A 57352-nucleotide genomic window follows, 5' to 3' on the forward strand; every position below is an offset into this window, starting at 1 on the left:
TCTGGCATAACTGGTGAGCTCTAGGCTCACTCAAAGAATAAGGTGGACAGTAACTGAGGAAGACACCTGATGTCCACCTCTGGCCTCTATAAGCACACACACACACACACACACACACACACACACACACACATGCGTATACACATATTGCACACCACACACATATATGTAAAAACAAAATTTCTACTTGACCATAATAATGTTAAATTTTCAACGTGTTTGAGAGGACACCAACCATTTTCAAACAACAGAACCCAGATCCTGCCACCCAGCTACCTTTTTGTCTTTCTTTGTCATGTCTGTTTAGTTTCTTGAGACAGGGTTTCATACTGCTCAGGCTGGCCTTGAACTTACAATGCAGCCAAGGGTGACCTTGAACTCCTGATCCTCCTGCCTCTACCTCCCAAGTGCTGGGCTGACAGGTGTGTGCCACCACACCAGGTTTATGCAGAGCTGGGGATGAAGCCAGGGCTTGGCCTGCCCACTGAGCTGCAGCCCCAGTCTCCAGGGATATTAAGCCAAAACATTTGGGCTGGAGAGATGGCTCAGCAGTTACGGTGTTTGCCTGCAAAGCCAAAGGATCCCGGTTCGACTCTCCAGGACCCATGTAAACCAGATGCACAGAGGGCACATGTATCTGGAGTTTGTGTCCATAGGCTGGAGGCCCTGGCATGCCCATTCTCTCTCTCCCTCTCTCTTTCAAATAAATAAATTAATTAATTAAAATATAAAAATTTTTTTAAAAGCCAGGCAGGGGTAGGAGGATCGCTATGAGTCTGAGGCCATCCTGAGACTACATAGTTAATTACAGGTCAGCCTGAACCAGAGTGAGACCCTACCTTGAAAAACCAAAAACCAAAACAAAACAAAAAAGCCACTCACTGTCCACCCTGGTGACTGTTTGCAGTTACTCCCCACAGCCTGTGGACCACCCACCGCGATGGTGAGGTCCTTCTCAGGCTATCCAAGCACGGGCTGGGCCATGAGACTCCAATGACCATCCCCGAGTTATTCCAGGAATCTGCCAACCGGTTCGGCATGTACCCAGCCCTGGCATCCAAGAACGGGCAGGAGTGGGACATCCTGAGTTTCAGCCAGTACTACGAAGCTTGTCGGAAGGCAGCGAAAGCGTTCATGAAGGTAAGCAGGTCATTTGCTCATATATATATATATATATATATACATATATATATATGTATATATATATGTATATATATATATATATATATATATGTATTTTTTTGCTCTTATATTTTTAATCATTCATTCAGAATAAGTCACACAGAGCTGTGCCTGGTAACTCACGCCGGAGATCCCAGCACTTGACTGTGAGGCAGGAAGATTCTGAGCTTGAGGCTAGCCTGGGCTACATAAAAGACCTTTTCTCAGAAGACAAAAAATGAGGAGAGAGTTCAGATCCCCTGAGCCCACGCAAAGTGGGATGCTGTAGTGTCTGTAATCCTAGTGTGGAAGTGGAGCAGGAGAATTCCCAATGAGAAACCCTGCTCAAACAAGGGGTAAGGTGAGGACCGACACCTGAGACTATCCTCTGACCTCCACACACGAGCCACAGCATGCATACGCCTGCATGGAAACACACAAACACACACAGACAGAGAGGTACAAGTCAAAAAAGGAAAAGAAGAGTAAGTTGGGATATCGCTCAGTTGCCAGAGTGCTCAGCCAGTGTGCACAAAGGCCTGGGTTCTGCACACCTGTCATCCCAGCACTGGGAGTTAGAGGCAGGAGGATGAAGGAGTTCAAGGTCATCCTCAGCTACCTAACAAGTTCAGTAACAACTTATCCTGTGATGACTTAAAATGGCAAACATATTAGGGAAATTGTTGTTTTGAGTCAGGGTTGCACATAGTCTGGGTTGATCTCAAGCTCTCTAGATAGCTGAGGATGACCTTGAACTCCTGATCCTCTTGCCTCCACTTTCCCAGTGCTGGGATGACAGGTGTGCACCACCACCAGTTAATGCGGTGCTGGGGCTGGAACCCAGGACCTCCTGCATGCCAAGTGAGTGCCCCACCCACTGAGCCGCAGCCTCTGCTATGACCTCTTTTGAGTCATGATCAAGTCCCAAATGGACACATGTCTGTGCTTTCTGTCTATCTGTCCCTCTAGCTGGGCTTGGAACGCTTCCATGGAGTTGGCATCATGGGCTTCAACTCAGTGGAGTGGCTCATCGCTGCTGTTGGAGCCATCTTGGCAGGGTAAGGTCACAGGTTGAGTCACTGGGTGTTGAAGAGCTGCTGTCCTGGGCTGGCTCAGACACAAACCACCATTCCTGGCAGGCTATATAAGCCGTGAACTGATGTCACAATAATGATATCCACTCCATCAGTGGTCCTAGGTCAATCTTTTGGGGGAAGATTTTGGTTTGGTTTGGTTTTTTTTTTTTTTTTTTTTTTTTTGTTTTTGTTTTTTTGAGGTAAAGTCTCATTCTAGCCCAGGCTGACCTGGAATTCACTATGGACTCTCAGGGAGTCTCAGGGTGGCCTCAAACTCACAGTGATCCTCCTAAGTGCTCCCAAGTGCTCTGTCTCCCAAGTGCTGGGATTAAAGGCATACACCACCACGCCTGGCGAGATTTTTTTTTTTTTTTTTTTTGAGGCAGGGTCTCCCTCTAGTCCAGGCTGACCTAGAACTTATAGTGATCCTCCTGCTTCAATCTCCCCAGTTCTGTGATTAAAGGTGTGCACACTGAGCCCAGCTCCTGGATGCAATACTTTTTCAGCTGCAGGAACTTTCCTGCAGACAAAACAGCATCCTCAAGGACATCTGGTGGTTTCTGGTTATGTGCCAAGCACTATGCTCTGTGGCTATGACCCTGAAGAACCTTTCAGCAGCAATTCCATTTATTTATTTTCAAGCACAGAGAGAGAAGGGGGAAGGAAGGAGGGAGGGAGAGGGAGAGAGAATGGGCACACCACGTTCTCTAGTCACTGCAAATGAACTCCAGATGCATACGCCACTTTGTGCATCTGGCATTATGTGGGTACTGGGGAACTGAACCCAGGTTGTTAGGGTTTGCAGGCAAATGACTTAACCGCTGAGCCATCTCTCCAGCCCTCAACAATTTCAAATGAGTCCTGTCGTCCCATTCACACATGGGGAGATGGAGACTCAACCAGTGAAGACACACACCTGTCATTCTACCATGGGGTTGGGGAGGGTGGTGGAGACAGGAGGATTCCTGGGACTTGCTGGCTAGCTTGTCTAGCTGAATCAGTGAACTTCAGGTTCAGTGAGAGACCCTGTCTCAAAGAATAAGGTGGAGAACAAAAAAGACAGATACCTAACATTGACCTCGGGCTTCCACATGCATGTGCACACGCACCCACATACACATCCAGAAATAAGTGAATGAATGAGTAATGTATGCACAAACCACGTCTGGTGGCACACACTTATTTTAGCACTTGAGAGGCTGAGGCAAGGTTTGAGTTCCAGGGCCAGTCTGTACTATATACCAAGACCTTGTCTAAATTTTTTTTTTCTGCCTTGAAAGATAAAATAATTTTTTTTAATGAATACATAAATAAAAAAGTGGTTGCAGAACCGGGTGTAGTGGCGCACACCTTTAATCCCAGCACTCAGGAAGCAGAGGTAGGAGGATCACTGTGAGTTCAAGGCCAGCCTGAGACTACAGAGTGAATTCCAGGTAAGCCTGGGCTAGAGGGAGACACTACCTTGAACTTCCCATCCCCCCTCGAAAAAAAAGTGGCTTCAGCAACAGCTCTGTGGGTAAAGCACTTGCTGGGTAAGCTTGAGGACCTGCATTCCTTCCCCAGCCCCCATGTAAAAGCTGGATATATATACTTCTAGAACTGGAGAGGTGGAGACAGGAAGATCCTGGGGCTCACTGGCCACACAGTCTAGCTGAATCAGTGAGCTTCAGGCTCAGTGAGGCCCTGTCTCAGAAAAAGTGAATGACACCTGATGAATAACACCCAAGGTTGTACTCTGGCCTCCACACGCGTGTGCGCACACACATTAATGAAAATACAAATGCACAAGCATGAATATTAATTAAAATACAAGCACACATAGAAACAAAAGCTGTAACTCCTGGGTAGTGGGGGGGGGGGGGCGAGGGAAGGAAGGTGGCCTGATATGAACCTCCCCCGCAGTGAGGTGGGTGGGGGGCAGCCTCTGTGAAGTACTTTCTTCGCTTGTTGCTGTGACCCAAGACATGGCAAGAACAGTTTGTGGAAGGAAAGGATTTACCTGGCTTACATGCCAGGCGACAGCCCTTGACAGAGGGGAAGGCAGGACAGCAGGCACAGGAGGTCAGCGGCTGAGAGGTGTCATTGCATCTGCAAGACAGGACGCAGGGACAAACTGGAAGTGGAGTGGGGCTGTAAATGATCAAGGCCTGTCCCCAGTGACCCACTTCCTGCAGCCATGGCCCACCACCTAAAGGTTCCTCAGTCCACCATCTAGGGACCAAGTGTTCGAAGGCATGAGCCTCAGGGACATTCTACAAGTGGTTTGAATATAAAAACAGAAAAGCAACAGTGAAGTAATTAATGCACACACGTTCTTCTCCAGGGGCCTCTGTGTTGGTATTTATGCCACGAACTCCGCTGAGGCCTGTCAGTATGTCATCACCAACGCCAAGGTGGACATCTTGCTGGTTGACAATGACCAACAATTACAGAAGATTCTCTCGGTAAAGTCCTCACCAGTCAGGTCACCCAGGGGGACCTAAGGGTTCTGGCCAGGGATCATTTGTCTCCCTGGTCAATGCTGGGGATAATGTAGGGTTCTGGGTTTCACCTCATGAGCGTGTTCAGGGAAGGCCCTCCTCTACCAGCTTCCTGGTCAAACTGCTTTGTGGCTGGAGTCTGGTGAGGGGGTGTTAATTTCCAATTCATATAAACTCTGTTTAGTGCTAATGCCTTTGGGGCTGGGGAAATGGTTCTGTGGGGAAAGTACTCACTGGGCCAGCATGAGGCTTGAGTTCAGATCCCTAACATATCACATAAAATGTTGGGCATGGTGGTACTGTAGGAAAAAACCCCCGCAGGGGGCCCCCATGCTCTGCCCGGATAAGGCGACACCCCAAATCACTCACGAGAAGCGGTCTTGATGCAAACTGCAAGAGGATTTTATTCCAAGCGCGCTGGGGCCCACAGTCGTACACCTCACAGGGGTAGAGGACTGCAGAGCCCCGAATGCAGGAACAGGACAGTTTTTATAGGGTTTCTAACAAAGCCTGTGCATTAGACCAATCATTTTCTAATATTAGGAGCCCCGCAGGGTGTTAGCCAGTCAGTTTGTGCCACCCCATAGTTTCTAAGCCAATTAGTTTATGACCTTGGTGGTCAGCATTTGCGCAGGTCCTTGGGTGGGAGTAGCAGAGTATGGTACCAGTCTCCTATGACCTTGGAGGTCAGCCTTTGTGCAATTCCTTAGGTGGGGGTAGCAGAGTATGGTATCAGCCTCCTGTGACCTTGGTGGTCTGAGGCAGGCTGTTACAGCTTATGGTGCGAGCTACTAAGGCTAACAGTGTGGGCTATTAAGGCTTATAGTGTAAGGCTTATAGTGCAGGCTATTTACAGAAACCAAATAAGTGGTTCACATCATTACTCATTTCCCATCCTTGAGGGCTATCTCATGCCCTTTTACCTAGTTTTATATTAGGAGTGGGCTCTGATATAATGAGAAGAGGGATTCTTTACTTGCTTCCAACAGAGAGTAAAGCCTGGAGTTTGAGGTATGCAGGGAGCCCGCTTAAGCTCCCCTTGGAGCGTGATAGTATTTCTGAGCTTCTGAATTCTTGGGCCTTTCAGTACCACCCCTGGAATCCCAGCACTGGAGAGGTGAAGGCAGGAGATTCCCTGGCTTGCTAGTCAAATCAGTGTGCTCCAAGTTCACTGAGAGTTCCTGTCTCAGGACAAAAAAGGTAGAGCACTCCCGAGGAGCAATACTCAGTGATGCCTCTGGGTTTCACACGCGCATGCACACACTTACATAAGGAGACTCTTTGGTAGATAGCGTGCTCACTGGGCCAGCATGAGCACCCGAGTTTGGATCCCCAGGTCCCAAACCTGAGAGGCTATGCCATAATCTCAGGTACCTACAGCCAGGTGGGAGGTAGCAAAAGGGCTTTGGGGAATCTCGTGGACACCTGCCAGATGAACACAGCAGTGAGTAGTTGTCAGAATGAGGTGTAAGGTGAGGAGGAACAGACCCCAGGAAGCTGTCCTCCGACCTCCACGTGTGCACTGCCGCATATTTGTACTCACATACATGAACACACACACACCAAAAAGTAAATTATCCAAATTGAAATTTTTCTTTTTTGAGGTAGGATCTCGCTCTAGCCCAGGCTGACCTGGAAGTCACTGTGTAGTAGAGAAAGAGGCAGAGACAGAGGGAGAGAGAGAGAGAATGTGCGCATCAGGGCCTCCAGCCACTGCAAACGAACACCAGACACATGTGCCACCTTGGACATCTAGCTTATGTGGGTACTGAGGAATCTAGCCTTGAATGGGGATCCTTAGGCTTCATAGGCAATCGCTTAGCCACTAAGCCATCTCCAGCCCTCAAATTGAAATTTTATTTATTTATTTGTTTGTTTGTTTGAGATAGGGTCCCACTATAGCTCAGGCTGACCTGTAATTCACAATGTAGTCTCAGGGTGGCCTCAAACTCTTGGTGATCCTCCTACCTATGCCTTCCGAGTGCTGGGATCAAAGGCGTGCGCCACCACGCCCGGCTGAAATTTTAAAAAGACAGAGAAGTTGGACATGGTGACTCACGCCTTTGATCCCAGCACTTAGGAAACAAAGGCAGGAGGATCACTGAGACCAGCCTGGGCCTCACAAATTGAATTCCATGTCAGCCTGGACTACAGTGAGACCCTATCTCGAAAAAAACAAGGAGAGCCAGGCGTGGTGGTATACTCCTTTAATCCCAGAACTTGGGAGGTAGAGGTAGGAGGATTGCCATGAATAAATTCGAGGCCACCCCGAGACTATATAGTGAATTCCAGGTCAATCTGAGCTAGAGTGAGACCCTACCTCTCGAAAAGCCAAACAACAACAACAACAAAAAAAAACAAAAAAAAAAAACCCCACAAAACTATTTATTTGCAAGCAGAGAGAGAATATGAGATAGGGAATCAATGGGCATACTAAGGCTTCTTGTCACTGCAAATGAGTTCCGGATGCATCTGGCTTTGTGTTGGTACTGCAGACTCAAATCAGGACCATCAAGCTTTGTAAGCAAGCACCTTTAGCTGCTGAGCCATCTCTCCAGCACTTTTTTGATATTTTTGAGGCAGGATCTCACTCTAGAGTAGGCTGACCTTGAACTCATGACGATCCTCTTACCTCAGCCTCCCCGGTGTTGGGCCTGAACCCAGGTCCTCATGCTAACAAGGCAAGGTGCTTTACCCACGGAGCCGTCTCCCCAAGAGACTGGCCTGGACCGGGGAGCGTCGGAGGGCCTTTTTGCTCAGTCTAGACAGGAGCCTCGGAGCTGTCCCGGAGAGCTCCGCCCGCCCCGGGGCCCACAGAGAACTTTCTTCCAGATTCCACCGAGCAGTCTGGAGTCACTGAAAGCCATCATCCAGTACAAGCAGCCCCTGAAGCAGGACGCCAGCAACCTGTACTCCGTAAGCGCGCCGAGGGGCGAGGTCTCCCGAGGAAGAGGGAGGCGGGCAGAGGGAGGGGCGGGCCTGGCAGAGAAAGTGGGCGGGGCCACGCCAGAGGCGCGGGGGGGGGCTTTCAAAGGAGCCGGCAGAGGGCGGGCCCACAGAACGGAAGTGGGCGTGGCTACGCAAATAGTGCGCGGCCACACTGGAGTGGGCGGGGCTGTGCAGGACAATGGGCAGAAGTAGGCAGAAAACGAGGGTGGAGCCCGGCAGAGGCGCTGGGCGGGGCCACGCTAGGAAGACAAAAGAAGGAAGGGGCCCTGAGAGGAAGTGGGCAGCGCGCACCGGGCCCGCCCGCACAGGGCTGTGGGTGGGACCGCACAGAGGAGGGCAGTAGTGGAGGCTGTGCGAGGGAAGTGGGGGGCCCGGGAAGGGAAGGGCTGGGCCTTTGGGACAATTTTCCGCTTTTTTTAAAAACCTTTATCGGTGATTATTTTCACACATGTACACAATGTATTATTTATTCGTTTGAGAGAGAGAGACAGGCAGAGAGAGAATGGGTGCACCAGAGCCTCCTGCCACTGCAAACAAACGTCAGGCACATGGGCCACTTTGTGCATCTGGCGTTACAATGGTGCTGGGGAATTGAACCTGTCTTTGCAAGCAAGCATTCATAACCACTTAATCATCTCCCAGCCCAACATACTGTATGTTGATCGTAGCCTCCTCCTGTTACCTTCTACTGTCCCCTTTCCCATCCATCGCATCCCTCCTTTTCCAACCAACCCCTTTTTATCTACTCTTGCTTTGTAGTATTAAGAGTGATTAATGGGGAGGTGCCTGTCCTGGTAATTGATTTCTATGTAACAGCCCACCCCCACAATTAGTGGATTAAACAAAACAAATAATTTCATTATTAATTTATACCACATCAGGGTAATTGCAAAAAATACCAAAAAAGTGAAACCTATATGCAATAAAACATAATCTTAAATTAAAAAATTTTTTTTGGCTTTTTGAGGCAGGGTCTTAGTCCAGCCCAGGCTGACCTGGAATTTACTCTGTAGTTCCAGATTGGTCTTAAACTCACAGTGACCCTCCTATCTTGTTCTCCTGAGTAAGAAATGTTTAAAATCTACTCTGCGCAATTTCCAATATACACTATTTTTTTTTTTTTTTCAGGTAGGGTCTCACTCTAGCCCAGGCTGACCTGGAATTCACTATGGAGTCTCAGGATGGCCTCGAGCTCACAGCAGTCCTCCTGCCTCTGCATTCCCAGTGCTGGGATTAAAGGCTGTGCCACCACGCCTGACTCATTATTTTAACTTTAAATATTTTACTTAACCAATCATAATTTATTATAATTTTTTCCCAAAATAGTGTCTCACTGTAGCCCAGGCTTACCTGGAACACTCTAGTCCAGTCAGGTGGACTTTGAGTTCAAGGCCAGGCAGGATTATAAAATGGGTTCAAGGTTAGCCTGGGTAACTTAGCAAAACCGTATTACAAAATAAAGAGGAAAAAAAAGAGAATTGGAGACATGGCTTGGGATAAAAGCCTGCCTGGAATGTTCCAGTGAGGGCTGGGGATGTGGTCAGCAGTGTGCATTTGTCCAGCATGTAGGAGGAGATCCTGGATTTCATATTCTGTAAGGGGGAAGAAGAGGAAGAAAAAGGAAATAAAAATGCCAGCCTGCTGGACAGAGGTAGGAGGATCACCTTGAGTTCAAGGCCTCTCTGAGAATACAGGGTGAATTCTAGGTCAGTCTGGGCTAGAGTGAGAGACCCTACCTTGAAAAACCAAAGGGGGAAAAAAAAAGAAAAGAAAAAAAGAAAAAGCCAGCCTCCTTGGTGAGAAGTAGTCTTGAGGACAAACGGTGGTGGTACCTGGCTTCTGGTCAGAGGACTGGGTTATCAAGGACCCTCCTGGCACGGTGAGTGGCTGAGCAACATCTTTGGCCTCCACCTGCTAGGGGGCAGCAGCGTCCTTCCTGCTGGACAACAAAACCCACTCCACAGACTGCCCAGTAACCCCATTGAGGGCGCTCATTTATAGGGATAGCTCTGAAGTAGGGCAATACATGCCTTTTAGCAGCAGGGAATCATTACAGAGTTTTCTTTTCTTTTCTTTTCTTTTCTTTCTTTCTTTCTTTCTTTCTTTCTTTCTTTCTTTCTTTCTTTCTTTCTTTCTTTCTTTCCTTCCTTCCTTCCTTCCTTCCTTCCTTCCTTCCTTCCTCCCTCCCTCCCTCCCTCCCTCCCTCCCTCCCTCCCTCCCTCCCTCCCTCCCTCCCTCCCTCTTTCTTTCTTTCTTTCTTTCTTTCTTTCTTTCTTTCTTTCTTTTTTTTGAGGTAGGGTTTCACTCTAGCTCAGGCTGACCTGGAATTCACTCTGTAGTCTCAGGGTGGTCTTGAACTCACGACAATCCTCCCACCTCTGACTCCCAAGTGCTGGGATTAAAGGCGTGCGCCACCACACCCAGCTCAAGAGTTTTCTTTTGTTTACCTGAGACAGGTCTTGTTATGTAGCCCAGGCTGGCTTTGAACTCTTTCTTTCTTTCCTTCTTTCCTTCTTTCTTTCTTTCTTTCTTTATTTATTTATTTTGAAGTAGGGTCTCACTCTAGCTCAGGTTGACCTGGAATTCACTATGTAGTCTCAGAGTGGCCTTGAATTAACAGCGATCCTCTTACCTCTGCTTCCCAAGTGCTGGGATTAAAGGCGTGCGCCTCCACACCCAGCTCCCCCCACCTTCCCCTTTGCCATTCCACTCTCCATCATACCCCTTGCCTCTCTCAGTCAGTCTCTCTCATTCTATCCACCACCTCTTCCATAATGGACCCTGAACCTTGCAAGGTGTAATAGAGATATTTCAGGGCTGAGAACTCCTGTCACTTCTTCTTGGCACCATGTTGCCTTCTAAGTCATCCCAAGGTCACCACCATCTGAAAAGAGAAGCTTCTGTAATCAAAAGTGAAAGTAGCATCAGTACATGGATATGAACATTAAGAGGAGTGGGCAGTTTGGTGAGCATACTATTTACATTTAGCCAGACAGCAGCAGACATTACACCCCTAAGGTTCTTGCTACCCTGCTGTAAGTTTTCAGTATCAGGCATGTATTCCCTCCCATGGAGCAGGCCTCCAGTCCAATTAGAGAGTGGTTGGCTTCCCCCATAATAGACATGACACTATGGCACCTATTGACTCATTTGCCCGGCTGGCCAAATTTAAGGCTTTCAGTGTCCACAGTTGTTTATCTCCACTGGTGATTTCTCTTTCTCCCATTGAACTGTGTGCAGCATAGCTTTTTCCAGCTTTCTGTCAGCTGGTCTATATGGAGGAGGTTTTCAGCTCAGCTCCAGCAGAGTTTCTCAGTGACCTTGCTGCCCAAGTATGTGGACTCTTCAGCAATAGGGTCTTACCATCTGTGCTGGTGGGAAACCAAGAGCTTTGGCAATGACCTATAATGTTTTGGGGGCATCAGAGACCTCCCTGGCCAACAACTCACTGGAAGGTATCCCATCCCTGGTATTGAAAATTTTCTAGTAACAATCTATGGCTTCTGGGTGTTCCATTGTCCAAAAACGTAGGTTTCCATATGACTTATTCATACCCTCTTAGATTTTGATTAACCCTCCCCTCACCTTTTCTTTACTCAATCTCTTCCCTTGACCTCACTTAGGCCTTTCATCCCATTAATCTGTTCTTCTACTTACATATATACAATACATCCTATTAGGTTTCCCCTCCCTCCCTTTCTATTCCCTTTATATCCCCTTTCTAGCTTTCGGCTGGCCTTGAACTCTTGATCTTCCTGTCTCAGCCTCTTTGGTGCTGGGGTGACAGGCCATAGCCACCACACCTGGCTCAATTCTGCAGTTTAAAGATTCAGTTTAGAAACATAGTTTCTAGAACTCAGGGCCAAGGACAAAACTTAAACATGAAATTTGGGAATAACAAAGGCAGAATAAATCAATTATCTGAGTATGCTGTGATACTTGGTATGTCCTTGACTACATGGGGGCAATCCCAGGATTCCAAGAGGGCTGCTTGGCGTCAATCAGCGTGGGCCAGGAGTCTGTCTCAGCACAGCTATTTGCAGTCATGGGCTGTGGCATCTTCACAAGGTGTTAGCAGCACCCTTTGAGGACGGGCTTTGAATGCCTCTGAGGAAGGACTTAGCCCCCAAAAGACTTCTGTGTGTTGTTCTCGTTCCCCTCACTATCTTTCTGGAAATGCTTTGCTGGGGATTCGCTGGTAGAATTTCTGTGGGTCCCACATGATAGTGAGGGGCTACCTTCAATGACAGGTTTGCATGTCATTGGCTCTGTATCTCCACCCTGGTCCTCAGCTCTCTCAGCTGTCCTATGTCCATCAAATGTCTGCCATCAGTAAGGAGGTAATTGGTTGCAAGTCACAAAAGCCTGACCCCAATCAGCTTAAGCACGTGGATCAGGCATGGCTGGAGCTAGGAGCTTAAAGAACATGCTGTGGGCTTTGCTCTTCTAAATTCTAGGTTCTTGCTTCCCCAGCCTCCCACCGTTCTTCGGCTGCATCTTGGCTCATTCATGTCTAGGGAACGAAGGGATGTCCCAGAATTCTGAGCAAAAGCTCCCTCTTTACTGTGATTGGACCACTTCGTGTCACATGCCCAGGCACCATCCCATCACTGAGAGCTACACTGATGGCTTAGGCCCATTTGAGGGCGTTATGAGTGGCTGCTCTATCCACAGTCCCTCCTCAAGCTGGGTCCCCACCCTCTACCTGTCCTTCCTTCCGCAGTGGGATGGTTTCCTGAAGCTCAGCACCAGCATTACCAATGTCCAGCTGGACCGGGTCATCTTGGGCCAGAAAGCCAACCAGTGTGCTGTCCTCATCTACACCTCTGGGACCATGGACCACCCCAAGGGTGTGATGCTCAGCCATGACAATGTAAGCCCACATCCCTTGGCAGTGGAAGTCACAGTCTGGTTCTAGTCTGGGTCCACAGGGATAGGATGACATGTGGGCTGTAGTGACATGTAATGAGTCCTTAGCACTGAGGGCTGGAGAGGAGGATGGTAATTGCACAGGAGGTGGCAGTGTTCCAGGACTCAGCTCAGGGGCTTTGAACACAAGATGCCCAACATCACCAAGCCTCAGTTTTCTGTCTCTGAAATGGGAGTGGCGTCACATTCCTACCTGGTGAGTGATGGGATTTAAAAAACTTTTTTTTTTTTTTTTTTTGAGACAGGGTTTTCTGTAGGCCAGGGTTGTAGACAGCTCCATGTTACTAGGATTAACTTCCAAACCAGACAGTTTATGGGAGGAAGAGATTTATTTGAAGCTTACAGATACAGGGGGAAGTTCTGTAGTGGTGAAAGAAACTGGCTCCTTTTCACAGATCCAAGCAAAGAGTGATACCACCAAACAGCCAGCACCATAAGCAGGCATAAACAGATGCAAAACAGCAGGGAGCCGGCAGCCAGCAGCAGGGACCCAGGCAGAGCTCATACAACTCTCATATACCATTAGGCTGGGAATCAGACCCACCCCCAGTAACACCTTAGGGCTGGACCCCAGCATCTGGCCCCCCAGTGACACCTCTTCTAGCCAGGCAGCTGGAAATCCACGTTTCAAGCTTTAATAAAACACCTGAATTGCCGGGCGTGGTGGCGCACGCCTTTAATCCCAGCACTCGGGAGGCAGAGGTAGGAGGATCGCCATGAGTTCGAGGCCACCCTGAGACTACATAGTGAATTCCAGGTCAGCCTGAGCCAGAGTGAAACCCTACCCCGAAAAACCAAAAAAAAAAAATAAAAAAATAAAAAAATAAAACACCTGAATCTACTGGGGAACATACATTCAGACTACCACAGCCAGGTTGGTCTCAAATTCACTATATAGCAGAAGATGACCTTGAACTTCTGATCCTCCTGCCTTCACTTCCCAAATGCTGCATGACAGGCATCCTGCATCATGTCCACTTTGGTGGTTGTTTTGAAGCGTAAATGAGTTAATATTTGTAGAGAGCTTGAAACAGTATGGGGCAGTACAAGAAAGACAGCTGGTGTGGCAGTGCATGTTTATGATCCCAGCACTTGGAAGCCTGAGGTAGTGGGATTGCCACTAGTTGAAGGAAAGCCTGGTCTTCAGAGTGAGACCCTGTCTCAAAAAAAAAAAAAAAAAAAAAAAAAAGAAAAGAAAGAAAGAAAGTAAAACAAGAACATTTTAAAATGACTGCCAATGAAAAAAATAAAATAAAATGACTGCGAATGATATACATGCATGTTCTGACAGCAGAGAGCATCTGTCAGGGTGTGTTCCCACCGATGAGAACAGTTCCCACCTCAGCATGGAAGGCAGTTGCTATTTCCACGAAACATTTCTTTCTTTCTTTCTTTTTTCGAGGTAGGATCTCACTCTTGTCCAGGCTGACCTGGAGCTCACTATGTACTCTCAGGATGGCCTTGAACTCATGGCCATCCTCCTACCTCTGCCTCTCAAGTGCCGGGATTAAAGGTGTGCGCCACCACACCTGGCCCAGGAAGCATTTCTATCTTCTAAGAGTTTGATTCCCCAGTACCCTCGTCAAACCAGATGTCCAAAATAGTGCATATATCTGGAGCTCCTTTGCAGGAACAGGAGGTCCTGGCATACCTATCCTCACTCATTCATTCATTCAGTCTCTCTCTCTCTCTCTCTCTTTTTCTCTCTCCTTGCTTATAAATAATAGCTGATTTTTTTAAAGTCAGATGTGGAGGTACACACCTATTGTTATAAAAACCTTCTTGTTGTTGGCAAAAAGTACCCAGCCAGAAGCAGCATATGGGAGGAGAGGGTTACTTCAGGCTGATACCTTTGAGGGGAAGCTTCATCATGGGAGGGCTGGCTCAATTCATCTCACATCTGATCCACAGCAGAGACACCAGCAAGCTTGAGCTGGCTCTGAACGCACAGAGGGCTGGACGCAAGGTGTCCCCCTCCCATCCCGTGAAACACCTCCCCCAGCAGCCTCTGCTTGCTGGAGACTAAGTAGGAGGCTTCGTCAAAAATAGCTGAGGCTTTTTTGCCTTTATCTTTTGGGGCTTGTGGCTCCTCTCTGAACCAGCTTCTTCTGCCATTATGGAACTTCCCCTGGCTCTGTAAGCTTCAATAAATATCCCTTCTTCCATAAAAAGCAAAACAAAACAACAAAAGCAACAGCAACAAAAAAACCCTAAGGCTTACCAGGCATGGTGGCGCACGCCTTTAATCCCAGCACTCGGGAGGCAGAGGTAGGAGGATTGCTGTGAGTTCGAGGCCAGCCTGAGACTACATAGTGAATTCCAGGTCAGCCTGAACTACAATGAGACCCTACCTCAAAAAAAAAAAAAAAAAAGAAAAGAAAATAATAATAATAAAAACCCTTAGGCTATGGGGCCATTTACATTCAAATCACCACACCTATGACCCCAGCTTTGGGGAGGTGGACACGGGGATCCCTGGGTCTTGCTGGCCTGTCAGTCTAGCCTAATGGAGGAGATCCAGGTACCCTGAGAGTTCCTGTCTCAAAGAATAAGGTAGAGAATTATTGAGAAACAAGCGTGGAGCCAGGCGTGGTGGCACATGCTTTTAATCCCAGCACTAGGGCTGCAGAGGTCGAAGGATCACCATGAGTTCAAGGCTACCCTAAGACTACATAGTAAATTCCAGGTCAGCCTGGACTAGAGGGAACCCCTACCTTGAAAAAGAGAGAGAGGGAGAGAGAGAGAGAGAAAGACACTTGATGTCAACTTCTGGTTCCCATGTGCGCACACATATACTCACATGCATGAACATGCTTACACACATACACACCAAACACACACAAAAGGAAAATGTTGATTTAGGGCCCAAAGGCTTTGCACACGAATTGAACTTAGATTTCCTTATACTTCACCATTCATTTGTGAGCAAAAGCTTACTGAGTGAATGTTTTGTGCTGCAAAGCTTCTGCAAACTAGACATCCACCAGCGATACCCAGTCACGGGACTTGGGAGGTAGATGGGAACAAACAGACGGTGGTGAGACACACTATAGACCAGACTAGGCTGCTGCAACTTGTGGGCTCTGAACTGACATGTAACCCCAAGAAGTAGCCGTATCTTGATGTGGTGCCCCACGCCTGTCACCCAGTGCTTGGGAGGCTGAGGTGGGAGGATTTCTGAGAGTTTGAGGCCAGCTTCTGCTACAGAGTGAGTTCCCGTCCAGCCTGGGCCAGAGTGAGGCCCTACTTCAAAAACAAAACAAAACAAATAGGGCAGGGGAGATTGCTTAGTGGTTAAAGGTACTTGCTTGCAAAGCCTGGTAGCCCAGGTTTAATTCCCCAGTTCCCATGGAAAGCCAGATGCACAAAGTGGCACATGCATCTGAAGTTTGTTTGCAGCAGCAAGAGGCCTTGGCACATCCAATCTTTCTCTCTCTCCTTCCAAATAAATAAAATCTTTAAAACAAAACCAAGCTGGGAGTGGTGGTACACACTGTGAATCCCAGCACTTGGGAGGCAGAAGTAAGAGGATCACTGTGAGTTCAAGGCCAGCCTGAGACTACATAGTGAATTCCATGCCAGGCTAGGCTAGAGTGAGACCCTACCTCAAAATACAAATAAACAAAAAACCCTAGAAAAGCAGCTGGGCATGGTGGTGCATTCCTATAATCCTAGTACTCAAGAGGCAGAGGCAGTAGGAACATGAAAGTTTGAGGCTGTTCCGGGCTCTATAGCAAGTTCCAGGACCGCAAGGGTTACATAGCAAGGCCATGTCTCCAGGAAAAAGAAATTGCTTTACATTATAAGAGGAACAGCATTCGGGCAGAGGGACCAGCCATTGCAAAGGCCCTGAAGCTGGACCATGTCCTGTGAATTGTAGGAACATCATTCATTCTTCTTGGCTAGATTAACACATGAACTGTTCCCCAGATTCATGATGCCTTTGAGAAATACAGAGGGCAAAATGATAGAGACCCTGAGCCCTCCAAAGGTAAGCCTGTGAGAATGGGGCTCAGATCTACTAAGTGTTGGATCTGTGGACAGAATCTGTGGTGTCTTTTGTTGGACCATGTTATTTCCATAATTTTGTTTTTAGTTTTCTCTCTGTTTTTTTTTTTTTTAAGTAGGGTCTTACTCTAGTCCAGGCTGACATGGAATTTTCAGGGTGATCTTAAACTCGCAGCGATCCTCCTACCCCTGCCTTCCAAGTGCTGGGATTAAAGGCATGTGCCACCATGCCTGGCTTGGTTCCAAATTATTTTTGTGGCAAGCCCAACAGACTGTCCTCTTTTTTTTTTTTGTGAGAGGGAGAGAGCGCCAGGGCCTCCAGCCATTGTGATCGAACTCCAGACACGTGCGCCCCCTTGTGAGCATGTGCCCCCTTATATGCTTGTGTCACCTTGCGCGTCTGGATGACATGGGACCTGGAGCGTCGAACATGGGTCCTCAAGCTTCACAGACAAGTGCCTTAACTGCTAAGCCATTTCTCTAGCTTTGGTTCCATAATTTTACATCACATGTCAAATGCTTCTGCACCCATTTTCCAGCTGAGAAAACAGAGGCTACAGGGATCTGGGGACAAATACCATGAGGCTCACTGGTGGTCAGGATGGGACTTCAGGGCACTTGCAGAATTTTTCAGTTTCTAAATCTGCAAGAGGATGCTGAGTCTGGCCTATGGGTCTCTACAACTCCTCCAAGCTTCCTGGAGGCTCAGCCCTGAGCCTCAATCCCCATCTGTGACTCAGGGAATGTCATAGTGACTGAACTCAGTGCTATGACAAGGACTCCATGACTCCCACACTGGGTGCTCGCCAGCAGAGCCAGGCACATGGGAGGTGCTTTCCAAGCATTTGCTAAATGGACCCATTGAAAATGGATCCCATGGGGTTGGAGAGATGGCTCAGTGGTTAAGGTGCTTGCCTGCAAAGCCCAAGGACCTGGATTCAATTCTCCAGTACCCACATAAAGCCAAGACGTATGAGGTGACACATGAGTCTGGAGTTAGTTTGCAGTGGCTGGAGGCCCTGGTCTGCCCATTCTCCCCTCCCCCCTCATCTGCCTCTTTCTTTCAAATAAATAAATAAATATTTTTTAAAGTGGCACAAGCTTCTGGCATTTGTTTGCAGTTGCAGGACACCCTGGATCCCCATCCTGTGCAAATAAATAAATAACATTTTAGAAGAAGGAGCATCGCCCTCGTATGAGGCTTTCTGGGTTGTCACTTGTATTCTAGATCACATGGACGGCCGAGGCCATGGTGCGGGAGCTGGGGCTAAATCACACGGCGGGGAAACAGGAGATGGTGGTCAGCTACCTGCCCCTCAGCCACATCGCGACTCAGATGGTGGACATTTGGATACCCATCAAGATTGGGGCGCTTATTTTCTTTGCTCAGCCAGATGCTCTCAGGGTAAGGTGAAGTGTGGGCTGTGAGGCCTCGCCAAGTGTTCACAAAGGGTGGACCCCAGTTTCTAGAGTTGTTTTCTCTATCTTCATCTTCTCTGCTTGGCAGCATGGGAAAGGGGGTGGCCACATCCTTTGAGTTTTTATCTTTAGCTGAAGGACAGCATCCATGTACAGCACATTGAACTGTAATAATAAAAAAAGGAGCTAAAAACTGGACTGATACACTAAGTCACTGTGAGAGTTAACTACTGAGGAGCTGAACTCATCTCTGTCAGCAGCTGAAGGAATCCTAAAGAGAGAACTGTCTCCTAGACTCAGAGGGCCGATAAGAGGGGAGGACAGTTTAAGACTAAAATAGAATAAACCAGAGTTCATGGTTAGGGTGACCCGACTGCATGATTCATATGCATGCTGATTCATATGTAGGTTTCCAAGCATCCAGCCTGCACAAGCTGACTGTCATGTCCTGCTTCTGAAAATCAGCTGCCCGCTTGCTTGGCTTGCCCCTCCCCTCAGCTATAAACACTATAAACACTATAAAATAAAAGCAAAATCTCAGCTTAACACCAAAATTACTTTAACAAGCAATCCCAACTTCGGTCCTTGGGAAATAAACTCCTCCACTTTCACTCATGCTGACATTAAAATGATCTTTTCAAGAACAGAACAGCTCAAGAGAAAGATCGCAGTGGCAGGCCAGGGAGGTGGCTCCGTGGGTAAAGAGCTCACTTCACAGGCCAGAGGACCTGAGGAGAATCCCCAAAACCTGTATAAAAAAGTTGGGTGTGGTGACCTATGCCTGTGACCCCAGCAATGGGGAGGCCAAGACAGGAGGATCCCTGGAACTAGCTGATCAGCCAGTCTATCCTAATTTGTGAGCTCCAGGCCAATGTAAGACCCTCTCTCAAAAAAAAAGTAGATGTGAGCTGGGTGTGGTGGCGCACAACTTTAATTCTCGCACTCAGGAGGCAGAGGTAGGAGGATCACCACGAGTTTGAGACCAGCTGGAGAGTACATACTGAATTCCAGGACAGTTTGAGGTAGAGTGAGACCCTACCTCAAAAAACTGAAAAAAGAAAAAAAAAGGTGGTGAAGTCAGGCACACACACACACACATGCACACACATGGGACCCCACACATACAAACATGCATATACCATGCACATACATCACATGCACATTCTGTACACATGTAAATGGTATTGAAAATAGAATGTGTTCTTATATAATTTGGGGGATTTTGAGGTTGAATCACACTCTAGCCCAGGCTGAACTGGAACTCATTCTGTAGCCCAGGCTGGCCTTGAACTCAGGTCTATCCTCCTGCCTCAGCCCCTGAGTGCTGAGATTAAAGGTGTGAACTACCATGTCTGTTAACTTTTAACAGTTTAACTATGGTAGGTGAAAACTTAGCTCTCTTCCCAATCTTCACCCATCTCCATCTTCTCACAGCAAATAGGTGAACAGAAACACGCACCTGCCCCACCCACCATGCGGGCCTCTCTGCTCTTTCTTGTTCCCCAGAGTTAGTCGTTGCTTTAGTTTTCAATCATGTCAGATTTGCACATTGTCCTGTGGCTCCTGTGAACTGAACTGAGCAGAGACTATACGATCATGTTACCACCCACTGCAACTTCGTGTTGTGCCGAGCGCGCACTGGTCCCGGGGCTTCCCCATAGGCTGCAAGGTGTTTTCTGAACGGGGGAACCGCAGGCCATAAGGGAAGGATCAGGGTAGTGCCTCAGTGGCATCCCATTCAAGCGGCTGTGCGGGGCTGCCCCTGTCCCTGGGCTGGGGTGGTCGTTTGAATGTCTGTCCCCTATATACTCAAGCTTGGGTCTCCAGCTGCCTGGCTGGTGGAGGTGCCACTGGCAACAGATCCTGGAGCCCAGCCCTAAGGTATCACGGGGGAGGGGGGTCTGAATTCCAGCCCAAAGGTCAGTTCTGAGCTCTGGCAGTGGCCCTGCTCTTTGTTGCCCGTTCCTGCCTGCTGCTTTTGGTCTTGATAGGGTGTTTGGTTGTGTCTCTCTGCTTGGATGTATGGAAACAGCTTCTTCAGCCACTGATGGAACTTTCCCTGGACCTGTAAGCTAGAAATAACCCTCTCTTTCTCCCCCAAACTGAGCCTGGTTTGGATGTTCATCCCAGCAACATGGAGCTGACTGTGACAATCAGGCTCCCTACTTTCTGCAGCCTACATCTTCCATTGCTGGGGGTCCTCCTTTGGTGTCTCTGGGAACCCTCCTTTAGATGCTTTCTCAGAATAGCTAGGAGATGGAATCCCTGTTCCATTTGTGTCTGGATTTCACAGACTTAACAATACCAGGTGAGGATTCTGGAATCGTACTTCATTCCCTCCTGTCTGAGCTCACTGATGTTCTGATAAGACACATGGGCCATCTCAGACTTCCAGCAGTCAGAAACCCAAAACAGGCCCAGCATGGTTAGAATCGAGATGCCTAAGGATGGATATTCTGAGGCTCTTGGGGAGAATTCATTTTCCAGTTTCTAGAAGCCTCTGTGATTATTGACTCATGGCCTTTGCCTTTGTCTTCAAAGCAATCTTGTCCGTAGCCCACGAGTGTGCATACACACACACACACACACACACACACACACACACACACTTCTGTTTCCATACTCCATCCCCCTGACTGATTTTTCTCTTTCCCTCTTATGAGGACCTTTGTCACTATGCTGAGCTCTAGAGAAATATCCATTCAAATCATCTGCACTGTATAATTTCATTGTCTATCTCATCTTTTTTGTTTGTTTGTTTTGAGATAGGGTTTCACTCTAGCTCAGGCTGATCTAGAATTCACTATGTAGTCTCAGGGTTACCTTGAACTCACAGCGATCGATCCTCCTATCTCTGCCTACCGAGTGCTGGGATTAAAGGCATGTGCCACCACACTGGGTGTCTACTTTTATTGGTTTCTTTGCATGTTCAGGCCAGGAATCATTATCAAGTTTATAACCTGCAAACACTTGCTCCAGGGGCTAGAGGGATGGCTTAGTGGTTAAGGCATTTGCCTACAAAGCCAAGGGACCCAGGTTCGATTCCCCAGGACCCACATTAGCCAGATGCACAAGGGGGCGCATGTGTTTGGAGTTCATTTGCAGCGGCCGGAGGCCCTGGAGGGCCATTCTCCCTCTCTTTCTATCTGCCTCTTTCTCTTTCTGTTGCTCTCAAATAAATAAATAAAAAGACACTTGCTCCAGCTCTTCGGCTGGTCTCTGTGCTGCTTCTTGGTCTCCACAGGAACTCTGATGAAGTCCAAATGATGGATTGTGTCTCTGATCTGGTGTCTCATTGAGGAGGTGTCTGTCCCCTCCAACAGCACAAGGCCTCATTCTTTTGTCCTAGGAGGTCTGAGGTGTTCCACTGGAATTCATGTTCATGTTCAGTGCCACGTGCAACTCTCCTCCAAGCATCCTTGCTCGTGTGTGTGTGTGTGTGGGGGTATGGTCTTTCCCTTGCCTTGGATTGAAATCAATAGGTCATGATGTAGAGTTCCTTTCTGCATCTTCTCCTCTGTCCCATCATCTGCATGTCCACCTGTATGTCAGAGCCACATGGTGTGGTGACCCACACCTGCCAGGCATCACAAGTCCAAGGCCAGCCACACAGCCCAGGCCACACAGTGAGACTCTGTCAGGTAGTGGGTTCTGCAATTATATTCTTTTCCAAAATTGCTTTGATTATTTTATCCATGTGAGTATCTGTATAAAGCTTAAGACCTGCTTGTCCCATGGCACATTAAAAGCCTGTCTGTGATTTGAGAGGGATTGCATTGAGCCTGTAGATCAATTTCAGGTGAGAAGCTTCGTGTCCTTTCAGTAGTTGCGTAGTGCTTGAACGGCGTTTGAACCAATTCCCAGTCACTGTGCATGTAACTGTCTCTGAGCTATTTTACAAAAATGTGCCACAGAGAACACCTCACTAGCATTTCTCTGTGCACAGGAACCAGTTTCTCAGATAATTCCCTTCCCTTACAGAAGTGAAGTTGCATGGTACTTTCATGTTTTCTTCTGAAAATATCTTACTAGTTTGTGCTTTTTCCTATCAAATCCATAGCTGAGCTGGGGATAGGGGAAAAGGGGGAGAAGAGAGAAGAGGGAGAATGGGGGAAGGAAGAGGAAGGAGGAGGGAAACGATGAGGAAAAAGAAGCGGGGAGGGGGGAAGAAGGAGGGAGGAGAGAAAAAGAAACAGAGGGAAGGAAAGGTGGGGAAGAAAGACTACAGAATTCTGATTGGTTGCTGGCCAGCCAATAGAAGGAGAGAAGGACACCTGCAGGCCACGGAGCATGCTGGCCCCAGAAGCTCTGGTCCTGTCCCCATCCCCACAGGGCACCTTGGTTAGCACGCTGCAGGAGGTGAAGCCCACCACCTTCCTGGGGGTGCCACGGATCTGGGAAAAGATGCAGGACACCATCAAGCAGAGTGTGGCCAAGTCTTCGAGTCTGAGGAAAAAGGCATTCTCTTGGGCCAAGATTGTTGGCTTAAAGGTCAACACGAAACGCATGCTGGGGTAAATGGAGGGGCCCAGGGTCTGGGAGAGCAGCCCGCTCCTACTAGATGGCTGTCCCTGTCCTTGGTACTGTTGTTCCTAGGAAGAGTGACATTCCCATAAACTACCGCATGGCCAAGGCGCTGGTGTTCAGCAAAGTGCGGAGCTCGCTGGGCTTGGACCACTGCCACTCCTTCCTCAGCGCGGTGGCACCCCTCTCCCAGGAGACCTCCGAGTTCTTCCTCAGCCTGGACATCCCCATTGGAGAGATCTACGGGATGACTGAGAGCTCGGGGCCACATGCTGTCTCCAGCACGATGAACTACAGAGTTCTGAGGTGCTGGCATCCCCCAGTGGTTCCCTGGGCCTCCAGGGCTATAGCCTAGAGCTGAGGATGGCCAGGGATGGTGGGGTCCCAGCGCATCCTGAATCAGGATAAACAGAGGGCACCATTCTCAGCTCTAAGCCCAGATATTCCTGGTTTATCAGGACCATCTGTGGACTTTCCCCTTGGGAGGTAACTGGTGTGTTTTGCCTCCAAGTTCACTCCTGTGCCCTTGGGACCTTCTGAGCCTTAGTTTCCCTATTCCATCTCTGGCAGCTGTGGCAAGATCCTGAGCGGGTGTAAAAACATGCTGTATCAGCAGAACAATGATGGCATTGGGGAGGTGTGCATGTGGGGCCGCCACGTCTTCATGGGCTACCTGGACAGGGAGGAGGCCACAGGGGAGGCCATCGACGACGAGGGCTGGCTGCACTCAGGGGACATGGGCCGCATGGACAACCAGGGCTACCTCTTCATCACTGGCCGCATCAAAGGTACAAGGGAGTGCTGGAGAGATGGCTTAATGGTTAAGGTGCTTGCCTGTGAAGCTTAACAACATAGGTTTGTTTCCTCAGTACCCACGTAGGCCAGATGCACAAAGCAGTACATGTATCTGAATTCATTTGCAGTGGCTAGAAGCCCTGGCACACAATTTCTCTCTCTGTTTCTCTCTCCTTGCAAATAAATTTAAAAAAAAATTTTTTTTTAAAGGTACAAGGGGCTGGGCATGGTGGCACACACCTTTAATCCCAGCACTAGGGAGCTAGGGGTAGGAGGATCGCCATGAGTTACAGGCTACCCTGAAACTACATAGTGAGTTCCAGGTCAGCCTAGGCTAGAGTGAGACCCTACCTCAAAAAAAAAAAAAAAAAAAAAAAAAAAAAAGGTACAAGAGTACAAGGGTGCTGGGGAGATATCTTAGTGGTTAAGGCACATGCCAGCAAAGCCTAAGGACCCAGATTCGATTCTCCAGGGCCCATATATGCCAGATAGATGCACATGGTGGTGCATGCATATGGAGTTCATTTGCAGTGGCTGGAGGCCCTGGTGCACCCATACTCTCTCTCTCTCTCTCTCTCTGCCTCTTTCTATCCCTCGCTCTCTCTCCCTCTCAAAATAAATAAATAAATAAGTTTTAAAAGGTACAAGGGGGCCAGGTGTGGTGGCGCATGCATTTAATCCCAGCACTTGGGAGGCAGTGGTAGGAGGATTGCTGTAAGTTCGAGGCCAGCCTGAAACTACATAGTGAATTCCAGGTCAGGCTGGGCTAGAGCAAAACCCTACCTCAAAAAACAAACAAACCAACAAAAAAAAAAAAAGGTACAAGGGGCTGAACATTGAACATGGTGGCACATACCTTTAGTCCCAGCACTTGGGAGGCAGAAGTAGGAGGATCACCATGAGTTCAACGCCAGCCTGAGACTTTTAGGGGAGTCAAGACAAGTGTCTACAGTGACATCCAGCCTTATGGTCCTCAAGTGGGTGGGAGTTATTGCAGCCGGACCCCTGCTGATCCCAGCTCTGTTCCAGAAATCCTCATCATGGCTGGCGGTGAGAATGTGGTCCCCATCCCCATTGAGACCCTGGTGAAGGAGAAGATTCCCATCATCAGTAATGCCGTGCTGGTGGGTGACAAGGCCATGTTTCTGAGCATGCTGCTGACACTGAAGGTGACAGGGGTCTGCTGGCTGGTCATAAGGGAGAGGTGGAGGACAGGGGAAGACCACCCTGGGGTCAGGAGGTGTGACCACAGGTTCAAAAACTGCTTCTTGCCTTTAGCCGCCTGGGGTTGGGGTTGGGGATGGCTGAGGAATGTGCCTGGTGATGACCCTGTCCTGGGGCAGTGTGAGATGGACCCCATGACTGGTGAGCCCCTGGACAAGCTGACCTTGGAGGCTGTCAACTTCTGCCGAGCCCTGGGCAGCTCAGCAACCACTGTGTCAGACATTGTGAAGCTGCAAGACCCACTGATCTACACAGCCATCCAGTACGGCATAGACGCCGTGAACCGGGAAGCCATCTTGGATTCTCAGAGGATTCGCAAATGGATCATCTTGGACAAAGACTTCTCCATACACGGTGGAGAGCTGGGTGAGTGCTGGAGAGATGGTGACCTTGACCATCAGAGCCATATGGGCTCCTGTTATCATCACAGGAAAGGGCACCTCTCCCATCTGGCTTCCAGCTCCCCAGCCCACCTCTACACAGTCTTTTCTTGCCATGGTGGGTACCTTCCTTGCTCTGGAAATCACATAAAAACTAGTTAGGTGCTAAGAGGGCTCACTTGTTGGATAGTGTTGCAGAAACAATCTCAGACAGAGTTTATAACTGACAACTCACAGGATGAACTCTGAAGAAGTGCACAGCTGAAAGGGAAAGGGAAAAGACCTCTATTTACTGCCTAGGTTATAGGCAAAAAGTTCGCATAGTGGGTAACTAAGAAACTTTGTGTCTGGGGGTTGTTTTTAAAAGCTAATCAGGCCAGATGTGGTAGTGCATACCTTTAATTCAAGCATTCAGGAGGCAGAGGCAGGAGGATCACTATGAATTACAGGCTACTCTGAGACTACATAGTGAATTTCAGGTCAGCATGGGCTAGAGTGATACCTTACTTCATAAAACCAAAAAAGGGCTGAAGAGATGGCTTAGCAGTCATAGTGCTTGCCTGCAAAGCCTAAGGACCCACGTTGACACTCCAGGCCCCATATAAGCTAGATGCACAAGGTAACACAAGCATGCAAGGTGCTCATGCACACAAGATGGTACACACATCTGGTGTTCGATTGCAGTGGCTGGAGGTCCTTGCATGCCTATTTCTCTCTCTCTCTCATAAAAAGCTAATTATCAGAGGGCTGGAGAGATTGTTAAGTGGTTAAAGACGCTTGCTTGCAAAGCCTGAAGGCCTGGGCTCAATTTGGCAATAATCATGCAAAGCCATATGCACAAAGTGGCACATGCATCTGGAGTTTGTGAGTTTGTTTGCAGTGGCAGGAGACAGGCGCTGGTGTGCCGATTCTGTCTTTCTCTCTCTCAAATAAATAAAAATGTTTTAAAACAGCTAATCATGAAAGGAGTTGAACATTAAAGAAGGCAGTAGTGAACTTATGCTATCTACAACAGAGAGGAGATAGAAAGGCATTTTTAGAAATACTGAGTGAGGATTTGTCAAAGTGATGCCTCACTGATTAATCAGCTGACAAGTCAGAGTGGCGAGAACAGAAGAGAATGTGGAGACAGCGCACACAAGAAGACTGGAGAGCATCTGTGGCTAGGGATCAGCACCATGCTGGTAAGGCATGTATGGAGCCGGTTAAAACTTCAACTGTAAGCCCGGCATGGTGGTACATGCCTTTCATCTCAGCACTCAGGATGCAGGGGTGGAAGGATCGCCATGAGTTCAATGCCACCCTGAGACTACATAGTGTATTGCAGGTCAGCCTGAGCTAGAGCAAGATCCTACCTTGAAAGAAAGAAAGAAAGAAAGAAAGAAAGAAAGAAAGAAAGAAAGAAAGAAAGAAAGAAAGAAAGGAGGGAGGGAGGGAGGGAGGGAGGGAGGGAGGGAGGGAAGGAAGGAAGGAAGGAAGGAAGGAAGGAAGGAAGGAAGGAAGGAAGGAAGGGAAGGAAGGGAGAAGGTCAATTGTAGAGCCGGGTGTGATGGCGCATGTTTTTAATCTCAGCACTTGGGAGGCAGAGGTAGGAGCATTGCTATGAGTTCAAGGCCAGCCTGAGACTACAGACTGAGTTCCAGGTCAGCCTTGGCTAGAGTGAGACCTACCTCAAGAAAAAAAAAAATCAACCATATACTCCAGTACTCAATAGATAAAGCAAGCCCTCAAAATGATATAGAAGGTGAGGAGCAACACCCAGAAGTTGTCCTCTGATCTCCACACATGCTCTGTGACATGTGTACACTGCACACACACCAGCACAAGCACAAATACACCTGCACATAAATTTACCACAGTCTGAGTTTTCACCACTAACCACAGTTCGTGTGGATGTACCATGTGGATGAGGAGAACAGTGTCCCTAGAAATAGGTAGCAGTGGGCCACCTGACCCAGCCCCATACCAGCCCTCAGACCACTGCCTGGCCATACATGGTAAGTGTGACATTATCTTCCACCTTTGTAAACTGACAGATTTCTCCTTTCTTGGCAGGTCCAACGTCAAAAGTTAGGAGACGTTTCATAAACCAGAAATACAAGTCACAGATTGAAGCCATGTATTCCTGATCATTTGCTGCACCAGGCTGTCCCTGATGGTGAGGTCCACTTGCTTGGCGTTGCTGGGCTGTGTGGAACAAGTGTCAGGCAGGTCTGTGGTTGGACCTACAGAGGCCACACACACGGGCAGGTATGCATACACACGTGTCCAGCTGCAGTGGGTTCTGGGTGCCGTCTGTGCTAGTCTGCACTCTCTGCAGAGGCTTGGTAAGGTGCGCATGCGCTGAGACGGTAGCTTGCTCGCTGAGCTTTCCTTAGAGGTCATCTTCCCAGACAGGAGCAAAGCTTTTCATTGTATTTCCCCTTCTTTCATTGTGATGTATTTACAGAAGGCCTTGGAGCAGGGATTTTTAGTAGGGAAAGTTCTGCCTACTTCTAGCCCAATACACATCTCTAGCTACCCTTTCTTCTTTCTTTCCCCGGGACATGTCTGCAGGGTTCCAGGGGTTGCTGGGAGGATTTGGGGACTTGGCTATATGCATCATGCAGGCAGAAAGTGAAAGTCATCCTCAGTCTCAGGGCCACCTGGAACCCTGCCACGGGAAACCCCATTCTCTTCTTTTTGCATGTGTGTGTTCATATGCATGGAGGCCAGAGAACAACCTCACATGTCATCCTCAGAAGTGTCACCCACTCTTTCTTGAGATAGGGTCTCTCACTAGCCTGGAGCTCCCCAATTTGGCTAGACTGGCTGGTCAGCAATCCCTATGGACCCTCCCGCCTCCACCTCCCCAGCGCCGGGGTGACAGGCATGTGTCACTATGCCTGGCATGTGTATATCGGAGTGATGCAGCAGGTGCAATGCAAGGCTGGCACTGTGCTGACTGTTGCAGTTACCTTCTCATTGCTGGCACAAAATGCCCAAGCGAGAGCAGCTGGTGGGAGGAAAGGGGTTATTTTGGCTTACAATCTCGAGGGGAAGCTCCATGATGGCAGGGAAAACGTGGCATGAGCAGAGGCTAGACATCACCTCCTGGCCAACATCAGGTGGAAACAGCAGCAGGAGAATGAGCTGAGTTCTGGCAAAGGGGAGCTGTCTATGACACCCCTAAACCTGTTCCAAACAGCACTCCTCTTACAAGGCTCTAATTCTGGAATTGCCATCAGTGCAAACCAAGCATTCACAAATTTATGGGTGACACCTGATTCAAACCACCACAATGGCCTGGCCGAACCATATCTTTGGAGCTAAAAGGGTCTTAATACGTAATGCAGGCTGGCATGGAATTCTCGGTCCTCCTTTCTCAGACTCCCGAGTGCGGGCACAACAAGTGTGTGCCAGCAAACCTGGCTTTAAAATCTTGATTGCATGTTGTCATGATGGTATTTTGGACATCTTTGGTTACATAAAACACATTCTTAAGCTTGAGAGGCAGGTGTAGTGGCTAATGCCTGTAATTCCAGCCCTGTGGAGGTGGGGAAAGGATCCCTGGGGCTCACTGGTCAGCCAGTGTAGCCTACATGGGGAGCTCCAAACCAGTGAGAGATACTGTCTCAGAAAAGAACAATGGCACATGAGTATGACACCTGAAGTTGTCCTCTGGCCTCCACTTACATGAACACACACATTCTTTATTTATTTGCAAAGAGAAAGAGAGAGAAAGAAAGAATGGATGGACCAGGGCCTCTAGCCGCTGCAAACAAACTCTAGATGCATGTGCCATTTTGTGCATCTGGCTTTATGTGGATACTGGGGAATTGAACCTGGGTTGTTAGGCTTTACAGTCAAGTACCTTAACTGCTGAGCCATTGCTCCAATGCCCCTTCCCCACTTAAACACACACACACACACACACACACACACACACACACACACAGATTTATCAGGGTTTTTTTTTTTTAAGTGACTTCTAGAAAATGTTAGTTTCATGGAGGGAGGTCACATGATCTCTTTTGGATAGGACCCCACTAAAATTTATGATGGAGAGATCTGGGGTCATGACCCATCTCTAGGACTGTCACATGAGACCCTCAGAACCTGGAGAATAAGCATATATGCTGCCATAAGCCCACATACTAACTGAGTTTCTCCTCTGCACTTTCAACAGATAAACTTCATCGTCCAGGGCTCTCCCTCCCGTTTTTAAGATCCAGACTCCCATACACCAGTTTCTTCACTGCGCACCTATTGAAGAACTGCCCCAGTTGGTTCCATCATGTCCTTCGAGGCCGCCAGCCATCACAGGCTTCAGTGTCATGGTGCCAAGTCAGCGACCAGAAGTCTGCACAGAGCTGCCTCGGGTAGAAGGAAGATCTGATGGTGCGTGCTCTGACTGGATGGTTAGATAGAAGAGGCCTTCACAAGCTTGAAGAAATGGACCTCAAGCACCCTGCCTGGAAGTGACTTGGAAACCCTTTGAATAAGTTCTGATAATGAGGCACTTTGGGATCTTGTATGTTCATTCCTCTTGCATGTGCACGTGTGGTGTGCATGGGTGTATGTTTGTGGGCACACGTGTGCATGTGTGTTGGGGCCAGAGGTGGTTGTTGGTGTCTTCATTGCTGTCCTCTATATTTGCTGAGACAAGGTTTCTCATTTGAGCCCAGAGCCAGCTAGTTTGGCTAGACTAGTGTAGCAGTTGCCTTCTCATTGCTAGGACAAAACATTGCTAACATTCTCAAAACATTACAGGAGGAAAGGGTTTATTTCAGGCTCACAGCTTTGAGGAGGAAACTTTATCACTGGGGAGGTGGCTGGCTCACTTAATCACACATCCACAGCAGAGAGAGAACAAGCATGACCTGGCTCTGAACACACAGTAGGGATCGATGCAAGGTCTGCTCCCCCATCCGTACTGTGACACACCTCCTCCAGAAGAGCTCCACCTACTGAGGGTTAAGTAGGAGGCTAAAACAAACACAAAACTATGGGACACTTCCATTCAAGTCACCACCTTCTGCCCCTGGCTCCCATAGATTCATGAACATCTCCAGATGCAAAGCACACTCAGTCCAACCTTATAAAGTCCCTATAGTCTTTATCAGCTTCAGCCCTGTTCAAAAGTCCAAAGTTCCTTCTGAAATTCAAGATAGTCTCTTAACTGTAAAATAAAACACAATGCACATACTTCCAACAGAGCAAACATTCCCATTGCAAAAAGAAGAATCAATAAGCTGACGGTTGAACACAAGATCAAAAGCCAGAAGGACAAACATTGCCTGACACCTGTGACACTGATGTCCTCCGGCTCCAAAGGCCCAGGTCCTCCTCCACTGTGCCACTTTCTCTCCATGCAGAACCACTTAAGCCAGTGCAAGCAGATTTCCCTGGTGGCCACCCCAGAGTTCTGAAATCTCCAAACTTCTGGGGTCTCCACTGCAACCCACAGTTCATCTTCACAGCTCCTTGCAATGGTCTCTCATAGGTTTTCACACAGAGATTTCGACTCTGTTTCACAATGCTGCATGTCACCAGCTCCTAGATCTGTGTGCACTTCGTGACCCACTTTCCCGCATTTCTCGTGCTTCCAAAATCAGTACCAGGTGGGCGACACAGCAAATGTGGAAATCCAGGGTGGGGATAAATCTTGGCCCTGAGCAGCAAGATATCTGCATATTTTGCACCCTTATTGGCTTGAGCTTCCATGGGTTAGGTTTTGCCCTCAGGGCATCTTTCCCATTGTCTCAATGAAGAACAGTTTGGCCCATCTTTAATCTCTTTAATAGTGACAGTTTAAGTGGCCTAAAACTAGTCTCTGAGACTGATTTCACACTTGCTTGAATTTTTTTCTGTGGCAAACTTTCTATGTTTCTTTGCCTTTTTTTTTTTTTTTTCTGAGGTGGGGGTCTCACTCTAGCTTAGGCTGACCTGGAATTCACTATGGGTGAATTCAGGGTGGCCTTGAACTCACAGCAGTCCTCCTACCTCTACCTCCAAATGCTGGGATTAAAGGTGTGCACCATCACGCCCAGCCTTTTTTGGTTTTCTGAGGTGTGTGTGGGGGGGGTCTTACTCTACTCAGCCTGACTCTGTAGTCCCTCAAATCACAGTGATCCTCCTATCTGCCTCCCAAGTTCTGGGGTTAAAGGCTTGTGCCACCATGCCTAGCTCAGTTCACTACTTTTAACTTCAACCTTGCTTTCAAATTCTCATGACATGGGCAGAACACAGCCAGCTTTTCCCACAGTAGCCCAGTTCCAACAATGTCCTTTCTTTGCTCTCAGAAACCTCATAATCCAAAGTTCACAGTCCACATTTCTCTCTATAGCTAGGTCTTTTTAAACTCTCACCAGAATGGCTCATCAAGCTCTGTTTACAGCAATGCAAGCATTCTAGTCCAAAATACTGAATCCTTCCATATTCCCCCCATACATCATAACAATAACCCCACTCCTGGTCTCATTAGATACAAACACCCAAGACTATGGGGGTCATTTATATTCAAAACACCACAACTAGCTAGCCCTCTTGTCCCAGACATCATCCTGTCTCCACCTTCCAAGTGCTAGAATTATTGGTGGCCACCACACCCACATGGCATTGATGTGGGTTCTGGAGATCTGAACTCAGATCATATTGTGGCAAGTGCTTTATCCACTGAGCCATCTCCCACCCCTTGCACATCTATTTTTGGCCTGACACAAACACAGTTCTTTGGCACTATGAAGACAGATTAGTGCTCAGAAGTCAGCTGTGGGAGTCCAAACTCCTGAGGATGGAAGTTATGTTGTTTGGGTAGGTGTTTGAGACAGGGTCTCATATATCCCAGGCTGCCTTCATACTCGCTATGTAACTGAAACTGGCCTTTATTTCTGATCTTCCTGACTACATTTTCTGCATGCTGGAATGACAGGTATGCACCACAACACCCAGCTAGGATAGGAGGTGTGTAATCTAAAAAAATGGGCCCCCATATCCCAAGGTGACTGTGAGAGCCATGGAGATAATGTAACCATGGGTCATGGTGACATGCCCAAAAATCCTCAAAGAAGTGAGTTGCTATTATGGCCATTGGTCACTGGTTAACAAGGTCTGACTCGTGACTGACTCCATCCTCAGGAATGAGTTTCATTGTTGCAGTAAAGTTCACACTAGCAGCCAGTTTAAAAAGATGGGAGTGTGTTCTTCTCTCATCCAAGAGATCATCACAATTCACTCTGTAATTCACATCTGGAATTCACTCTGTAGTTTCAGGGTGGCCTCGAACTCACGGTGATCCTCCTACCTCTGCCTCCCAAGTGCTTGGATTAAAGGCATACACCATCACACCTGGCTTATTTTAATTTTTTTCATACCACTATCCCCATCTGGTTTTGTTCGTGATTCATTTTCCCTTACACAGTAGGGTCTCACTCTTGTTTTTGTTTTTAAAGCCAGGTCTCACTCTAGCCCAGGCTGACCTGGAACTCTGTAGCACAGACTAGCTTTGAACCCACAGCAATCCTCCCACCTCTGCCTCCCAGTGCTGAGATTAAAGGTGTGTGCCACCATGCCCAGATGGCTCAGGGTTTTAGAGACATCAGTCTTTGGTCAGTGAGCCATGCACTTTTCCTCCTGACAGGTAAGCAAATTGTGGCAGGAGGGCTGCAGAGGAGGCTGCTCCTTCATGGTGGCTAGGATGCAAAGAGAGGGCCAGGGTCCCAAGAACCCCTTCAAGGTCATGCTTTCCATGACCTCACTGCCTCCTCTAGGTCTCACCTCTGAATGACTCTAGCACCTCACAACTCTGCGGCGATGGGGCCAAGCCTTCAACACATGAGACTTTGGGGAACATTCAAGATTTCACTATAGGGCCAAGAAGATGGCTCAGTGGGTAAAGTGCTTGCTGTGCAAGCATGACGATCAACCCACATAAATGCCAGGCATTTATGGATTTTAAATAATCTAAGCACTGGGGTGGTGGAGACAGGAGGGTCCCTAGGACTCACTGACTAGTGAGTCTAGATGAACTGGTGAACTTCATGTTCAGTGAGAGACCCTGTCTCAAAAGGAGACAGGTGGACAGCACTTGAGGTTTCCTCTGGCTCCCATGTACACCGTGCTTGCGTGCACACCTTGTACACAAGCACACGCACAGAGGGATCCACACTCTAACTGGCTTATCCATAGTGCTGGTTGCTGACCAATTCTTTTCCTGTAGTCTTATAACCAGTGAGCCTTGCATTATGTAGATGATTTTTAAAAATTCAGGGGTCAGGGGCTAGAGAGATGGCTTAGCGGTTAAGGCACACGCCGCTGAAGCCTAAGAACCACGGTTCAATTCTCCAGGTCCCACATTAGCCAGATGCACAAGGGGGCGCACACATCTGGAGTTTGCTTGCAGTGGCTGGAGGCCCTGGCACGCTCATTCTCCCTCCTTTCCTCTCTCCCTCTCCCTCTTTCTGTCTCTAATTAATAAATAAATAAAAGTAAAATCTTAAAAAAAATTCCAGGGGTCAGCCAGGTGTGACAGAGCATGCCTTTAATCCCCTAGCACTCAGGAGGAAGAGGTAGGAGGATTGCCATGAGTTCAAGGCCACCCTGAGACTACATAGTGAATTCCAGGTCAGCCTGGACTAGAGTGAGACCCGATCTAAAAAAAAAAAAAAATCAAGAGTTACCAGTCATGGTGGTGCGTTTCTTTAGTCCTGGCACTTTGTGACTGAGGTAGGAGGATCGATGACTATGAGTCCAGCCTGGGACTGCAGAGTGAATGACAGGTCATCCTGGGCTCAGTGAGACCCTACCTTGAAAAAACCAACAAAAATCTAGGGGCTTGGGAGATGGCTCAATGGGTAAGAACACTCGCTGTTCAAGCATGAGGACCGCAGCACTGAGGTGGAGAAAGGAGGATTCCTGGGCTCCCATGTCAGCCAGAGCTCCTGGCTCAGTGAGAGAGCCTGCGCCAGGGACATCAGATAGAGGGACGAAAGATGCCTTACATCTTCCTCTGGCCTCCACTCACATATCTGCATGCACACTCACACACACACCACATGAGCACACACACATGTCCATGCACACACCACACATACACATACAAACTAAAATGCCAGAAAATGGGGTGGAGGAATCCAAGAAAAAAAAAATTAAGCATAAAAAGAAACATTGCTGGGCTGGAGAGATGGCTGAGCAGTTATGCGTTTGCCTGCAAAGCCTAAGGACCTATGTTGGACTCTCCAGATCCCACATTAGCCAGACATACATACGTGAGGCAAGTGCAAGGTTGCATATGACCACTAGGTGGCGAAAGCGTCTGGCCTTCAATGGCAGTGGCTGAGACCTTGATGCTCCAAAAAAAACCACATTGCTTCACTGTCTTCCATTGCTATAATGAAATACCCAAGGTTAGATACTATTAAAGTGTATTTATTTGCAAGGAGAGAGAGAGAGAGAGGGAGAAAAGAGAGACATATATAGAGAGAATGGGAGTACCAGGGCCTCCAGCTACAACAAACTAACTCCAGATGCATGCACCACTCTGCATCTGGCTCTGTGTGGGTGCTGGGGAATCAAGCCTTGATTGTTAGGCTTTGCAGGCAAATGCCTTAACTGCTGAGCCATCACTCCAGTCCAAGGTTAGATATTTTTTAAAAATATATATTTTTTATTTATTTGAGAGAGAGAGTGAGAGAATGGGTGTGCCAGGGCCTCCGGCGACTGCAAACAGACTCCAGATGCATGTGCCCCCTTGTGCATCTGGCTTCTGCAGGCCCTGAAGAATTGATCCGGCATCCTTTGGCTTTGCAGGCAAACACCTTAACCACTAAGCCATCTCTCCAGCCCCCAAGGTTAGATATGTTAAAAAGATGTTTATTCAGCTCACAACTCTGCTTGGCTCTGTGGAGGACTTCTTAGCAGGTGTATCACAATGGTGGGAGCATCTACAGGAAGGGGAACCATAAAGAGAAGCCATAGCTAGTCTCACTGGCTTGGACTTTTAAAACATTTGTTACTTGAGAGACTGAGAGGGAGAGAATGGGCACACCAGGGCCTCCTGCCACTTCAACTGAACTTTAGGCATGTGCACCATTTTGTGCATCTAGCTTCACATGGGTCCTAGAGAATCAAACCCAGGCGAGCAGGTGTGGCAAGCAAGCACTTTAACCCCTGAGCCATATCCCTAGCCCTTACTTGTTTTTTTTTTTTTTTTTTTTTTTTGTGTGTGTGTGTGTGTGTGTGCATATTCATATGGAAAACACATAAGCAAGTGGAAGCAGGTGTGGGCACATGCACGTGCAGGCCAGCAATCAATGCCAGGTCTCTTAGTCACTTCTCATTTATTTGAGAGTCAGAGAAGGGGTTGGGGAAATGGACGCACCAAGGCCTCCTGCCACTGCAAATGAATTCCAGACACATGGGCCACCTTGTGCATCCAGCTTTACATGGGTACTGGGGAATTGAACCCAGTCCTTAGGTTTGGCAGGAAAGTGGCTTAACTGCTGAGTCATCTCTCTAGCCCTAAATGTTTATTTATTTGTTTACTTATTACAAGCAGAGTGAGATATAAAGAAGAGAGAATGGGCCTCCAGCCATGGCACACAAATTCCACAAGCATCTGCCCGTTGTGTAGCTTTATGTGGGTACTAGGGAGCTGAGCTTGGGTGGTTGGGCTTTGTAGTCAAGTACCTTAAGCACTGAACCATCTCTCCAGTTCCACCTTATTTTTTAAAAATTTTTTGTTTATTTTTATTTATTTATTTGAAAGCAGAGATGGACAGAGAGAAAGAAAGAGGCAGAGAGAGAGAGAGAGAAAGAATGGGTGCTCTAGAGCCTCTGGCCACTGCAAACGAACTCCAGACGCGTGCACCCCCTTGTGCATCTGGCTAACGTGGGTCCTGGAGAATTGGGCCTTGAACCGGGGTGCTTAGGCTTCACAGGCAAGTGCTTAGCCACTAAGCAATCTCTCCAGTCCTCCCACCTTATTTTTTGAGACAATGTCTCTCTCTGAACCTAGAGCTCACCCTTTCCACTAGAGTGACTTAGCCATCGGGCACTCGGAAATCCTCCTGTCTCCACTCCCTAGTGCTGGGACTACAGGTGCACGGCAGCACACCCAGCATCTTGTGTGGGTTCTGGGGATCCGATCTCAGGTCCTCAAGCCTTCAGGGCAAGTGCTTTATCCACAGAATACCTCCCAGGCTTTCTTTTAAAAATTGTTTAAACCACCAGAAAGGGTTGGTTGTGGCTACCTTTGTACTGCTGGGATAAAGCACCCCTCCAAAACCAGCTGATGGGAGGAGAGTGGTTTTTGTTTTCTCCTTATTTTCATTTACAGCCTTGAGGGGAATCTTCATGTTAGGGGAGAGCATGGTATGAGCAGAGGCTGAACATCACCTCTGCTACAGCACAGCAGGGGTAGAATAGCAACAGGAGAGTGAGCCAAATCCTACACAGGGGAAGCTGCACTATGAGACTCCTAAGCTTAGTAACACACCTCCCCAGCAAGGCTCCACCTCCCAAATTGCTATCAAGGTGCATTCAGAACACATGAGCTCATGGGAACATCTGATCCAAACCACCACAGGGTTTTAAACAGTTTGCATTATCAATCTTCCCAGCACCAAATAATATCTGGAAACCATGACAGTATCAGCAGACATGTGAGCCCCACCAGGAGGCCATATGAGTTTTGGGCTCCAAGATCTTGTCTAAGAGAAGCTGGAGGCCAGCTCATTGCTAATGGGTCTCTGGAGGCCATGCCTTCCCTGCCAGCCACTTGCCTTTCCTCTCCTCCAGGCCCCTGAACTGGGGCACTGGAGCCCCAGTTCTGCCCAACTCTCAGAGGACTGGCATCTTGGAGCTACCTCACTGGTGGGTTGGGCATCCTCTGAGGTGACCGCTCTTGTCCCTCAAAATAGCCCCTGTGAGAGGTAGCAGGCCATGCCTCCTTCAGGGCCCTGCCTCATGGAATGCAGTGATGTCACAAGGGTTAGATGTAGAAAGGAATGTTCTGGAAACATTCAGGCCAGAGGCAGCTGGTCCTCCAGGGTTAGAGCAGAAGGTGACAGATCTGGAGGTCAGCAGTGCCATGCCCATGATGGAGCGGGTGGAAATGGTCCTGTGGGAGGAAGGGAGGGCTGAGGATCACAAATATCCCAACCCCTCCCAGGGTGAGTCCGCTGCAGAAGGTACAAGACAACCAACTTCTCCCTTCTCCCTTCTTCTTCCCTTCCATCTCCTTCCCTCTGTCCTCCTTTCTTCCTTTTCTCCTTCCCTCCTTCTCTTTCTCTGAGACAAGGACTCATGCGCTTCACACTGTCCTCAAAGTTGCCATGTAGCCATGGCCTTGAACTTCTGATCCCTCTCCTGCCTTCAATTGCCCCAGGAGTCCATCACCACACCCAATATTTTCCATGCTGGGAATGGAACACAGGGCTTCATGAATGCTAGGCAAGCATTCTTCCCACTTAGCCACAGCCTTATTGTTTTTTAATGTGCACTATTTATTCATCTTTGCAAGCAAAGAGAGATAGAAGAGATAAATGGGCACTCCAGGGCCTCCAGCTGGTGCAAATGGACTTCAGATGCCTGCACCACATTGTGCATCTGGCTTTATGTGGATACTGAGGAACTGAACTTGGGTCATTGGGCTTTGCAGGCAAGCGCCTTAACTGCAGAGCCACCTCTCCAAGCCTAGAAAAGTATTTTTTATGTTTACAAGGGAGAAGGGGGCTGAATCAATGACTCAGTGGTAAAAGGCACTTGCTTCAAAGCCTGCTGGCCCAGATTTGATTCCCTAGATCCTAAGTAAAGACAAATGCACAAAGTGGTTCCTGCATCTGGAGTTCATTTGCAATGTGTTTTTGCTACTTTGCTGCAAGTGGTCATCAGCTCTAAGAGCTTGCTGATGGAGTCTTTAGGGTCACTTACATATAGAATCACATTATCTGAAAATAATGATAATCTGACCTCTTCCTTTCCAATTTGTATACATTTTATTTGTGTCTCTTGTCTTATTGCTATAGCTAAGACTTCCAGTACTGTATGAAATAAAAGTGGGGACAGCAGCTAGGCATGATGGCACACACTTTTAATCCCAGCACTCAGGAGGCAGAAGTAGGAGGATCGCTGTGAGTTCAAGGTCAGCCTGAGACTACATAGTGAATTCAAGGTTAGCCTGGGCGAGAGCGAGACCCTACCTCGAAAAAAAAGTGTCTTATTCCTGATTTTAGTGGAAATACTTCAAGTTTTCTCCATGTAGTATGTTTGCTATAGGTATAAATAGCCTTTATTATGTTGAGTATGTCCCTTCTATTTCAAGTTTCTTTAGGGAGTTTTAAAATATTTATTTAGTGTGGTCCCGTGTGCCCCTCCTGGGCCTCCCTGCTTGTGGCATCCTGGCTGTCCTGGCCTCAGGATGGCTGGGCTTCTGCAAAGCGGGCTTCCCAGCCTGCCAACTCAAACAACACCATCTTTGGCATAAGGCCCTCTTGCTCTGAAATTATTTTGAGGCAAGAATTTTTGAAAGATGATTTCCATAGAAACTTTTTTTTTGTTTTGGTTTTTCAAGATAGGATCTCACTCTAGCTCAGGCTGACCTGGAATTGACTATGTAGTCTCAGGGTGGCCTCAAACTAACAGTAATCCTCCTACCTCTGCCTCCCAAGTGCTGGGATTAAAGGTGTGCGCCACCACACCCAGTTCCATAGAGACCTTTTACTAAAAGTGAAATTTGGAGGCTGAAGAGATGGCTTAGTGGCTAAGCGCTTGCCTATGACACTTAAGGACCCCAGTTGGAGGCTCAATTCCCTAGGTCCCACGTAAGCCAGATGCACAAGGGGTCACACGCATCTGGAGTTCAGTTGCAGTGGCTGAAGGCCCTGGTGTACCCATTCTCTATCTATCTGCCTCTTTCTCTCTCTGTCTTTCACTCTCAAATAAACAAATAAAAATAAACAAAAAAAGATGAAATTTGGAGAAAGCATTGAGGAGTTACAGACCTGTCGACTCTTAATTAAACATTACATCCCGACAGAACTTCTTGTGGACCCTGACGAGTTGGCTTCATTATGAGAGCAAAACTCATCAGAGGCAGCAATGTTTCCAGTAAGTTTTCATATAGAAGCCCCTAGCTCTTTGTCCAAGGAATCTGAAGTCTTAATTATGCCAGTCAGCATGCACAGTGCGTTGACTGTTTCCAAGCCTTTTTGCCTGTGCACTCTCGCTATCACCGGCCACACAGGAAGGATGGCGACACCCTTATTGTGGTTAGCAACCCAGATTTCTTCATGTACTATGACCAAGAGTTCCCAATTTTGAAGTGCTGGGCTCAGTCACAAGTGCCAGCTCCTTGTGCTTTGAGGAGTAAGGAGGTGTGCCAGTGGACAACGTGAAGTATAAATCAGTACTTAAGAATCCAACCCTGCAGCCTCTGGAGGGGCCGACTGTACATTCCTCTCCAGTGTGGTCCTACTAGTTATTTTCAAATACGGCCATTTTTGTCTATCAGTGTGACACAGTTGAGTTCTCTACACAGCTAATAAAGAAGACCTATATGTTAAAAAATATATTTATTTATTTGCAAGGAGAGATAAAAAAAAATGCACACCAGGGCCTCCTGCTGCTGCAAACTCCAGATGCATGTGCCACCTTGTGCATCTGGCTTTACATGGGTTCTGGGGAGTCGACCCAGGCTGTCAGGCTTTACAAACAAGTGCCCTAACTGCTGACCCATCTATCAAGCCCCTTTTTAGTACTTGTATCGTGGAGGTATGTTGGATTTTGTCAAATGCCTTTTCGGCATCTGTTGAGATCATGTGATTTTTCTCCTGCAGTCCATTTATATGGTGTATTACATTTATTGATTTGCATATGTTGAACCATCGCTGCATCTCTGGAATAAAGCCTACTTGGTTGGGGTGAATGATCTTTTTAATGTATTCTTGTATTCTGTTTGCCAGTATTGTGTTGAGAACTTTTGCATCTATGTTCATGAGGGAGATTGGTCTGTAATTTTCTTTCTCTGTTCTGCCTCTGGTTTTGGTATCAGGATGATGCTGGTTTTGTAGAAGGAGTTTGGTAGAATTCCTTTTCTATTTTATGGAAAAGTTTGAGAACTGTTGGTGTTAGTTCTTCAGTGAAGGTCCGATGAAATTCACCAGTGAATCTATATAGGCCTGGAACTTTTTTTTTCTTTTTTTAAGGTAGGGTTTCACTCGAGCCCAGGCTGACCTGGAATTCACTATGTAGTCTCAGGATGACCTCGAATTCATGGAAATCCTCCAACTTCTGTCTCCCAAGTGCTGGGATTAAAGGCATGTGCCACCACACCTGACCTGGACTATATATATATATATATATATATATATATATATATATATATATATATACCTGCTTTGATCTTAGTGCTTGCTATAAGTCTATTTAAATGGTTTATCTAATCTTACTTTAATTTTGGTAGGTCATATATATCTAGGAAGTCATTCATTTCTTTCAGATTTTCTTTCTTTCTTTCTTTTTGTTTGTTTTTGGAAGTAGGGTTTCACTGTAGTTCAGGCTGACCTGGAATTCACTACATAGTCTCAGGCTGGCCTTGAACTCATGGTAATCCTCCTACCTCTGCCTCCCAAGTGCTGGGATTAAAGGTGTGCGCCACCATGCCTGGCTCAGATTTTCAAAGTTAGTGGAGCATATGTTCTTAAAGTACGTCCTTATGATTTTCTGAATTTCACTGGTAACCGTGGTAGTTTGAATGTATGTCCCACATATACTCAGGTGTTTTATGAAAGCTTGTAACTTGGATCTCCAGCTGCCTGGCTAAAGGAGGTCTCACTGGAGGAGGATCCTGGAGTCTAGCCCTAAGTGTCACTGGGGGGGGGGGTGGATCTGAATTCTACTTCAAAGGTTTGTAGAGAGGTTTGAGCTCTGCCTGGACCCCTGCTTGCTGCAAGTTCATGCTGGATGCTTTTTGGTATGTGTGTGCGCACATGCAAGCACGTGCTGCAGTTTCTCTGTCCACTAGACTGAATGCAAGTAGCTTCTCCCGCCACTGGTGGAGCTTCCCTCCCCCGGGTCTGTGAGCTTGAAATGAACCCCTTCCTTCCATAACTGTGTGTGCTTTGATGTTCATCCCAGCAATGTGGAGTTGACTACAACAGTATCTGTTGTATTGGTACCTTTTTCATCTCTAATTTTATTAATTTGTGTTTCTTCTCTCTTTTTAAAAAATATTTTTTGAGCTGGGCGGGGTGGCACATGTCTTTAATCCCAGCACTTGGGAGGCAAAGGTAGGAAGATCTCTGAGAGTTTGAGGCCATCCTGAGTCTACATAGTGAATTCCAGGACAGCCTGAGCTAGAGTAAGGCCCTACCTCAAAAAACAAAACTAAAGTAAATAAATAAAAATATTTTTATTTATTTTTAAGCAGAGAAAGCAATAGACATAGAGAGACAGAGAGAATGGACAAGCCAGGGCCACTAGCCACTGAATTCCAGGTGCATGCACCACTTTGTACATCTGGCTTTACATAGGTATTGGGGTGGTTAGGCTTTGCAGGCAAGTACCTTAACTGCTGAGCCAGCTCTATAGCCCCTTTCTTCTCTCTCTCTTTTTTGGTCAGTTTTGTTAAGGGTTTATCAATCCTGTTTAGTCTTTATTTTTTTAATTTATTTATTTTTATGAGACAGAGAGAAAGGGAAAGAGGGAAGGGGGGAGAGAGAGGGAGAGGGAGAGAGACAAGGGGAGGGAGAGAGAGAATGGTTGATTCAGGGCCTCTAGCCATTACAAATGAACTTCAGACACATGTGCCACCTTGTGCATCTGGTTTACACGGGATCTGGAGAATCAAACCTGGGTCCTTACGCTTTGCAGGCAAGTGCCTTAACTGTTAAGCCATCTCTCCAGCCCTTATTTAGCCTTTCAAACCAACTCTTCATTTCATTGATTTTTTTTTTTTGTGTTGTATTTTTTGGGGATTCTATTTAATTAATTTCTATCCTAATCTGCATTATTTCTGTCTACTGATTTTTGGTTTGCTTTGTTCTTCTTTTTCCATTGCCTTCAAATGTAACCTTAAGTTGTTTACTCTTGGCCTCTCCAATTTCTTTTCTTTTTTTTTTTTTTAAATTTATTTATTTATTTATTTATTTATTTGAGAGCGACAGACACAGAGAGAAAGACAGATAGAGGGAGAGAGAGAGAACGGGCGCGCCAGGGCTTCCAGCCTCTGCAAACGAACTCCAGATGCGTGCGCCCCTGTGTGCATCTGGCTAACGTGGGACCTGGGGAACCGAGCCTCGAACCGGGGTCGTTAGGCTTCACAGGCAAGCGCTTAACCGCTAAGCCATCTCTCCAGCCCCTCTTTTCTTTTTTTAATGTTAGTTTATTTATTTGCAAATACAGAGAGAAAGGGAGACAGACAGACAGAGTGGGAGCACCAGGGCCTGTAGCCCCTGCAAACAAACTCCAGACACACACATCACTTTGTGCATCTAGCTTTACGTAGGTACTGGGGAATCAAACCCAGGCTGTCAGGCATTACAAGGAAGCGCCTTAGTGGCCGAGCCATCTCTCCAGCCCTCTAATTTCTTAACGTTGGCACTTAAAGCTATAAATTTCCTTCTTAGGACTGCTTTCATTGTATTTTATAGGTTTTGCTATGTTGTGTTTTAATTATCATTTGATTCTATGAAATTTTTGATTTCCTTCTAGATTTCTTCAATGACCCATTCATCATTCAGCTGTGGGTTATTTAGTTTCTGTGAGTTTGTGTGTGTACTACAGTTTTTCTTGTTGCTTTGTAGTTTAATCCCATTGTGACCAGATAAGAGTACAAGGAATTGCTTCAATTTTCTTGTATTTGTTAAGATTTGCTTTTGTGTCCTAATTTATGGCCTATTTTAAAGAATGTTCCATGTGCTGCTGAAAAGAATTGTGTATTCTGCAGCATTTGGATGGAATTTGCTGTAAATATCTGTTAGGTCCATTTGTTCTATAATGTCATTTAATCCACATGTTTCTCCGTTTGCTTTTTGCTAGGATGACCTGTCAATTGGTGACAGTGGAGTATTGAAGTCACTCACTGCAATTGTGCCTGATGTTACTGGTGACCTTAAGTCTAGCAGTGTTTGAGGAAATTGGGAGCACCCATGTTAGGTGTGTATATGTTTAGAATTATAATGTCGTCCTGCTGAATTATTCCCATAATCAATATAAAGTGACCTTATCTTTCCTAGCTAATGTTGGTTTGAAGCCTATCCTGCTAGATAGTAGGATGGCTACACCTGCTTGTCTTCTAGGCCCATTTGCTGGAAATACTGTTTTCCATCTTTTCACTTTACTTAGTGTCTATATTTTATGGAGAGGTGAGTTTCTTGGATGCAACAAACAGAAGGATCCTGCCTTTTAATCCACTCTGCAAGCCTGTGTCTTTCTTTGGTTGGGGCAGTGAGGCCACTGGTACTGAGTTATTATTGAAAGGTGTGGATTTATTCTCACCATTTTTTTTTATTCTCACCATGTTGTTTTGTAGTTCTTCCTGTTTTTCCTTTACAGTCTTGTATTAACTATTATTTGAGTTTTTTTTTTTTTCTGTTTTCTCATGTATGTGCTTTCCTTTCTCTTCAGTATGAAGTGTCCTTCAAGTATTTTCTGTAGAGTGAACTTAGTGGTCATATATTCTTCTAGCCTGTTTTTGTTATAGAAAGTTCTTATTTTTCCTTCAATTAGGACAGAGATCTTTGCTGAATATAGTAATCTTGGTTGACAGCTGTCTTTCAGGACTTGGAATACGTCACTCAAAGCCCTCTGGCTCTGACAGTTTATGTTGGTAGTCTGGTAGTCTGCAGTGACCTGATGGGTTTGTCCTTATGGGTGACTTCATGCTTTTCCTGATTTCAATGTTTTCTTTGCTCTGTTGTGCTTAGTGGTTTAATTATAATATGACAAGGAAAGGTTCTTTTCTCATTTTATCTCTTTGATATTCTAAATACCTCCTATATCTGTATTGGCATCTCTTTGTCTATTTTCTTCTACGATTTTGTTGAAAATACTATGCCTTTAGACTGGAATTCTTCTCCTTCTACTATACCATGAATTGTTTTGTTGTTGTTGTTGTTTGTTTTTCAAGATAGGGTCTCACTCTATCCCAGGCTGACCTGGATCTGGATCTGAATCTGTAGTCCCAGGCTGGCCTTGAGCTCATGGCACTCCTCTTACCTCTGCCTCCTGAGTGCTGAGATTAAAGGTGTACACCACCATGCCCAGCTAACATTCTTTGTTTCTTTGTTTGTTTATTTTTAAGTTTTTTTTTGAGGTAGAGTCTTGCTCTAACCCAGGCTGATTTGGAATAGACTATGTAGTCTCAGGATGGCCTTAAACTCATGGTGATCCTCCTACCTCTGCCTCCTAAGTGCTAGAATTAAAAGTGTGTGCTACCATACCCGGCTCTGAATTCTTTTTTTTTTTAAATAAATATTTTCGGGCTGGAGAGATGGCTTAGTGGTTAAGCGCTTGCCTATGAAGCCTAAGGACCCCGGTTCGAGGCTCGGTTCCCCAGGTCCCACGTTAGCCAGATGCACAAGGGGGCGCACGTGTCTGGAGTTTGTTTGCAGTGGCTGGAAGCCCTGGCGTGCCCATTCTCTCTCTCTCCCTCTATCTGTCTTTCTCTCTGGGTCTGTCGCTTTCAAATAAATAAAAAATAAAATAAAATAAAAATAAAAAATAAAAAAAGTTTAAATAAATATTTTCATTTTTATTTATTTGAGAAAGAGAAAGAGAATGGGAGCAACAGGTCATCTAGCCACTGCAAACAACTCCAGATACATCACCATGTGCATCTGGCTTACATGGGTCCTGGGGAACTGACCTGGATCCTTAGGCTTTATAGGCAAGTGTTTTAACCATTAAACCATCTCTAGCACACCTGAATTCTTAACTTTGATCTCTTCATAGTGTCCCAAGTGTCTTGAAAGTCCTACTTATACCTTCCTATTAGTTTGTCTTTCTCTTTGTTGGGATGTTCTAGCTAAGATATTATGTCCTTTATCCATTCTGTAGATGACACATTCTACAGAGCTTTTTTTAAAAATATTTTTCTCAAGCCAGGCGTGGTGGCGCACGTCTTTAATCCCAGCACTCGGGAGGCAGAGGTAGGAGGATCGCCGTGAGTTCAAGGCCACCCTGAGACTACAGAGTTAATTCCAGGTCAGCCTGGACCAGAGTGAGACCCTACCTCGAAAAACCAAAAAAAAAAAATATATATATATATTTTTTTTTTCCTCAATTTTTATTAACATTTTCCATGATTATAAAAAGTATCCCATGGTAATACCCTCCCTCCCCCTCCCCACTTTCCCCTTCGAAATTCCATTCTCCATCATATCCCCTCCCCATCTCAATCAGTCTCTCTTTTATTTGGATGTCATGATCTTTTCCTCCTATTACGATGGTCCTGTGCAGGTAGTTTCAGGCACTGTGAGGTCATGGATATCCAGGCCATTTTATGTCTAGAGGGAGCACATTTTAAGGAGTCCTACCCTTCGTTTGGCTCTTACATTCTTTCCGCCACCTCTTCTGCATTAGACACTGAGCCTTGGAAGGTGTGTTCGAGATGTTACTCAGTACTCCAGTCACTTCTTTCCAGCACTATGATACCTTCTGGGTCATCCCAAAGTCACTGCCATCTGAAAAGAGAAGATTCTCTACCCAAAGTGAGAGTAGCATTAATATAAGGGTATGAATATTTAGAGAAGTGCTTACTGGGCAGTTTGATAAGCATAGTATATACATTTTTCCAGACATCAGCAGAACTACAGAGCTTTTTATTTGACTTACTGTGCTTTTCATTTCTAGTATTTCTGGTTGATATTTCTTCAGTATTTCTACTTTCTTACTCATATCTTGTATCAACCTTCTTATTTCATTAAGTTGGTTTCCTGTGTTCTTCTTTAGGAGTTTGTTTTCTTCTTTGATTCCTTTGAAAAGACTTATAATCATTCTTTTGCATTCTCTGTCTGGCATTTCATCTAAATCAGTCTCACTGGAGGTCATTTCTGTTGGATTTACAATTTTTGGAGGGCTTATATTGCCTAGATTTTTTGTGTTTTTTATATTATAATGTGGATATTTTTACCACTTAAGTTAGTTCAATGCTTGGGTTTTTTAGATATCTGCTGGACTCATAGACATGTAAATCAGGAGTTTTATCTTCAGGGTAGGAGCTCACAGTGCCAGGTTTGGTTCCTATATTGCTCTCACCAAAACAGCAGGAGTGGCCCAAGCTGATGTGCAAATACTCTAGCATCAAATTAGCAATGTTTCTTTTGGTTTCAATAATTGCTAATGGGTAAAAGAACGCAGCTGGTAGAAATATACTAGTGTTTTAATTACTTAGAAATGGAACAGTGTAAAGTAAAAATTAGTGTGACATATTTACTTTGAAAAAGATGAAGTTGGGTATGGTGGCACATGCCTTTAATTCCAGCACTCAGAATGCAGAAATAGGAGGATTGCCACATGTTCGAGGCCAACCTGAGACTACATATTGAATTCCAGGTCATCCTGGGCTAGAGCAAAACCCCACCTTGGGGGGGGGGGACAACAAAAATGGGCGGCTTTCTGGAGAGATGGCTTAGTGGTTAAAGCACTTGCCTGTGAAGCCTGAGGACCCATGCTCTACTCTCCAGGTCCTACATAAGCCAGAAGCACAAAGTGATGCAAGTGCTCAAGGTCACACATGGATGCAAGGTGGCGCGTGCATCTGGAGTTCAACTTCAGTGGTTGGAGGCCCTGGCAAGCCACTCTCTCCTCTCTCCTCTCCTCGCTCTCTCTCTTACACACACACACACACACACACACACACACACACACACACAAAGGCCAGTCTGTTGGGCTCAAAAAAAGATGGAGGTGGCTCAGATGCATGTGGGAAAGGGAAGTTGGATACTATTAGTTTCCATAGATTTTAGATGTTGTTGAGTCTATTGAAGGTTGTACTAATGGAGAATAAGGAGGGGGAAAGGAGGAGATGATGTGGAGAAGAGATTGGAAACAGGAAAAGTAAACAAGTTGTGGGCAAGAAAAGTTGTGGAAATATTCCAATAGTAGGCTGAGTGGAGGAAATACGGAACAATTCTAAAATCCAACTGAGCAGTGCACACACACAAAGAAAACCAGCGTGAAGTTTTGTGCACAAATGGGGATTAAAAAAACAGGCAAATAACAAAGCCAAATGCCCTACACTACCTGGATGTGTTCACTCACACCCTTAATCCTGTATATTTGATTTATATAAAAATTTATCAATCAGATCTAATACATCAGTATTTTTGTCGTAGTGGGCTAGGTTTTGAATTATTTTCCTCTCTGGGATTCTTATTGAGCAACTTGCCCTCATATGGAAGGTGCAGTTAGCACTTCCAGTGCAGACCTATTTACCTGGCTTTGGGGCAGTTATTGCTCCAGTGTAAGGTGTCTCTGTTACCTGTTGGGGTGGTTTCCGGTCTCACCTATGCTGAGTGTCCACCTGGTTTCCTCTTTGTGGGACTGTGGCCTCGGGCTAGGCTGGTTAGTTCAGTAGATCTGCCCTTCAGATCAGCTATGCCCAATGCTTTGTGGGGAGAGGTGGCTCGGATCCCTTGGTGTCCCGAGCTCTCCAGTGGTCCCCAGTGCTGGCAGCTGGGTGAGGAGAGACTGGGGAGAGTGCCTGAAGTTGTTCCAGGTCTGCTTGGCTGCATTTGCTGTCCTTTCCTTCTGGTTGTTCTGATTTTTCTTTTTTATTATTTTTTTTGTTTATTTGCTTATTTGAGAGCGACAGACAGACAGAGACAGAGACACGAGAGAAAAAGAGAATGGGTGAACCAGGGCCTCCGCTGCAAACAAACTCCAGATGCATGCACCCCCTTGTGCATCTGGCTTACGTGGGTCCTGGGGAATCAAACCTGGGTCCTTTGGCTTTGCAGGCAAATGCCTTAACCACTAAGCCATCCCTCCAGGCCCCCCCTTTTTTTTGACTTTCAAAGCTGATGTGAGTGGGGAGTCCCCTAGCTCTTAGTTCCTCTCATGCTGGCTCAGGCAGGGCCAGGCAAGTAGCTCTTCCCCGAGGATCATGAGACCATGGTTGTAGTTGATTCTGGCTGATTATGTCCTTTCTTTCTTTTCTTTTAGAAGTAGGGTCTTGCTGTAAGCCAGGCTGACTTGGAATTCACTATGTAGTCTTAGGGTGGCATCAAACTCACAGGGATCCTCCTATCTCTGCCTCTGGGATTAAAGGCGTTTGCCACCACCCCATTTCTCTCTTGAGGCCCATCTCCCTGCTCCCTCTTCCTAGAACTTCCGATTCTGCCTGGGCAACAACCAGGTGTCTCACCAGGTAGTCATCCTGCGCCTTCCTGCTGGACACGCTGGCCCTCCCCACCTGTAACCTGGCGTGTATGACAGGATGCTTGGCTCCAGGGCACAGAATGCCTCTCGAGGCAGCAAGCCGGGAGCCAAAAACGTTCTGAACCCCATCACGAAGGGAAGGATAAAGAAGCCTCCAGCAGAAGGTGCCCGTCATGCGGTGAAGAAAAGTGAAGGCAGGAGCTCGAGGGGCCCAGGGAAGGGTGACAGGGACAAGGGTTGCTCAGTCCATATCAGAATCCCTGGGGTCCTCCCTGTCCCTTTCTGCCTGGGAGAGGGAAGAAGTGGGACATTGGACTTTGACCTGCATCATGTGGGGGGAAGGCAGAAAGTGCTACCTTCCTCAAAGAGGTCTGGGGACAGTGGATCTATAGCTGTGTTCTGCTGGCTAAGGTTCCCTCCAAACTCCTCTCTCGGCTTCCCAATACCTTGCTTCTCTCTGCCCCTATCAGTGCCCCCCACCCATGGATCTGAGACCCGCTCTCTCCATGATGGTACTGTGGAGCTGCGACCTGCCTATCCTTGTTCCCTGTCCACCTGTGGATGGTGACCTCTCTGGCCCCGCCTGCCCCCTGCCCTGTCCACCGGGAAGTGACCTCTGACACACCTGCCGCCTAGTCCTGTGCACATGGCAGGTGACCTTCACCCCCACTCCACAGACACTGGCTACTGGACGACCAAAATGGACGGCGAAGTGCAGCTGCGGCTGCAAAACAACTCTCAAGAGAATGAAGCGCCTTGCACGGTGCACGACATGATCATGGACACGGCCACCAAGTTCACCCACTACACCGCGCTCGGCTCCAAGTACAAGAAAGGCTGGCACCTGCTCAGCTACATCGAGTACTACGAGCTGTGCCGCCGGGCCGCCAAGGCCTTCCTCAAGGTAGGGAGCCGCGCATGCGCGGCGGGGGGCGGGGGGCGGGGGGCGGGGGAGCCACCTTCCGCCTTCAGCGCCTGCGCGGCTCTCCTTCGCGCCAGGCTCGCGTGCTGGTTCCCAGAGCCCAGCTGGCCTGGGTTTGAATCCCACCCTGCTGCTAGCAGTATGTCCTTAACTTTTTATTGACAGCTCAAATAGCTATAGACAATAAATCATGAAAATTCCCCTTCTTTCCCCACCTCCCCCCTCACAACTCCACTCTCCATCATATCCCCTCCCTCCCTCAGTCTCTCTCTTATTTTGATGTCATCATCGTTTCCTCCTACTATGAAGGTCAGATGTAGGAAATCTTGGGCACTGCGAGGTCCTGGATATATCCAGGCCATTTTGTGTCTGGAAGAGTGCACTATAAGCAGTCCTACCCTTCCTTTGGCTCTTATATTCTTTCTGCCACCTCTTCTGCAGTGAATCCTGAGCCTTGGAAGGTGAGATAGAGATGTCTCATGGCTGAACACTCCTCTCTCACTTCTTCTCAGCACTGTGGTGACTTTTAAGTCATCCCAGTGGTCACTGCCATCTGAAAAGAGAAGCTTCTCTAAACAAGAGTGACAGTAGCATTAATACATGGGTATGAACATTTTAAAAAATGCTTATGCTTACAGGGCAGTTTGGTGGGTAAACAGCAGGTGTTACTCCCTCAGGGCTCATGACCTCCCCAGCCATAGACTTTTGACTAGGTTTTCAATACCAGCCATATATTCCCTCCTGTACAGTGAGCCTCCAGTTCAGTTAGAAAGCAATTGATTTTCCCCATAGCAGACATGCCACTGGCTCATTTGGCCTGGCTGGCCAAAGTTAAGGCTTGCAGTATCCACTGCTGTTTACCACCATTGATGACCTCTAGCCCATAGAACCATGCTGCATGCAGCATAACTTTTTCCAGCTTTCTGACAGCTGGTGCACAGGGAGGAGATTTTCAGCTCAGCTCCAGCTTGATTTCTCAGTGACCTGCAGCCCAGGCATGTGGAATCTTCAGCAATAGGATCTTACCATGTAGTTCTGGTGGGAAAACAAGAGCCCTAGCAATGGCCTGTAATGTTTGGGGGTCATCAGGGACCTCCCTGGCCAACCACTCAGCAGTGTGTTCTTTAAAAAAAATTTTTTTGCCGGGCGTGGTGGCGCACGCCTTTAATCCCAGCACTAGGGAGGCAGAGGTAGGAGGATCACCATGAGTTCAAGGCCACCCTGAGACTACAGAGTTAATTCCAGGTCAGCCTGGACCAGAGTGAGACCCTACCTCGAAAAACCAAAAAAAAAAAAAAAAAAAAAAAATTTTGTTTATTTTTATTTGAGAGAGAAAGAGGAAGAGAGGGAGGGAGGGAGAGAGAGAGAGAAAGAGAGAGAGAATGGATGCACCAGGGCCTCCAGCCATTGCAAATGAACTCCAGGTGCCTGCACCACCTTGTGCATCTGGCTTACATGGATCCTGGGAAATTGAGCCTCAAATCGGGGTCCTTAGGCTTCACAGGCAAGTGCTTAACCACTAAGCCATCTCTCCGGCTGCCAGCAGTGTGTTCTTATGTAAGTTTCTGGGCCACTCTGTGCCTTAGTTTTCCCATATGTAAAAATAATTCTGCACATAAAATATACGTAATGTATAAATATATGTTTAAAATATAGTTATATATAATATTCTATGTATTAAACATACATAAACTGTTTTACATATGTTTTATATTTTACTTTTTAAAAATTTTTTTGAAAGAGAGAGAATGAGCATACCAGGACCTCTAGTCACTGCAAACAAAGTCCAGAAGCATGCACCACCTTGTGCATATGGCTTACATAGGTCCTGGGGAATCCAACCTGGGTCCGTAGGCCTCACAGGCAAGCACCTTAACTGCTAATTCATTTCTACAGCCCCATTTTAAGCACCTATATGTGTAGGTGTACACATATAGAAGACATCTACCATATGTTTTACTTATATGACGTATGGTTTAGATATATTTTCAATATATGTATGTAATATTTAGGGTATATCTAATCTGTAGATATGTATAAATATTTTAAACCTTTATATGTCCTATGAATTACATGTATAGAATATAGTTTGTTTTACATGTATGTTAATATATGCATATAATATTTAAAATATATCTAATATGTACAGTGTGTAAATATGTAAAACTTCATGCCTTGCATATGACATATATCTGTGTTGTATATTACACACATACACACATATATATATTTATACATATATATATGTAATATTTAAACATGGGCTGTAGATACAGCTCAGTAGTTGAAGGCACGTGCTTGGCTGGATTTGATTCCCCAATACCCACATAAAACCATTTGCACAAAGTGGCACACATGTCTGCAGTTTGTTTTTTTTTTTGTTTTTTTGTTTTTTTGTTTTGTTTTGTTTTTTTTTTGTTTTTTGTTTTTTTGAGGTAGAGTCTCACTCTAGCTCAGATGTCTGCAGTTTGTTTGCAGGGGCAGGAGGCCCTGGTGTGCCCATTCTATATCTCTCATTCTGTTTCTCTCTCAAATAATTTTAAAAATGTAATATTTAAACATGTCCAAGCCAGGTGTGGAGGCACATGCCTTTAGTCCCAGCGCTCAGAAAGCTGAGGTAGTAGTGCTGTGACTAGGATTACTGAGTAGGTTCCAGGTAAGCCTGGGCTAGAGTGACACCCTAATTTAAAAAACAAAAACAGGCTGGAGAGATGGCTTAGCAGTTAAGGTGCTTGTTTGCTAAGACAAAGGACCCAGGTTCAATTCCCCAGGACCCATGTTAGCCAGTTGCACTAGGTGGCACATATGTCTAGAGTTTGTTAGCAGTGGCTGGAGGCCCTGGCACGTCTATTCTCTCTCAATCTCTCTCTCTCTCCCTCTCTCTGTCAACTAAATAAGATAATTCTTTTTTTGGTTTTTTATTTTATTTAATTTTTATTAACATTTTCCATGATTATAAAAAAATATCCCATGGTAATACCCTCCTTCCCCCAACACACTTTCCCCTTTGAAATTCCATTCTCCATCATATTACCTCCCCATCTCAATCATTGTACTATAAAATAATTCTTAATAATTGTTTAAAAGAACAAGAAAAACATGTCCAGTGTGTGAATATTATGTATGTGGCTTATGTGTCATACACGTGTAAATACATGTGTTGCATACAGCTCCATGTTGCTGGGATGGACATGCAAACCAGACGCAGTTTATGGGAGAAAGGGTTGATTTCAGGCTTATAGGTCGGGGGAAGCTCCTCCACTGGTGGCAGCGCTGGCTCCCATTCATATCCACGCAGCAGCACCAGCAGCAGCACACACACCGCCCACCAGAGATCAGAATGTCTCTGCATATTTTGGGCTGGAATTTAGATCTGCCCTTAGTGGTGGGCACCCTGTAGCAGGAGTCTGCTTGCTAGGGGCTGATGCTGCAAACTCAATTTTTTTTTTGTTTTTGTTTTATGAGATAGGGTTTCACCCTAGCACAGGCTGACCTAGAATTCATTATGCACTGTCACTGTGGCCTCAACTCTCAGCGATCCTTGTACCTCGGCCTCTGGAGTGCTGGGATTAAAGATTAAAGGGATGTGACACCTTGCCCTCAGCCAAACTCAAATTTATTATTATTATTTTTTTTATGAACTCGAGTGAGAGCAAGAGACAGAGAGAGAGGAAGAGAGAATTGGCCTGCCAGGGCCTCTAGCCACTGTAACTGAATGCCAGACATGTGCACCATCTTGTGCGCATGTGTGACCTTGTGCTGCTGGTTTACGTGGGTTCTGGGGCGTCAAACCTGGGTCCTTAGGCTTTGCAAGCAAGTGCCTTAACCTTTAAGCCATTTCTCCAGCCCCCAAACTCAGTTTTAATAAAACATCTGAGTTTATAGGGCCATACATTCAAACTACCACAGCATATAATATTTAAAATATAATATGCAGATATGTGTGAATAAATAAAAACTTTGTTGTATTTATGTCATGTTTATTCAATAGTTTATGTGTCATAAATAAGTGATCATATGCACATTTAAAATATATCTAATATATTTACATATTAATTTGTACATTTGCATTTTATATTAAGCTTAATAAAAAGCACGTGTGCATATGGAAGACTGTGGACTGTAGCTCATAGGTTGGCCGCAGGCCTGGATGGACTCACACAGGACAGGACTCTGGGCCCAGCTCCTGGGGCAGAGGACATGGCCTGTGCAGACCCTGGGGCAGGATGAGCCTGGGGAAGGAGGAGCCAGTGTGTCTACAGAGGGAGGAGGGAGAAGGTGGCAGGACCTGGTAGCTGGTGGAGGACGTGGGCTCTGCCCCCCAAAAGGTGGGAGCTCTGGAGGGTTCATGACGCCCCCTGGCGGTAAGTGGAGGACAGATGTGAGTGGTGTGGATGCTGAGGGTGGAGGGACTGAGGGACTCAAGCTGAAAGATGTCGCGAGGCAAGGCAGTGTGGCTGGAAGGTTGGCTGCGGGGCAGGGTCTCTGCAGTAGAGGCCTGGGCTCCCTGGCTCCAGCTTCCAGGTCCCCCTCCCCCTAGGTGGGCCTGGAGCGCTTCCACGTGGTCGGCATCATGGGCTTCAATTCCGAAGAGTGGGCCATCGCTAACATCGGAGCCATCATGGCGGGGTAAGGTCACCTGCTCCCTCCCCAGGGCCGCCCCACCTGGAGCCAGAGGGTTCTGGAAGGTTCTGGAATAGAGTCCCCAGGGTGGGAGCTGACCCTGCTCTGGTAAGTGCTTCCTCAAGGACCCGTCTCCTAGCCTGCTCATGTCACCCCATCCTCTCCCCAGCGAACTCACACACACCCTGGGAAGCCCAACCGGTATGACCCACTTCTTTTGATTCCCCAGCACCAAGCCCTCCAGTACTCACCAGAGCACAGGGGACCCCTCAAACGGGATATGGGGGCTCCAAAGATCCCCACAACCCCCTGAAGCATGCATTGAGCAGGGTGTCAACTGGATTCTGCTTCCAGAGGCATTACCGTGGGAATCCTGACCACCACCTCTTCCAAAGCCTGCCAGGTTCTAGCAGAGAACTTGGAGATGGACGTCTTCGTGGTGGACAATGACAGACAGCTACAGAAACTCATCCAGGTCAGTGACACCAGCACAGGAACCGAGGTGCTTGGGGCTGGGGATCTAAACTGGGTCAGTTCTGCTCCCCTGGGTGAGCAGACACAAGATGCCACACAAGCGTGAGGACCTGAGTTCAATTCCCAGAACCTATATAAAGGCTGGGTGTGGTGGTGGGTGTCAAATCCCAGCACTGAGAAGCAGGCCATTGGGGGAATCTCTGGTACTCACTGGACCATCTGTCAGACAAAAAACAGGAGACTCCAGGTTCAGTGAGGCTTTTTGTCAGGGAAATAAGGAAAACGAGCCACAGAGCAGGGTACCCAGCATGCTCCTTTGGCCTCTGCACGTGTGCATGGGTGTGTGTCTATGAGTATGGGGGACAGGCTTATGTCCCCCTGTAAAGCAGAGTCCATCCCCTTCAGCCAGCTCCAAAGTCAACCTCCTGATGCCCAGGTGGTGCCAGCGGCAGGCCCCATTATCCTCCGAGGTGGTGTAATTTCTGAGGATGGCTGTTCCTTTATAATAGGGAGGCCTGGCATCTGAGCAGAACCAGCAGTCACCAGTGAGTTCAGGCCTAGTGTTATTTATCACTTGATAGGTGGCCCGGAGTAAGTCCCAAGGTCCAGATTGGGGCTGGGGCTCCTGACTTGGGGCAGGACTCCTGGATGGGATGTAATTCACCCAAGGCTTATTTGTTAGGTTGGGCCTTTCATTAGGCACGACCTCCTGCTCCTGTGGTGACATTTTAACGTGTGGCAGGACCGGATTGGGGCCTAGTGGTACTTCAGGCCCAAGATTTCCATGTGAGGGCCTTTCCAGCGTGGCTCGAGAGTCTTGTGATTGTGTCTCTTAATCCGTTTTTAACAAGTGACTGTGTTACCTGAGATATGAAGGCAGGTCCTTATCAGATCCCAACAATGAAGGAAGTCCATACCTGAAGATAATTTCTTCAAGAAGCCTCTTAGCCACTATGGTGGCAGTCTCTTTCTTGGTGGGGAATGCCTCCACCCAGCCTGAAAAGGTGTCTATAAGAACTAAAAGGTACTGGGCTGGAGAGATGGCTTAGTGGTTAAGCGCTTGCCTGTGAAGCCTAAGGACCCCGGTTGGAGGCTCGATTCCCCAGAACCCATGTTAGCCAGATGCACAAGGGGGCACACGTGTCTGGAGCTCGTTTGCAGTGGCTGGAGGCCCTGGTGTGCCCATTCTCTCTCTCTCCCTCTGCCTCTTTCTCTCTCTGTCACATAAATAAATAAATAAAAAGAACTAAAAGGTACTGGGCTGGAGAGATGGCTTAGTGGTTAGGCACTTGCCTGTGAAGCCTAAGGACCCCGGTTAGAGGCTGGATTCCCCAGGACCCACGTCAGCCAGATGCACAAGGTGGCACGTGAGTCTGGAATTTGTTTAAAAATGAAAAAGAAAAAGAAAAAGAAAAAAAAGAACTAAAAGGTACTTGTATCCATATAAACCCGGTTTAACTTCAGTGTAATCTATTTCCCAGTTTGTGCCTGGTCTGTCCATGTAGCTGGTTTCTTGGGGCCTTTTGTCCTATAGTCAAGGGATTTACTGCCTTACAGGTAGGGCAGTGGGAAATGATCTCCTTCACTAAGGGCCCTAGGTGAAAATTTTTGTAGTTAACATTTCTCAGCAACTCCTTAAGTTTTCTAAGACACAGATGGATATTTTGATGAGTCTGATGAATGAGCTGTTTATGAAGCCATACTTCTTTTCAAAAGAGCCCTTGGCATTTGGTTAGGTCCTCCTTATCTTTCGAGCTGTAATGGGAGGGGGTCAGAGGGAGCCCTGGTGGAACCATAGCCACCAAGGCTGTGGCTGTGGGGTCTAATGCAGCCTCTTTTGTGTCCTTATCAGCCAGTCTGTTTCTTTTGCTCTTTTATCTTCCCCTTTTTGATGGCCTGGGCAATAGACGGTGGCTATCTTGAGGGGCAGCCATATCACCTCTAATAGGGGTAGGGTTTCATCTTTATTTTTGCTGGTTTTTCCTTCCACTGAGAGCAGCCCCCTTTCCTTATAGATGAGCCCATGGACATGAGCCATAGCAAAGGCATACTGGCTGGCTGTGAAGATGTTTGCAATCTTGTCTTTGGCCTTTTTTTTTTTTTGGAGGTAGGGTCTCACTCTAGCTCAGGCTGACCTGGAATTCACTATGTAGTCTCAGGGTGGCCTGGAACTCATGGCAATCCTCCTCTGCCTCCCAAGTGCTGGGATTAAAGGCATGCACCACCACACCCGGTTATGTCTTTGGCCATTTTAAGGGCCTGAGTCAGGGCAATTACTTTGGCCCTCTGGGCAGACGTCCCAGGTGGTAGGGCAGAGGCCCATATCACAGAGGCAAGTGTTAGTACCGCAGCGCCCGCATACCCGACTCCATCTTACATGAAACTGCTCCCGTCTGTGAAGTAGTTCACCTCTGCATTTGGCCAGGGAATGTCTGTCAGGACCGGCCTCACGTTTTGGACTTGCTTCAACACTATTGAGCAGTCATGTATAAAGTCCTGGTCTGGGTCCAGCAGTAAAGTGGCCGGATTGAGGGCTGAGGTAGGGTGGTATCAGATGTAGGGCGAGTTCAGAAGCAGAGACTGGTAATGCACCAGTCGGTTATTAGAGATCCATTGATCTGGGGGATTCTTGAGAATCCCTTCAATGGCATGTGGGGCAATTATGATCAGTTCCTGTCCCATAGTAATCTTATCTGCGTCCTTAATCAGCGATGCAGTGGCCACCACGATGTGCAGGCAAGCTGGCCATCCTTGCGCTACTGGGTCCAGCTTTTTGGACAGACAAGCTACTGGTCTTTTTCAAGGGCCTAGAGTTTGAGTCAGCACCCTGTTAGCTATGTCTTTGTCCTCATCCACATACAGGTAGAAAGGCCTGTAGATGTTTGGTAGGGCCAGTGCTGGGACTTTAAGGAGGGAGTGCCTCCTTGAGTCAGTGGGAGGCTCTGACCATCTCTGGAGTCCAGTCCAAAACATTCTCCTGCCCCATAGAGAGGCCTCTATGTGGCCTCATAGGCTTAGCAATTTCTG

The 57352-nt window shown here is 47.1% G+C and overlaps 2 protein-coding genes and 1 pseudogene across 2 annotated transcripts in view; all 3 read left to right on the top strand.

Annotated features, from left to right (window-relative positions):
* Nucleotides 1-978: 978 nt before the first annotated feature.
* On the top strand, nt 979-29221 carry Acsbg2 (acyl-CoA synthetase bubblegum family member 2). Its single transcript, XM_012947993.2, has 13 exons — nt 979-1140; nt 2131-2219; nt 4561-4681; nt 7550-7633; nt 12390-12539; nt 17832-18008; nt 22355-22536; nt 22619-22852; nt 23117-23334; nt 24371-24510; nt 24685-24931; nt 27001-27103; nt 29114-29221. The coding sequence occupies exons 1-12, from the start codon at nt 994-996 to the stop codon at nt 27072-27074; spliced, it is 1863 nt and encodes a 620-aa protein (XP_012803447.2). The 5' UTR covers nt 979-993; the 3' UTR covers nt 27075-27103; nt 29114-29221.
* Nucleotides 29222-36904: 7683 nt separating this feature from the next.
* LOC101612451 lies at nt 36905-39403 on the top strand (annotated as a pseudogene).
* Nucleotides 39404-48364: 8961 nt separating this feature from the next.
* The window catches only part of LOC101612745 (long-chain-fatty-acid--CoA ligase ACSBG2), a 23320-nt gene continuing 14332 nt past the window's right edge, over nt 48365-57352 (top strand). The window contains exons 1-4 of the mRNA XM_004654737.3: nt 48365-48494; nt 48984-49210; nt 53769-53857; nt 54206-54326. Of these exons, the coding sequence (XP_004654794.2) occupies nt 48365-48494; nt 48984-49210; nt 53769-53857; nt 54206-54326 (567 nt within the window). The remainder of the gene's footprint in view (nt 48495-48983; nt 49211-53768; nt 53858-54205; nt 54327-57352) is intronic.

This window comes from Jaculus jaculus, chromosome 15 (assembly GCF_020740685.1).
Source record: "Jaculus jaculus isolate mJacJac1 chromosome 15, mJacJac1.mat.Y.cur, whole genome shotgun sequence".
Lineage (NCBI taxonomy): Eukaryota > Metazoa > Chordata > Mammalia > Rodentia > Dipodidae > Jaculus > Jaculus jaculus.

What these genes read in the sequence shown, in the direction of transcription:
- Acsbg2 (XM_012947993.2), top strand. Translation starts at nt 994, where the DNA reads ATGACCATCCCCGAGTTATTCCAGGAATCTGCCAACCGGTTCGGCATG. An exon ending in AATTACAGAAGATTCTCTCG is followed by an intron (nt 4,682 to 7,549) that starts GTAAAGTCCTCA and finishes ACTTTCTTCCAG; the next exon opens with ATTCCACCGAGCAGTCTGGA. An exon ending in AACACGAAACGCATGCTGGG is followed by an intron (nt 22,537 to 22,618) that starts GTAAATGGAGGG and finishes TGTTGTTCCTAG; the next exon opens with GAAGAGTGACATTCCCATAA.